A 72,089-nucleotide genomic window follows, 5' to 3' on the forward strand; every position below is an offset into this window, starting at 1 on the left:
ATATATAGATATATATATATAGATACATACACATATACAGATAGATATGAATGTCTATAGATATGTATGTATATGAATATATCTATCTATCTATATATATATATATATATATATATATATATATAGAGTGAGAGAGGGACATGGGGGCAGATGAATTGCAACAGCTGCCTGGTGACCAAGGCATGGACTGAACACCAGTGTGGATACAGGAGTACCATACCTCATTCCAAAACACTTTAACCACTAACTACCACATAGGTGGTTGCCTGCCTACTACTGCAGGTGTCAGAAGCGAACATGAGAAACAAGTGTGCAATAGCCTCCCCTTTGATAGTCACAAATATGCCATACCCTGGACTAAAACACCCAGCATTAACAAACAAGGCTCCTCATTAGTTGATGTCAGACATACCCCTGATGAATGTTATGGAGATAGGTAATATGCCGTGTGAGTCACCTCTGTGTAACTGTTTGACAGGAGCAAGTACAATCACATTACATGTGTCCCAAGGGGCAGGGTAGCATAAGGCTATGCTGCCGTAGGCCCAGGGCCAATAGCATAGTACCTACCTATGACACAATACACACACACATGTACTCAGTGCAATACCAACTATGTGAGGTGGAATGAGTGTGACACTGACTGTGTGCAAGGTCTGTAATGGTGTGATTGCTCAGCGTGACTTTGTGTCTGTCATGGTAGTCCGTGTCCTTGGTGTGAGGCCAGAGAAAGACTTGTCAGTTATTGGGATACTAACATACTAGATTGCCATATGTTGTGCAGTAGTTCCCTGTGTACGACTGTGGTGTAGGTAGGGGTATGGCAGCAAAGACTAGGGTGGATTACCAGTGAAACTGTAGATGTGCATTGCATGCATTGCATGGGATGACAATATTCTCCATCCAGTAGCTTGATACATACCCCCAGTGTGAGGTTGTGCAGTGTACCTCAAACAGTGTGCCGAGTGCTGGTGTATACTAGTTTGTTGTATGGAGTGTAGCAGGCACTGTCACACAGTTGTAGGCTGAGCACTGATATGTAGTAATGTACATGTGTATCCCCTGATAGACAGACAGATGCTATATATGGCAGTTCAGTGATATCAGTACAGTAGAGTATTACGTGTGCCATATGACTTGCTCACATATTTATCTTTTCCTTCCAGGGCGATGGTGCATCACCACAACCTGTGTTATTCAGCTGTAGAGGATGAGGAGATACACCAGAGCCTGGTGCGGGATTTCAATACACTGTTTTCCAGGACCAGCCAGAACCAGCAGGAGAGAGCTGCACTGTGGCAAGACCTTGTCCGTCGGGTAAATGACATAGACATGCATAACCAGACATATGAGCAGGTATGCCATCACTGCGGTGATTTAATTAGAAATGTCCATCAGCGTGCGTCTGATATCCACAGACAACAGTTTGCCACAGGTGGTGAGATACCTATCCACCCCCTCTCACCAGAGTGGAGGAGCTACTCCTAAGTGTTGTGGCTCCAGGCCAACAACAACAACATCCACAGACATGTGTCATGATGGAGGCCGGAGCCACCCAGCATGTGGACATGGAGTGTGCAGGTAACATGCCATATCTGTAGTTGACTGTTCTCTGCACTGGTAGTTTACGCATGTGTGAGATGTGTACTGTGTGTGTAGCTGTTATCCTGCCTATTCTTGTGCAAGATTGATATTCTGAATTTCATCACTACACCTGTGAAAGCCAACTGTTGTACTACTGTACTGTAAGCATACTCACAGTATCAATGGCACAGTTGTAGCCACTGAGAATAACTCTCTTATTTGTGCAGATCCCTCTGGAGTAACAGCAATGCGGCCAATCCATGCTGGTGAGTGTGTAATAACAATACTATTAATAGTAATAATAATATTAATGCTAATAATACCCTCAAACAGTATTGTGTATGTGTTGGATTGCAGGTGTGTGTGTGTATGTATCTGCTGTACTGAGGAGTGTGCATGTGTGTCCGTGTGCCCGTGTGCCTGTGTACATGTGTGCATGTGTGCCCGTGTGCCCGTGTGCATGTGTGCCTTTGTGCATGTGTGCCCGTGTGCCCATGTGCATGTGTGCATGTGTGTATGTGTGCCTTTTTGCATGTGTGCATGTGTGCCTTTGTGCATGTGGGCATGTGTGCCCATGTGCATGTGTGGTAACATTGTGTACACATTGTAAACTGTGTTTCCTGTCTTCCTCTCACAGGTTCTGGTGTTGCTCTGTTGGCGTGCAGCAGGGAACCTGAAGCCATTGCTGGTGATAGTGATACTGATGATACATGTGTAATGGCACAGGGAGGTGTGACAGGGTCTGTTGTTGGTCAGCCAATCGACAGTACACAGCAGTCAACCCCATCAATGCACACAGTCATCCTGCCGATACAGCCATTGTCACCAATGTCCTTAGCTGAGGGACAGCATACAGTGGGCATTGACCAGGGTAATGTGGTATCAGTGGCACATGCATCCCCTCACAGCAGCCATGGCCAGAGTCCTGACATGGTACCACACAGGCAGATGTCCAGGGGTTCTCGTGGGAGCATCCGTGGTTGTACTGCCCCTGTCAGACGTGCCCACAGAGGTCTTTCAACCTCAGCTATGTTCCGGGCTGTAATGCAGGCACAGGCACTTATGGAACGGTACACCAGACAGGGTCTGAGGGAGCTTAGAGCACATCGCACTGCTATGAATGACACTATGCGTGACGTTGCGGCTGCCATCCATACTGTCGGCGAGGTCATTGATAGACGTTGGGGGGACACATTAGATCTGTTCCACAACTTCATGTCCATGAGCCAGGGCAATGCAGGATGGTTGAGGCGTCGACGTGAACGTATGCCAGCAACATCAGCAGCTGGCAGTCGTCGCGAATGACAACATACCCGCAGCCGCTCCCACAGTGCCAATATCAGCCCCAGCAATGCTGGGTCTGTGCTGTCATCAGACTGTCCTAGAAGACCACGTGCACGTGGCTCTGGACAGTCCCTGCAGGGACATGTGTCCAGTTAGCAACCCACTGCTTCTGATGACAGTACCCAGTCTGGCTTAGTACCTGATACTGTCCGTAGCACCCCTGCCAGGCACAGGTACCGTGTCCATGGCCAGAGACAGTGATCTGTATGACCTGGCAGGTACAGTCTGTGGCTGTCCACAAACTCCCATATATGGCAGCCATGTGGTGGAACTGTGTGCATGCATACACACATGCATAATGCTAACACCTAGGGCTAACACATACACACACACACACACACACACACACACACACACACACACCGCATCAATATTGCCCCATGTTGTACTGTTGTCCCTCACTAACACACACACACACACACACATACATGTCGATTGGATGTGTCAATGGCAGACTCTGGCAAACCAAGTACACACCCTGTGCATATGATGAAACTGTGCCACCTCCTGCAATCTGTAACACTGATGCAGGAACAGGATAGCATGGTGCTGATGCACAGGGTGACTACATAGCACTGTAGTAATATTATCATGTTGTTAACAGTACAGTGTAATGATATCATTGTGGGTATATCCCAGCATGCCTGATGCATTAACACTATGATTGTCATTGTAGTTTTTATACACCAGTGTTAATTCCGAAGTGTAGTGTCTGCACATGTGCCACATGGCAGTTGTGTGTACCTGTGCCTGCATGTGTTGTGGACTGGACAGTACATGTGTGATGTTTGCAGCACACAGTTGCAGGTGTACATTTGTGAACAAGGTGGAGTTGCATTCTCTGCATGTAGATGCGTAGTGCACACATGGCAAGGGTGACATGCACCATGTGATACAGTAGTCATACATTGTAGTTCATATTGGTGGCCACTTTGTGTTGTACTACACATATGTCTCACCTGGGGTCACATGTATGTATGACATGGTTTGACAGTATGCTGTGGGTCATACGGTTTACCAATGTCAATGGTTTGTATTCTGGTGGTAAGGCTCAAAACACAAACCCACCTACATAGGTATCACAAGGGATAAAAAACTAGAAGCAATGATACTCACTGCCAGACATCTAAACCGCAAGATGCATGCAGTCCAAACTCTACTCAGCATGGAGAATGTTGATATCTGTGCAGTAACAGAAACCTGGTTCAAGGCTCCCAAGAGCACCCTAGCACTACCAGGTTACACCTCATACCATGCTTTACAGCCCCAAAACATGGAACTAACTACGCAAGGGGGTGAGTATCAATAATTGTCAAGGATACCCACACCCCCAGGTTGGTGCCACAGCATGAAGCATCACAGACTATCCACGTGCAACTAACAGTAGGTAAAACTGCCTTCCTGTTCATAGCCTGCTACAGACCACCCTCCTAAACCCAGGAACCCCACCTGGCCTACTTAAGAAAATGTGAATATATGAAGGTCTCTCCAAACAACATTATATTGGGCAACTTCATCTACCCACACATAGACTGGGAGCATTACTGTAGCTCCAACACCCTAGGCCAAAGGTTCCTAGAATTCATAAACTCAAATGCTATGGAACAACTTGTTACCACTCCCACAAGAGGGGAAAATATACTGCACCTGATCATCACCAACATGGGGACTCTATGCTCCAGACCAGAAGTGTATCCCTCACTGGTAAGATCAGACCATTGAGTAATCTCACTGTATATTCACATACCAACCCCAGCCCCTGCCCAGAAAACCACAGTGAAAAAGCTGTCTAAAGCATATTCCACACACCTCAAAACCGAGACAGAGGTGGAATCCTTCAAAGCCCCCGGGTGGAAAATACAGCCCACACTGCTGAATCCTTTATAAACGCATTCTATGAACACCTTCAGGAATGCACAGATCATGCAATTCCAAATATAACCAAGACCCAATCCTCCAAAGACAGACATCCTTTCTGGTGGACCCCAGCCAGATAACAGAAAACAATAGAAGGAGGTAGCTACTACATGATCGAGCAATATCCCCACAAAGGGAAGGCATCTCTGATCAGTATTTGGAACAAAATATGGGCACTCATAAAATCGTCTAAGGCCAGCTTCAAGAGAATAATTTCACAAGACACTAAGGATAATCATCACAAGGCTTTCTTTAGTTATGTTAGGAATCTGGGTGGGAATTCCCAGATATGCTCAGAAGTAGTCCTAAATGACAAAGAATACATGTAAGCCACATACATTGCCAACATCATTGCTGACAGGTTCAGCACAAACGTCTCACTTCTGTGTCACTGTTACACAGAGGCAGAGTATAGTAACATGGAAAAAGGCCATAGCAAAATTCATTTAAAATGGGTGGCGAAAGCCAAACACAGTCTGGCTAGGCTTATAACTGCCCTAGGGCAGATAGCCTAGTATAAACCTATTAACCTATTACATGATGTATCCTCTACTGATACACAGATGTAGGAAACCCAGTGTCAGTGATATCCCTGCAGTACTACACTATACCATGTAGCCATTCTTACTGAGTCCCACACATCCCTGGGAAGAATACTGTTTGCCATATAGCAGTCTCACATACATGCCAACACACTAGGGATATGTTCATCCACGACTGGAAATGCATACAGTGGCCTACAATGCATTCTGCACATGACACACATGACCACCACAAGGATATCATTCAGACAGATACCTGTTGTCCAAGCCATGCTCTATTACTGCAACACAACTGTAACTTTGTCATCAGCATGTACTTAACATAGTATTCCAATAGTACCATGTAGGTGGCAGCACCCATCATGTAGAACGGGTAATGGCGTGTACATATGGACAAGTGTTTTCTTGTCTATCCTGTGATATTCACATTTCCAAAGGTATTGTGCAGTCCCTTGGTGTATATCCTAAGCAAGCAGATATCTTTATGCATATCAGCAACAGTTGCCATACACCTACACTGGATGTCCATTATTTACAGACTTTGCTGTGTTATAACATGTGTGACATATACTCCAGACATGAACCCTCACCCACATTAATATATCACAGCTTTCATGACTGTGTGTCACCCAGTTGGCCTAGGACACAGATCACTGCAGTAGCCTGCATTGTCATCAATATACATGTATGGCGTACGGTCTGGGAATCTGCAGCACATGCTGGCAAAGGTAACAACTGTATTCATATGAGGCAGGCTTCACACATAGGAACTATTGCAGGTCAAAGGTACATATCTGTATGTGGCACACACATACCTGATGTGTGCATTGCAATTACTGTTATAATTATATGTCATACAATAATAAAAGCAAAATCCACCACACATTGACAAACACACACATGGCTTTTGTAGGATTCAAACCCCTACCTAACTATGTTATGACACTTGAGAGAGACACATTAGCGCAACACACTATTCGCATTACTGGGTGGTTTCTCTTCTCCTGCTATACTTATAGGGTGCTGACATCATCAGTCTTTACAAAGAGGAATGTACATCATGCAGTGTGTTATTCCAGTTGTCAAAAGGGGCATTTCTTTCAAAGAGAATTGCACACCCCCTGCTCCCATTTCTTTCAAAGAGAATTGCACACATGCACACCCTCTGCCTCCCCAACACACACACACTGAACATTTGCAGGATTCAAACCCTTACCTAACTACGTTACGACATTTGAGAGAGACGCATTAGCACAGTGCGCTATTTGCATTACAGGGTGGCTTTTCTTCTCCTGCAGTATTTATAGGGTGCTGACATCAGTTTTTACAAAGCGGAATGTACATCTATTACTATCCCTCAGTATGGGGGATAACAATATATATGCATTAACAGACGCCTAGTTCAGGTTCACATATGCACATCAGCACTGCCTGGTTATGTTTTATACCATGCTTCGTGAACACAGGACTTGTAACACACAACACAACCAGGGAGTGTATCCATATACATCACAGATACACACACCTCTGGGTTGTTACCACTGCACTAAGCATGACAGGCCATACATATACAACTACCATTGCGCAAAACTGCCTTTTGGTTTGGTGTGTAGTTCAGACCCCCCCCCCCATATCCAGGAACCACACTTGGCTTCCCTGGGAACAGTGTAGGATATGAAGGTGTTCACATACGCCATTACAGTGGTTAACTTCAGGTACAGGAATATTGACTAGGGGAACTACTCAGGCCTCAACAACATCACCCTACAGCCACTACAATTTGTGAATCCATGGCAGTACCAGTCACCACAGCCACAAGGGGGAATACATATTGGACCTGATCATCACCAACATGGGGACTCTATGTTCCACACCAGAGGTAGACCGCCATTGTTAAGATATGACCATAACCAACTTTCCCTGGACGTCCTTATCCCATCCCCACCCCCAGGCAAGGAAATCACTGCTAACAAAGTATTTCTCAAAAGCAGACATTGCACTTGTGAAGACTGGGGTGGAATACTTCAAAGGCCCTGCGCTGGAGGATTATACAGCCCAATCTGCAGAATCCTTTACAAATGCATTCTATGAGCACCTGCAGGTTTTCATTGATCATGCTATCCCAAATAAAACTAAGACTCCTCCACAACAGGAGACCTGTCTGGTTGACACCAGCCATATATAAGCTGTACAACAGAAGGAGGGAGCTAATACATAATACAGCAATATCCCACAGAGGGAGGACATCACTGAACAGTATTGGCAGGACACTTCAATCCCTCAAAATCATCACTTGCAAGTTTTGACAGTGAAATTGCCCAGACACTACAGATAAGGCTCCCCTCAGTCTGGAATTGATTCCCAATTAATGTTAGACATAGCCCCTCGCCATCCCTCTTTCAGCAAACTCCAGCCACATGGATGTGACATTGCAAATACAACCCCTGGGATCTCCACTGTGTCCCTGCTTGATGGAGGCACAGCAAACTAGCCTTAAACGGTGCCTTCTGTGACCTACTTTACAGAGGCACAGTAGGCTACTGTACTTGGGAGGCAGATGCCAAATACACTCTGGCTAGGCTTATGTATTCCCTAGGGCAAACAGCCTAGTATCGACCTCTGCACCCATATGTTTATGTTTGGGATGCACAATATTTGTTGCTGATAAGCTGTTTGCAGGTCTTTATTGCCATAGCTTTCCCTGTTTCTATGAACAACTTGTGTATCTGTGGAAGATGTTTGATCATGGCAGGGTTCCAGTATATTACTTATGTCTCTGTTGTCATTTAACTGTGTGCACTGGGCAGATTGCTGTATTGTGGGAGGTTCCTGGCTTAACACATACAAATGCCAGATATGTGTGGCCGACTGCTATACTGAGACATGGCCTAAGTGTGTGAGCATGCCCAGTTCAGGCTTTCCATGGTTTGTTGCCTGACATATGTCTCATTTATCAAAGTGTGTGAGCATGCCCAGTGTGACCTTTCCATATGTTGAGATCTGAGGTCCACTACATTTGTGGTTGTGTGTGAACTTGAACAATATTTGACATTTATAGTGTGTGTTGGAAGTCATGTTGTGTTCTTACTGCCCAACTGCTTTGTGTCTGAACCCAACAGGGATTATGCTGTGCCTGCAGGGTTTCCATGGGACAGTTTGCATACACTTGTCAACATTCTTTCATACTGATCAAGCACTATAATATTGTCATAGTGTAGTGGTTCAGTCCTTTCACTCTGGTGCACAGTATCCTGGGTTTGAGTCCCATCACTGCTTTAAATATTCATACTGATCACACCAGACTAAGGTATGACCATGTTGCATTTTATTCAGCTATGGCCTACTTAAACCAGGCTTGTCCAACATTATTAGTGTATTCCGCACCTTGGGTGGACATTGACAAACACTAGGCTATGTGCCCTAGGGCATTTCTAATCCTAGTCAGAGTGTGTTTGTCCTTCAACACACATTTTAACTGGAGTTTGCCATGACATTTTTCAAGGTTAGTATACTGTGCCTCTGTCTAACTGTGACATAAAAATGATACCCAGGGTAAACCTACAATCTGCCATACACTAATCAAGATTCCTCTTGAAGAGAGTCAATGAGGGACTCTCTGGCTAACCTGGACTGTGAATTTACTCAAGAGTGGAGGGAGCTTCTGGGTTATGGATCAATCACTACAGCATGTCCTAATTATTTCAGTGCTGAGGTTCAGGTCTCTCATGTGCATAGCTCAATGGGATTCAGATTTTACAAGGTGCAGCGTGTGCATTGATTCCAGGTTGGACATGGCTTTATACATCAGGCACAGATCACCTCTGGGCAGCCAGTATGCCACTGTGTGGAGCTGCAGTTTGTTTAATCAGGCAGATTTGGCATCTTTCCAGTTGCTGGAGGTGTCTGCTAAGGTACATCCCACAAGGGGCATTGTACTCAATTGTGAGCCTGATGAAGGATGACTGAAGAGGCATGATGACCTCCCCTGATCTAGATGTGAATACCTTCATGATTAGGTGGGTATATGAAATGTTTTTATAACCACTATGGCTACATGGTTGTCAAATTCGAGATTTCTATCAACTTGTGTCCCCAGGTCTCTTATTACTTCTTCTGTACTTAATGGGTTACCACCTATGTGGTAATTGGTGGGCACTTACTGTTTTTCCAAAGGGGATGACTATACACTTTTTTGTGTTTAGCTTGATGACATGGCTGTGGCACCAGTTATCTGTTTCTACGAGGCCCTTTTGTAGGATGCTTGTGACAGCTGGAGGGTCAGATATGGCGCCCAGTTTGTAGTCATCTGCAAACTTGTTCAGACACAGTCCTTCCATGTTGGCCTGTACCTCCGAGAAATATATACCAAATAAGGGGGGTCCCAGGACCGAGCCTTGTGGGATGTCAGTTGTAGCTGGTTTGGACTCTGACATGGCTCCAGCATTTCTGACCATGTCAGTTCTGTCCTTGAGCCAGTTTGCAACCCATCTAGTGACATAGGGGTTTATATTTAAGCTGGTGAGCTTATCTATAATGACCAAGTGGGGTATTGTATGGAAGGCTTTTGCAAGGTCTAGGAAGGCTGTGTGGACCACCTTCCCCTCATCAATGGCCTTGGTGACTGTTTCAAATGACTCAACCAGGTTTAAGGGGCAGGATCTGCCCTTAAGAAAACCACACTGGGTAGGGTCCAGTGTCTGTAGGTCCCCAATAACTTTATTTCTGAGGTCCATGATGATCCTTTCCATAGCTTTGCAGACCATGCTAGTCAGGATTCTGGGGTGATAGTTTGCATGACACCATCAATTGCTTAACTACCTCAGTGTAAATAACCTTCTTTTTGCAACACAACATGACTTTTGACCACACCACAGTTTTATTACATTTTGGCAATCTAGTTTCCTCACTATTTCTTGACTTGTCAAAAGCATTCAATACAGTCGCCCATCATCAAGTATTACAAAAACTGTCTTCTCTAGGACTGTCTTTTATCTCACTACCCTTCTTTAAAAGCTATCTGTCAGACAAATACTGTAGAAAAGAGTGTATGTATGTAACTTTAAGAAGCATTTCTAGATGTAAGTACTTGCATATAAATAGTGAGCACGTGCAGGCGTCAGTGCCATTTTAAGAGAACAGTCAGAGTGTTAGCATGTATGAGTTTGGTAGTCAGTCTGTTTATAAGTTTATTTAAGTTTAAGTTACAAAGTCTCATTCCTGATGTGTTTGTGTGTAGTAAAGCTGCTTGAACTGAACTGAGCCATGGGCTCAAGCTTAATGCCAAGAAATGTATAGTTATCCCCTTTGGAAAAAAAACATGTACCCATGAACTACCACATAGGTGGCAGGACACTAAACATCTTAAGTGTGATGAGAGACTTAGGGACACAAGTGGATAGTGGTCTCACTTTCGAAAACCATATCGCCACAATAGTCAGGAAATCCTTCTATGTGGCACACCTCATCACTAAGGGCTTTTCATCCAGAAAGAAAGGGCTCATTGTCCCACTGTACTCATCCCTCATTAGACCCATTATAGAGTATAATGCCCCATTTGGTATGTACCTCACAAGACATCTGCAACAGCTGGAAAGGCCACAGAAATACCTCACTAAAAGAATCACAGGCCTAAAGCAGATGCCATATGCTGACCATCTAAAAAACTCCAGCTATACTCTGTGGCATATCGTCTACTCAGAGGCGATCTCTGCTTAACATACAAGGCCATGTCAAACCCTGAGCTGTTGGACATGCTCCACTTAAAGAAATCCCAATCTCTCAGAGCCACATGCTCCAGGGATCTAAACCTTATCATCACAATGAACAAAACATGCTGGAGGGATAGGTTCCTGACCCAGAGACTCCCCATACTCTGGAATAGACGGCCCATACATGTCAATCAGAGCGCCTCATTGGCTGTCTTCAAAAGGAACCTTGATGATTGAATGGGAGATAGGAAATTCCCCCCGGGGATCATGTCAGTTGCCCTGCTAGACAGGGGCCCAGAGAAGTAAATATTGTAGGAAGAAATTTCCAGGGAATTGTTATGGCTAGGCTTGCATAGGCCTTAGGGCCGATAGCCTAGTACCAACCTATGAACCTATGAACTCACAACCGCTTGTCTGTTTTATCCTGACCAGACGAGTGGCATGGTGTCAGAACTGATGATAGAGAGTACAATTTCTTCAAGCCATGAGGTGCAGAGTTGAAGGTGAAGGCAGACTGAGCAGGATGAGTGATACAGAGCTCAAATGATCAAAGAGGGCCAGAAATGAACTAAAAGTAACAAAAACTTGCACAAAAGATTTATTTTGCAAAGAAAATGAAACAGAGCATTCGTAAGACACAAAACACATTATTAATCAAATGAGTAGCACAAAACGTATTATTAATCAAATGAAAGGCGCAATACACATTATTAATTAAATGAAATGTTCGAAACTACAATATTTGATAAAATTAGCAGAGGTATTCATATGAGGTCCAGAATTACCTTTGGTTTGCATAACAAGCATGTTTAAAGTAAAATGGGCACAAGAAAAGTATAAACAGCATGATAAGAGATTAAATGGGCATAATGAGTACAATAAAAGGACAAAATAAACTTAAAGAGCAAGGTGATTGCAGGTTTTTTAGTAAATTACTGTGTTTTGGGCATAAACTACTATTTTGCATTGGCCAAAGCCATTCAAAGCATAATTAGAGTTGTTCAAAGTATCTCAGAGTGTGCAGTGTTTGCAGAGTGTGCTTTATTATGTTGCAATTATTTGAAGGAGTTTGCTGTGTGCAAAGTACAGTTATATTGCAAAGTGCAAAGTAGAGCCATTTTGGAAAAGTTTCTTGTGCTTTGTACATTTATTCGCAGAGTGCCGCCATTTCAATTTTTTTTTTTACACTGTATTGAGTTATTTCACAAAGTACAGCCATATTGAAATGTTCTTGTGCTGTGTACAGTTTATTCACAAAGTACAGTCATTTCAAAGTATTTCTTACACTGATAAGGAGTGATTTCTCCAAGTACAGTGATTTTAAAGTATTCTTGTGCTACGGAGACTTGTTTGGCAAAGTGCAGTTGTTTTGAAGAGAATGTTGTGCTATTGGGCATAGTTACAAGTTTTGGCATAATATTCTGGCACATATTTATGTGTGCATGTTTGTACATAATTCCAACAACCTTCTCTACTGTGTGTTGATATGGCAGAGGCATTTCGCAGACCCTGGCCACTTGTATTGGATCATAATATTGCAGAGAATTGGAGAGTATTTGAGCAGGAATACAATATTTTCATACAAGCAACTTTTTCTGACAAAGATGCACTTACAAGGGCATTCATTTTGCGTAACTTAGCTGGGTCAGAGGCCATCGAGAGAGAGCATTCATTTGTGTATGCAGCAGCAGTATATGCAGGAGAATGGGAAAACTGCCATATTGTTGTGCTGGCTAAATCAAGGGAAGACCATGAGTGCTTGAAATGTAAATTTAGAGAAATATGCAACCCCCAGACAAATGTTACATTAGAGAGGCACCTATTCTATCCAAGAGACCAAAAGCCAGGTGAAACCTTTGCAGCTTATATCACTAACTTGGGAAATAAGGCTAAAATGTGCAGGTTTAGTGACTTGAAAGGTGAGTTAACAAAAGACAGGCTTGTGTGTAGTGTTAATAATGCTGCAGTGAGAAAGAGTTTGCTTTGTGACAGTGATTTAATGTTGAGCAAACCAATAGAGATTTCTTGAATCCATGAGCCCACAGAAAGGCACACAAGTATGCTTACAAGTGATAAGAGCTTAGTTTCAGCAGCCTCTAGAGCAAATGTAGACAGCATGCAGCATGTGGCAAGCAGAAGCAGGCCTACGCACATGGCAGCTGCAACCCCTGTGGGATTCTCAGGAAAAACCCATAACTTTCTAGCAAGTTCCAAGACTAGCTCATCAAATTGAACGTGCTCAGTGCAGTATAGGGCTGAGTCAGCAAAACCCAAATCAAATGTTATTGTAAACTGTCGTAATTGTGGTTTCAATTATGAGTCTAAAAGAGAAAAGTGCTTAGCATTTTCTCAGCAATGCTTCAAGTGTAAAAATGGAACCACTTTCAAAAGTTTTGGAAATCAAGTAAGCCTCATTCAGTTATTAATAAAGGTCACTCTTAAAAGCAACCTGATCATGTAGAAAGCTGCAACCCTACTTTCTATGTAGATGGTGCATCAGTGGTCAGTGAAAAGGTTAATGCAGTAGATTTATTGGCAAAGAATGAAATATTTTGTACTGTCCTGATCAATGATAAGCCACGGAGCTCAAAGTAGACACTGGTTCAAAGTGTAACGTGATGTCAGCAGAAACATTTTCTAGAGTGAGAGCTGGTGAGCAACTTAATTTGGCCAAGTGTGTGAAACTTGTTGCTTATGGAGGTGAAGAGATTCAAACTAAAGGCTCAGTAGTGCTTTCCTGCTATTTGGCTGGGAACAGTTACAGCTTGCAATTTTATGTAGTCCGAAGACCTGTGCAGTCATTATTAGGTCTCAGATACAGTTTAAGAAAGAAACTGATTTCTTTTATCAAAGAAGTACATCATGTAAGTATATGTCCCAGTTCCAGATTTACTGATGTTATTTTCTCAGAGTATGCTGATGTTTTCAATGACAATTTAAACAAACTTCCAGTTGTGCACTCCATGAAAGTAGATCCAGAGGTAATTCCAGTGGTCAGACCAGCAAGGAGAGCTCCAGTAGCTATGGAGGACAAAGTCAAAGTCTAGTTAGACAAAATGATGCAGCAAGGTGTTATTTGTCCAGTCACAGAACCAACTGAGTGGGTGTCTTCCATGGTAGCTACTCATAAGAAAAGTTCAGATTAAATCAGAATATGCATTGACCCAAGAGACTTAAAAAAGGTATTAAAGAGACCTCCTATGCATACAGTCGAGGAGGTTGCAGCCCTCATGCCAAATGCCACTGTTTTTTTCTGTCTTAGATGCAATGCAAATAATTCATTTTGGCAAGCGATGTTTGTTCGCAAATCTTCACTGCTGACTATATTTAGCACTCCAGTGAAAACAAAAACCAGAAGACAAAATTACCCTGTACTTGTGAACGCCAAGGGAATTCTTGTATAGTCCACACTTGTAAATTCTCCACACTCAAATGGCTGCTGTAGACAAAATCCAGGATAAAATCAGTTATGTTAAATGCTAAATAAATATCCACAAAAGAGTCCTATAAGACAAAATATCCATATGAAAGAAGTAGTAGGTTCAATAAAGCTTTGGAGAAATCTTAACTTGATTCATATGGATATTTTGTCGCATAGGACCTCTTTGTGGACATTTATTTAGCATTTAACATAACTGATTTTATCCTGGATTTTGTCTACAGCAGCCATTTGAGTGTGGAGAATTTACAGGTGTGGACTATACAAGAATTCCCTTGGCGTTCACAAGTACAGGGTAATTTTGTCTTCTGGTTTTTGTTTTCACTTGTTTGTTATATTTAGCACTCCATTTGCTAGATACAGATTCCTTAGGATTCCTTTTGGAATAAATTCTGCCAGTGAAGTCTTTCAGCGTGCAATGGATCAAAGTTTTCAGGTTATCTGTGTGCTATAATAGTTGATGATTTACTGGTTGAAGACAACGGTGAAGCAGAGCATGACAGAAGTCTCAGGAAAGTTCTGGACAGAGTGCATGAAGTGAACTTAAAGCTCAGTCCTCTGAAATGTAAATTTAGACTACCAGAAGTTACGTATGTAGGCCACTTATTTACCAGTACAGGCTTATGACCAGACCCTTCAAAAAAAGCAACCATTCTTGAGATGCCAGCCCTAGACAACATCCAGGCTTTACAGGGTTTTCTTGGTATGGTTAACTATTTGGGCAAATTTATCCCTGACTTTAGTGAGTTATCATTACCTTTAAGAGAGCTGACATGCAAAAATGGTGCCTGATCATAGTTGTAACAACACCAGAGAGCATTTGATAACCTCAAACAGCAAATTGTCAACCCGCCTACATTTAAATACTATGGTGTCCACAAACCAGTAGTTCTTTCCTGTGATGCTTCAAAGTTTGGTATTGGTGAAATTATTCTTCAGGAGGGCAGACCTGCTGCCTATGCATCTAGAACTCTTACCCAAACTGAGATGTAGTATGCTCAACTTGAGAAGGAATGTTTATCAATTGTTTTCGCATGTTCAAAGTTCCATGATTATATCTATGGCTGAGCTATCCAAATAGAAACTGATCATCAACCTCTAGTCACTATTTTAAAGAAGCCTATGCATACCACTCCAGCAAGACTACAAAGAATGATGTTTAGATTACAAAAGTACAATTTCAAAATGGTCTATTTAAAAGGAAAACTTCTTTATCTGGCTGATACCTTATCCAGATCACCTAGAAATACTACAGAGCAGCTTGATGCAGAGAGTTTTGACTTTGATGTCATAGAAGTGCATGATTTTTCTACCACGAGACTCGATGAGCAAAGAGATCATTCAAAGACTTATCCAATTTTGCAAAGCTCATCTGCTTCATCCATGTGAGATGGCCATCAAAGCAATCCTGTGTACCGCCAGAAGTACAACCTTATTTTCCATACAGCTACTCAACGCTAGAAGTCTAAACCTCAAGATGCACGCACTCGAAACTCTCCTTAGCATGGAGAACATCGATATCTGTGCAGTAACAGAAACCTGGTTCAGGACTCCCGAGAGCACCCCAGCACTACCAGGTTATACCTCATACCATGCTTTTCGGCCCCAAAACTTGGACCGAACCACAAAAGGAGGGGGAGTATCGATATTCATCAAAGATACCCACACCTCCAGGTTGGTGGCAAACAGTGGGTAAAACTGCCTTCCAGTTTATAGCCTGCTACAGACCACCCTCCCAAACCCAGGAACCCCACTCGGCCTTCCTGAGAACACTGGAAAATATGAAGGTCTCTCCGAACACCATTATACTGGGCGACTTCAACTACCCAAACATAGATTGGGAGCATTACTCTATCTCCAACACCCTTGCCCAAAGGTTCCTAGAATTCATAAACTCAAATGCTATGGAACAACTTGTTACCACTCCCACAAGAGGAAAACATACTGGACCTGATCATCACCAACATGGGGACTCTATGCTCCAGACCAGAAGTGTATCCCTCACTGGTAAGATCAGACCATAAACTGATCTCACTGGATATTCACATCCCGACCCCACCCCCTGCCCAGAAAACCACAGTGAAAAACTTCTCTAAAGCAAATTTCACATTCCTCAAAACCGAGGTGGAATCCTTCAAAGCCCCCGGGCCTGTGGAAAATACGGCCCAGACCGCAGAATCCTTTATAAATGCATTCTATGAACACCTTCAGGAATGCATGGATCATGCAATCCCAAATAAAACCAAGACCCAATCCTCCAAAGGCAGGCGACCTGTCTGGTGGACCCCAGCCATAAACAAACTATACAATAGAAGGAGGAAGCTACTACATGATAGAGCAAAATCCCAAATGGGAAGGCATCTCTGATCAGTATTAGCAAAAACTAAGGGCACTCATAAAATCGTCAAAGGCCAGCTTCGAGAGAAAAATTGCACAGGACACTAAAGATAATCACAAGGCTTTCTTTAGTTATGTTAGGAACCTGGGTGGGAATTCCCAGATATGCTCAGAATTAGTCCAAAATGACAAAAATTACACTGATCCCACAGACATTGCCAACATCCTAGCTGACAGGTTCAGCGCAAACCTCTCCCCTCCCCACCAAAGGGCAAATATCTATCCCAGCAGAGTGCTGCCCCCCCGACATCTCAGATGCTCAGGTGAGAGCCGCCCTCTCCAAAGCAAAAAACACAGCATCAATGGGACCAGACGGTGTCCCAGGCTGCGTCCTACATGAACTCCAAGAAGAGCTAAACCCAAACATAAAACTACTGTTCAATCTCAGCCTTACTACAGGATATGTACCCAAAGAGTGGCGTACAGCAACAGTGGTCCCTCTCCACAAAGGTGGTGCCTCAACGGACCCTGGAAACTATCGCCCCATAAGCCTGACTAGCTTGGTCTGCAAAGCTATGGAAAGGATCATCATGGACCTCATAAATAAAGATATTGGGGACCTACAGACACTGGATCCTACCCAGTTTGGCTTTGTTAAGGGCAGATCCTGCCTCTTAAACCTGGTTGACTTCTTTGAAACAGTCACCAAGGCCATTGGCGAAGGAAGGGTGGTCCACACAGCCTATCTGGACCTCGCAAAGCCTTCGATATAATACCCCACTCAGGCATTATAGATAAGCTCACCAGCTTAAATATAAACCCCTATGTCACTAGATGGGTTGCAAACTGGCTCAAGGACAGAACCCACATGGTTAGAATTGCTGGAGCCATGTCAGACTCCAAACCAGTTACATGTGGCGTCCCACAAGGCTCAGTCCTGGGACCTCTCTTGTTTGGTATATATTTTTCGGAGGTACAGGCCAACACGGAAGGACTGTGGCTGACCAAGTTCGCAGATGACTGCAAACTGGGTGCCATAATCGACTCTCCAGCCGACACAAGCATCCTCCAAAAGGGCCTCATAGAAACAGACAACTGGTGCCAGAGCCATGGCCTCAAGCTAAACGCCAAAAAGTGTATAGTCATCCCCTTTGGCAAAAACAAAGTGCCCACAAATTACCACATAGGTGGTAATCCATTAAGTACAGAAGAAGTCATTAGGGACCTGGGGACCCAAGTTGATAGCAATCTCTCATTTGACAACCACGTGGCCAAAGTGGTTAGAAAAACATTTTATATAGCCCACCTAATCATGAAGGGATTCACATCTAGATTAGGAGAGGTCATCGTGCCTCTTTACTCATCCCTCATCAGGCCCATAATCGAGTACAATGCCCCTTTTGGGATGTACCTTACCAAACACCTGCAGCAACTGGAAAGACCCCAAAGTACCTCACCAAGAGGATCAAAGGGCTCAAACAGATGCCATATGCTGCCGGTTAAAGAAACTCCAGCTCTACTCAGTGGCATACCGCCTGCTCAGAGGTGACCTGTGCCTGACGTATAAGGCCATGTCCAACCCGGAATTAAGGGACATGCTGCACCTCAAAAAAATCCAAATCCCATCGAGCTACACGCCGAGAGACTTGAACCTCAGCACTGAAATAAATAGGACATGCTGGAGGGACAGATTCATAACCCAGAGGCTCCCTTCACTTTGGAATAAAATCCTAGTCCAGGTTAGGCAGACTCCCTCATTGACTCTCTTCAAGAGGAATCTTGATGAGTGGATGGGAGATCATAGGTTTACCCCGGGTATCACTTCTGTGTCACTGTTAGACAGAGGCACAGTATACTAACCTCGAAAAAGGGCATAGCAAAATTAATTTAAAATGGGTGGCGAAAGCCAAACATACTCTGGCTAGGCTTATAAATGCCCTAGGGCAGATAGCCTAGTATGAACCTATGAACCTATGAACCTATAGATGAGATGATGATGAAGATGGTATCATTTTCAAAGGTCACAAAGTTATTGTTCCTACTTCTTTACAATGCGAATACATCCAGATTTTGCATCATGGCTACCAAAAGAAGGGTGAGAGGACCAGTATTTTAGCCTTCTCTATCAAACAACATTGATAAAGTGCTTTCTTCTTGTTCAGTATGCAAGAGTACTAAACCATATTTTTCAAAAAGATCCACTTCAGCTAAGCCAGATTCCTGAACTACCTTGGTCAACAGTAGCCACTGACATATTTGAGTGGAACAATCAGCATTGCTTAGTGTTGGTAAACTCTTATTCGAACTGGTTTGAGATTGATTTGCTACCTAACCTAAAGTCCAGTGATGTTATTACTGAGATGAAATGTCATTTCTCAGTCCAAGGTAGTCCACACAGTTATTTTTGACAATGGTACCCAGTATACCAGTAAACTGTTTCAGAGATTTGCAAAAGAGTGGGACTTTATCCATGTTACTAGCAGTCTGGAATACCCACATTCAAACGGCCTTGCTGAATGTGCAGTAGAGCATGCAAAGCCTAAAGAGATCAAAGCCTGACAATACTGATGTCTTCTTGAATTTACTTAATCTCAGAAATATACCCCGTGGCAACCTACTTAGATTGCTTGCTCAGAGACTTCTGTCTAGGCAAACCAGAACAACCTTGCCTATCAGTTCTAGTTTGTTGGTGCCTAATGCTAAAAACAATAAAGCAATCAAAACTTTTTAAGAAGCATTCCTTTCGGAAGTCCAGCTATGATAAAATGAGCAGATTTCTTCATCCATTGAAAGATGGAGAGACCGTGAGGAAGCAAACAGTGAAAGCCTTTAATCAAATTGGTCTTGTGAGAGGTATATGTGCTGAGCCAAGATCCTACTTAGTGGAATCTGAGGGTATAGAATACAGGAGAAACCATAGGCATCTTCTTCCTGTGTCAGAAATGATATTGCAGCATTGTACCTGTGATACAGACTCTAGATCTCAGAGCAACCCTGGCAATGTTCATACCAAAAAACAAGGGTGGCCTAATGGTTAAGGTGTTTGCCTTACAACAAACACAATGTGCAGGGTTTGAGTCTCACAAGGGATAATTGGCAAGGCTTAAAATGGCTTGCAAGGGCAGTTAGCTTAGTACTAACCTATGAATCTATGTCTCAGTATCCATTCCCGATGATGTCCCAGTTGTCCCCAAAGTTGAACATTCATTGAAGACAGTCCCCATTGCTAGATCTATTTCTGACTTTTATATTAAATGATCAGGTCATAATTCTAGACATAGTGTATTAAACAGCAACCTGGACATGATTGGTTTATATGTGTCTGATTTTGTATGATATCATGTCAAATAATTAATTCTGTATAATTGCATGTCAAATGATCATTTCTGTGTAATTGCATGTCATTGAATACTGTGATTTAGTCTATGATCTATTTCTCAAAGAGAGAGGATATAGACCAGAGCGTGTGTATGTACCTTTAAGAAGCATTTCCATGTGTAAGCACGTGCATATAAATAGTGAGCATGTGCAGGCAACAGTGCCATTTTGAGAGAACAACCAGAATATTAGCATGTATGAGTGTGGTAGTCAGTCTGTTTATAAGTTTATTTAAGTTTAAGTTACAAAGCCGCATTTCTGATGTGTTTTGTGTGTAATAAAGCTGCTTAAACTGAACCCACAACAGCTTGTCTGTTTTAGCTTAACCAGACGAATGAAAGATACCAAGTTGTCAAGTGGCAAAATGATTACTTGTCCTTTCTATCTGTCACAGTTGGTGTACCACAGGGATCGATACTGGGACCACTCCTGCTTATATGCATTCATAAATGATCTACACTCAGCAGCCAAACATGCTATTCTGATTCAATATGCTGATGATTCGACATTAATCTGCTCCAACCCTACTCTGGTTGCATTACAAGAACTGACCAACAATCATTTGCATCCAATGAAACCTAGCTAGACAACTCACAACTACTATTGAACTCCCTTCCCCAAAAATAAAATAAAATAAAAAAAATAAGCTGCTTCTTTTCACTTCTAAGTCACACTCACAAAGTGAAAAACAGTTTATTATACAACGACCCTCCATTAATATTCAAAACGTGCACGCTGATTGATCAGCGAGCACGTTGTAAATCCAAGTTATAGTAATGGAAAAAGGTCGGGTCACCCATTACTATAACTCTTACAGCAACACTGTCTTGCTATGTTAAACAAGTTTAACATAGCGAGACAGCTTTAAAAAAAGCAACAGAGATTCTCCATTGCTTTTTTTAAAGCTGTCTTGCTATGTTAAACCCATTTAACATAGCAAAACAGTTTGTAAAAAGTAACGGAGATCTTGCTTTCTCCGTTGCTTTTGCCCACAGCTCTGATGTACTGCGTAGGCATACGAATGCGCAGTGCATCAGAACTGCCGCAGAATACCAGACAGCTGCAGAAGGGCAGCAAGGAGGCATTATACAATGCCATTATTTAAGAAAAGTAAGCATTTTTTTTCTTAAATAATGTCATTGTATAATAGCAATAACCCACTTCTGGGTGTGGGTAATGCTGGATTTACCCATGGTTGACTTTGTTTGGCCACTCGGGCTTCGTCCTCGTGACCAAACCACACCAACCGTGGGTAAATCCAGCATTACCCACACCCAGGCGTAGGTTATTGCTATAATATTACCTGATCCAACAACAATGAGATAAAAATTGTACAACACACTAAGCTTCTTGAAGTCACAATAGATGATAATATGAACTATGATCTCAATATCCAAATATCAGTCAAAAACATGCACCAAAAGCCTGGTCTGTTGTACAGAGATAAACCTTTCCTGACATATAAAGCCAGAGAAACAATTAAAAAAAAAATTACTTCTCTGCTTTACCTCTCCAAACTTCACAAACATGCCATCAGTCAAGAAAATAAAACTCAAACAGTATTATAAAAAATTCACAAAATTTGTCACAAATTTCGATTATCATGCTCACCAACTGCCAGGCACTCTGACTGCTAAACTAGTAAGAACTATCACGCATCCTTCACCAATCCCATCTTCTAGTAGTCAACAGTTTAATACACAACACAGATGCCCAGTCCTTAAATCTATGTTCCAGCACTATAACCCTAGCAGAAATCTATGCTCCCAAGACAAATCTCTACTTAACATAAATAAATCACTAAATGTAGCAGGAGATGCACTCTACTATCCCCAAGTCTCCAAAATTTGGAACTCTATTCTCCCAGTCTTTCAAGCAAACTGAACAACTACAAACTTTTTAAGCAGATCTTAAACAGCATCTCAGATAATCCTGGATCTACAGTGTTCATTCCCAGTCTAAAATGTGCACATAGTCTCAAAGAAATGTTTTTACATGACATGAAAATTACAATGTAAATGCATATGTTTGCTTTTTTGAACATATATCAAGATGTGAATTTTATATGTAAAGACTTGCATGTTATGTTTTGCTTATGTGTGCAGCCTGTATACTCTTACTGTATATTACTATTGCTATTTGCCATAAAAGGCTTGTATGCTATATTATTATTCTTATTTGTCATGCAGAGTTTTTCTTCCCAGGCCTCCACTGAAGAGAGGTTATCTTACCCAGTCAGATAATTAGGGTTGGGAGGGTGGCTTAATGGCTAAGGTGTTTGCCTTACAAACACAAGGTGCAGGGTTTGAGTCTCACAAGAGATAATTGGTTAAGCTTAAAATGGCTCGCAAGGGCAGTTAGCTTAGTACTAAACTATGAACTATGAACACATGCAACCTAAGTCAATAAATTGTCTTGTCATCACCTCTGGTCATGTAAGCACTGTTAAAGACCACATCCTCCCCCACAGGTAATAAATTAAATACACAACTGCATTATCGTATCCCCACACAGCTGCCTGTTGCAATGTCTTAGGTCTGTTCTTGAATCCAAGTCATTATCGGGACAGATGGACACCGTATCTCTGTGCCTGAATATTTTAACTGGAATCATCCTATGCCATTTAGCATGGGTAAAACACTTGTTTCATGGTCAGGACACATAATGTTTAAATTCAGGAGAGCAGTTATCCATTTCATCAGTAATGTACAATCCTTCTGTCTAGCTTTTCTTTTAATAACACTTGCATTTTTACATGGTATGCTTGCTTTCTTCTAGAAATCACAGATTACCAGTCAACAACATCAGAGTAACACTGACTCGGACGTATTATAGTCCCCCCAGTAATAGGGTTGCCAGCTTTCAAATACCCAAAGTGGGACATTTTTGGTACAAACATCAAATTTGGTAGGATGAAATATACCCACAGGTAGTACAAAGGACAGAGCTGCACTTCTTTGCCTAAGTAAAAGCTTATTCTTGTAGCATTTTAGTTGCTTATTCTGTTTCCTATAACATTTATGTGTTTCAGATACAGAATAACTGTTTTATGCAACTATTACATAAAATATAGGACATCATTTTGTCCTAATATCTCAGGACATTTGCCATTTTCACATTTTTGTTTGCAGGACACAACTACCCGAAGAGGGGAGTGTCCCTCGCAAAGTGGGACAGGTGGTAATCCTACCCACTAACAGTGCTATCAAGAATGTATGTTTGTTTCTTCATGGCTGCACTTTTCACAAATATATCTGCCTTTGAAACTAGCTGGTAATTTTCTGACAGAACTGACAGTACATACAAATAGCTGTTACTGTTACACTGTTAGGACATTCGTTTATTTTTGCGTCCATCCCTTAATCAGTATTTACTCTATTAACTCACTCTGCATGGCATAAAAATCTAGTAACTTATAATTAAGAGCTCATCTACTTAAAGTTATCATATACACTACCCAAGGTCACTATACTGTCAAACTGGGCTCAGCTAATATGACAAGATACAGTGCTCTGTTCTTCATTAAGCTTCAGATAAAAGTGGTAGCCCTGAGTGAATGTTATGTATGTCACATTTTAAAACAGGAATGACACAGCAACAGTAGAGCTCTGATTCTTTCAATAGACACTATGAGTGTTGTTATTCTGTATCACTGCTGAGCTATTATCATCCTAAATGCAGCAAGCACCATCCCTGCTGAGGTAGAATATACTTTCCATTATCATGAACAATAGTGCCAATTTGGATGGTACGTCTCACAGTGCAGCCATTTTTATGGTATCCTTCTTATGTGATGCTGTGAATGAGTGGCATTATGTAATGGAATCTCTGCTATGTTTCCTTTTTAGTCTGTGTATTTTTTTCGGTTTTCATTGAACATCAACAATAACAGACTCATACATTTTTGATGAGAGGATTTGAAGGAGCATATTAATCCAGTATGACAGCAAATGTGGCCTGAAGCTTAAACTGAAAACTTTTAGAATTATGAGGTTCTATTATTACTTTCAGCTATAAGCTATAAACAATTTATGGTTTATGTGCTTGGAAGCTGAGCAGAAAGTAAGAGCTCATGGGGGAGGCAAATACAGATCTTTTTAAAAGCTCTCGCTTTGTATTACATCAATTTCATTCCTTTATATACATGCAAGGAACTGCAGACTTAGAAATGAAAAAGTGCTTTACGCAGAGCTTTTTTTACATTGGTTTACATTTAGTCATATAGTATGTGTTTTTCTTTGTCCTGTGTCAGGAGATTTTCCTCAGATTGCCTGCTGAATATGTTTTGATAGGACAGATAATATATATCCCCTGAGGGTCTCCATCATGGTAAAGATTTAGTCCCCCATTTCCCTACAGTGCATTCTGTCTCATGATGGTGACCTTAGAAAACCTGTCTAGTCAGCAGCAGCTATATGCTTCTGTCTATAGATAAAGATGACATTTTAGAGCAGTAAAGGTTATTCCACAAAAACTGCCTCTGACATTTAAAATATTGTTTTTTTAGGCTTTGCAATATATTTGCTTTTTATAATGATAAATAAAATGACATTACACATACACACACACACACACACACACACACACACACACACACACACACACACACAAAATCATATACTTTATAAATATATCTGTCTGTTATGCCGGTTTTTAAGCCTCTGCTCTAGCTACAAATGACTGACATCCCTGGCAACAATTAACAGCCTTCCAGCTTCTAAAGAGAAAGCCTGCCTCTATCATTTATGTTATTTATACTTTGTTTACTGGGTTGATGGGATGGCCAAGGCCCTTTTCTGTCATGACCAGGTATAATACTACTTAGAAGCCAAATCAAATGCAAAGACAGCAATCAGCATCTCGCTGATGATGGCTGTATACCTTTTTACATTTCAGACTAGCTAAAACTGTATATACAGGATATATACATTGTTCATATAGCAAACTAAAGGCAGCAACATTTCAAAGTGGGATACAAAATATTTTTAGGTGATATCTTTTCCACAGCAGTTTTGCATTTAACTATATTTAGAGAAGCTGAGACTAGTAGCACAGAATAATCCATATGAAACAATATTACATTTAAAATCTGAAGCAGAGAGATAAATATTTCACTTCTAGTGGTCTAAATCAGATACTCAAGTTCACAAAGTGAGAGCAATTTCATGTGAAATATGATACGACATGAAAATGAAATTGTTTACAGTCCCTTGAATGGCCAAGTCTCTAAGAGATAATGTTTCCCTTAAATACACATCTAGTTAAAAGCAGCAATTAACAAATGCCCTAATTAATAAGATAACTATCAATTAAAACTCAATGCCAGTAAAGAATAAACAGTTTGAACATATATTTAAAAACCTTCATAATTTTTCAACTTTAAAATGCAATTAATGCTGATGTTTTCATTTAAAACTGGGACCATGGTAGCATTTAAACATAGTTGCCATTTAAAGTGCAATTATCCCCTGCAGGTCAGAATTAATCTGTTGAATCGCCAAGAACCCAAAACTATGCTCCTTGTGTATATTAACATGCCTAAATAAAGCATTGGTTTGTCTCCCTTTATTTATATCCAATAAATGTTCATATATCCTTTTCTTTAATCACCTGGAGGTTTTACCAATATAAAACACTGGACATTTTAAACACTTAGCCAAATAAACTACATTTTAGAATGACAGTTAAAATGTGTGTTAATAACTATATTGATGTTGGCTAACTTACCCGTTGCTAATATGTACGGACACTGGTTACACATACCATATTTATAATTTCCTACTGCTTTTTCGTCAGTCTATTTAAAATATTATTATTCAAAAAACTACTTTCCAGAATGTTCTTAAAAGACTGATCTTACTTAAAAATAAATTTTGGCCTGACACCTAATTTATTTATTACAACTTTGCCATTAGATAACAAGTTCCAGTTTTTCTTCACTGAATCACATATAATAAAACAATATTTATTATAGACCTCTACTCTCCTTGTTCCCAATGTTTGGGCCCATTGCCTCCTTATGAACTTGTTTTCCTAAAATAGGTTGAAATATACCATGTTGCCTTTTATATATCACCTCATCTTTAACATTAGCCAGTAGGTTATCTGGGTAACCCCTCTTTTTGAACATGTCCAAAATAAAATTAACCTCTCTACAAAATTCATTATCCTTAGTCACCATCCTGGCTGCTCAAACTACTTGCCCTTTCACTACTGACTTTTTTTATGGAAAGGATGCCAAACAGTGTGATCCAAGTAAAAATTTGAAAATGTGGGCTTTCTATAAATCCTGGAGACCAGTCTCCTATTTGCCACACCAATGCCCAACTCTATGTACAAATAATAAATCCTTTTACCACTGTAATTATACACAAAACTCAAGAAATGCACAGTCTTATTAATATACCATAAAAAGTCTTCCAACTTGTCTACTGGACCACGCCATATTAAAATATATCATCAAGATATCTCAAGTAATATTTAATATTTTCCTTATATCCACTTTTGAACACAAATTCAGTTGCCCAATATGACATCACATAGTTTCTGGAAATGGGGGCACAAGCTGCCCCCGTAGCCATGCCTGTAATTTGTTTATAATATCGGCCCTCAAAAAAATAAAATTAATTTTAAGAACCACATCCGCAAGTGTTACCATGGTATTTATACAGTCTTGATCAAACCTTTTAGATTCAAATAATTTTCTTTTTAACCATCTTAAACCCTCTTCCTGGGGTATAACAGAAAACAAATTACAAACATCAATAGTAACAAAAGCAATTTTGTCTATATATTATTCATATGAGATAAAAATTGTCATGAGTCTTTACAAATATATTCAAATGACTTCAACCCGTTTTTAAGTGGCAATCTAAAATTTTGAAAAAATTTTTTTAGATCTTTGGCTATCCACAATAGACCTAAATGGAGGGGGGGCAATTAAGATATTTATGAACTTTTGGGATCCCAAATATCTTCCCAATAACTTGATGTTCACTTTTCATGTAGGTATGTTCATCAACATTAATCTGACCCTGAAATAGCATGTCACCTAACAATACGTCCACCTTTCTAAAGGAAACATTTATCTCATTATGTGATATTTCCTGATATGAACTATCCATGAGCAAAACATTCATGAAATTGCAATAATCAATTTTGTCCATAATGACAATGCCATTACCTTTACCAGGCTTCATAATACATATATTTTTGTCTTTGGCAATGTCAAACAACAAATTGTTTTCATAATATGATAAATTATCAAAATTATCAGGGATAGAATGTTTGAAAATCTCCCTGAAATCCAGCTCACATACTTTTTCAAAAAGGTAGCGCATACTATGGAAAGGTAGATTGAAAGTACTAGGCCTGTTTAACAAATTACAATCCACCATAGCTCCTGAACCATTTTACAGTATGGCACATATGCAAATTCAATTTCCGAATGTACAATTGGAAATCAGTTAACAGTTTTGCTACCTTCCCCCTTCTAGCTGGTACAAAACTAAAACCTTTGGCTAAAACATCCACATGAGCTGTGGAAATTTCCTTGTTTGAATAATTATATACTTTGAAATCCACCAAACTATTAACAATAATGTTAGGGGTACAAGAATTAAAAGGCTCATCAACAAAAAAAACTATCAGTAAAGTCTTCAATTAAATAGTCAGTTCCACTTGTATTACCTCTAAAGGTGCCATAGACATTAGAATTTCATCTGATGATATTGCACTATATTGTGATTCTTCTGCCTGGGTCTTGCATAATATAATTGTGATAAGATACATCCTCTCTGTGACCATTGCTCCAAAAGTTCTGAAATTTCTGAACTCATTGGTACTTGTTCTTTATCTACTCCAAACGCCTCACACCATAAACTAAAGGGGATTCTGGCTGTTATTCTGAACCATGGGGAAATTGTACCTGAGCACTTAGAGATATGTGAACTTAAATGGCAACTATGTTTAAATGCTACCATGGCCTCGGGGTTAAACAAAAAATCAGTATTATTTGCATTTTAAAATTGAAAAATTATAAAGGTTTTTAAATATATGTTCAAAACTGTTTGCTCTTTATTGGCATTGCATTTTAATTTATAATTATCTTATTAATTAGGGCATTCATTATTCTAAAAGATAATGCAGCTCTAAGTTATTTCTGCCCCTGTCTCCCAAATAAGGAAGGAAATCCTTAGGCATAATCCTTAGGTAAGTCTTATCCTGTCAATGTGTAATTCTTACATTCAAAACCAAAAGAAAGCCAATAGAAAATGCAATATCACCCTAGTGACTTGCAAGTTGGTATAGAAAGAATCTGCTAAAGAATGCAGTTGCAGTCAGGACTCTAAAAACTGAGCTGGAAGTCCTTTTTCTCTGGAGTTGCAGCCAGGAAAGTTCCATTAAGTATGCCACAGAAGGTCAATAACATATTTACGAACATCATCTAAACAAATTTTCATGAGTAAGAAATGTTAAATTATGAAAACATTTATATATAAATATAGACACCACAGAGAAAGAGTAGGAAGTAAAGGGTAAGATAAGTAGGAAGACTACCAATTTATTGGTTTGCATGAAAGGAAAAGATTAATAAGGAGAGAGAGGATGATAGTAGCAGAGATGTCGAAATGTAGCAGAGAATAAGATACTAAATATGGAGTAAACTGGAGAGGAACTGGTTGGGGGTGTGACATTTAAAGATAAGTGGTCAGAAGGAGTGTGTTGAGATTGCTAGGTGGATTTGAAGTTCATTAGACCAGGTTCAGTTTAATTTTAATGTTCCATAAATTGCAGCAAAATATCTATGTGAAGAGTTAATAGCTTTTTAGCTTATTAAGGAAAAGTCAGGTTTTAGTTTCTGAGCTGGTATGAATTGGTATAAATTGTCACTGACTAGCTACTCTTTAGGGTGTAGACAGTCCCTTTAATGGTTGTTGGATTTAGTGGTTATCATATTTAAATTATGGAATTATAATCAGTGGCAGCTCATGCCATCGGACTGCAGGGCTGCAGCCCCCCCACCTGTGAAGAAAGAAAAAGAAAGAATGACATTTTATTTTAAAAAATAAAATTAGTAACTGATATTATACTAAACTGGCTGGCTGCTGAGCTGCGAGACTGACAGACTTGCTGTTAAAGTCCCGGAACTCAAACTGCTCATGCATTTTTTAAAAAATAGTTTCTTTAAATCCAGACTGCTGTAAAAGCAGCCCAGATTAAGAAGAGAAGGCATCTGTATAGATGCCCAGAAGTCTATGCAGTTTGTAACTGCAGTAAAATGGAAGGGGATTATTGATTGGTTCTCGCTCTCTTCCCACGCTTTGCATGCTGAGAAAAAGAGAGTGAGAAACAGCCAGCAGCAGTACTTTGGACAGAGAGAGTTCATTCAATCAGACATCACAGTCACTGTGTGAGACTGACAAGCAGAGCAGTGCACCTTGTTTGACCTGGCACAGTGTTGGATAAGTGATTAGAAAACAGAAGAGGCGAGCATTTCAACTGAAAGGAAGGGGAGGAAATTATAGCAGCAGATTAATGAGATGGAGTATACAAAAAATGTTAGTAATGTATATATATTATTATTATTATTTTTGCAATGCACCTGATATGTTTCCCAACTCTTCTGTTTTCATCTGTTAATTTATGCTTAATTTTAAATAAATATACCTATCAAAGTCACAGCAATAACAATGTAATTCTCTTCTACATACTGGACTTTTATTTACATATCATTGTAAACACACCTCTCAGCTGTCCAGATTGTCACAGAATGTCCATATTTTTACCTCACATTTTTTTTTAAAAGATGTGATTTTCTGGCAAATCACTGAGGACTGAAGTCACTAAGTAGTGACATACATTTGATATTCAGACTTCATATCCTTCAGAAAATGCATGCTAACACAAGTTCTGTTAGTCTAGCAACTTTTTAAGTTTATAACAGCAATATTTAAACTCTGTCCCTATCCTGGGGGGGGGGACTTTGTCCCTCCATTATTTTAGTTTTTGTCCAGATTTCTTCAGCTAAGAAGTTGAGAGCTATGACTTTAGATGATTTTCTTTGCTTCAGCCTAAATAATTATTATAATGCTCCATTGTTTCCAGTCCATTTCAGCAAGGTATGTTTGTCCAGGATGCTTATCAATAGAAGATGACTGCTTCATTATAGGATACTATTCTGATTTTGCATTGATCTTATCACAGCCCTAACTCTAAAATGAACTCTAGGGATTTAGAGACGTACCAGTCTTATTATAAGTTACGTATTATCACTCTGTCTATTATGACTTTTTTCCCATTTTCTTCAAAAAAGCATGGTGCTTATATATTAAATTAAGTCTGGCACAGAAGTGCAATGATGCCAGGAAGTACACATACTATATTTTTGGAAAGCTAATGAGTTTGATAATAGGGAATACTGATTTTTAGTTCTATATAACGGAGGAAAGTAGTGGTCATTTCTATTTATATGGTATACTCTGTAAAGGAATATGTGGGTGCATTCCGGTTTTACTGATAGGGGATCTGATAAACATTTGAAAATTGGTCAGCAACTTATAAATATATGAGGATTTGAAAAAGGAGGGGAAATAGTTTGAGGTCATAAGAGGCTGCACAAAATGATATTATCTTTATTTATTTTTCCACTTACAATGAAGGCAAATAAAGTTATAGTTAATGAAGGCTCAGAAAATGATGTTTGAGGAGCTATTTGGCAGCTCACTGGAGATGTGCAAGGTAAAATGGATTAAAAGAACTGACAAAACTATACACATAAATTTATGGAGTGCTAAAAACGTACATGAACATTTAATGAAAGGCTTTCAAAAAATGAGACTGCTGCAGTCAGTTCTGGTGGCCCATGTATCATATCCCCATTACATAGTCCCTGTCTCTGTATTGGAAAGGGCCACTACCAGCATGATATTGGCTTTGTTTGGATTTATCACTGCTAGTAGCCGTTACTGCATCCCACAGTTAGTCACTTTTATATATTATGTTAATTTGTTGTTATGGCAGTCATTAAACCTTTTCTTTTTATATTTAGATGTTGTTTATTCATTTGCATCGTATCATAACTCCACCCCTTTCTAGTTGGCCACATCCATTCCCATAGGCCCCACCCATCCATCTGCGTCCTGCAAACCCCCTTTGATTTGAAGTCACCAGCCACTACTGATTATAATGATCTTTTGGGATAATATCTGCTGGAGAGAATAGCAATTTATGGGCAGTTGCTAGGTTTGTAAATTATATTATGAGCTGTTTTGAAGTAAGCTAAGTGTATGGTACAGTGGATTTCAATTCAGTGATTTTTTTTTAAGAGCAATACTGTAATGAGCTTTGTTGGAGGGACTAACTGCAAATTTAGCAGTTTTATTATTGCATTCCTCTAGTTTGAGTATACATTTTTTGTAGTTTTGTTAGGATAATAATGGAAATTTAGAAGATTGAACAGTCTTATGAATGAAGTATTATTACATTTTGCAGTGAGCACCCAGTTTCTGAGTGTCTTTATTTGTTTATTTATTTTTCTAATTCTAATTACCTGTGATTCAATGAGCCATTTCTCTGTTTTGTGGAAATGCTGGTTATATGTTTTCTGGGGCTGAGATGGAATTTCAGCTGAACCAATAAGAGTGGGATAATTTGTGTATTGAATCAAGGTGGCTTTGTCTACAGCTTTGTACATATTATTGATAAATATAATGAATAAAGAATGGCCAAGTTGGCATCCTGAGAGACTCTAACAGGAAAAAAAGTTGAATAAGAGTATTTCAATGTGATTCATAGATAATTACTAGAGTAATTATTCTTGTTGGCTGTTTTAAGCTTAACTAATTACCCTTTGTGAGAATTAAACCCTGTAACTTGTGTCTGTAAGGTATAAAGACCTTAAACATTATGCCAACCTCTCACCCGGTTGAGTGAGCTCAGTGACAGTATTTTCACCATGTAATGGTGCTATCACTCCTATTAAATTTGGACAGCCTGTGGAATAATAACTCATGAGAGAGTATCAAAGGCCTTACAATAATCTGAGAAGGATTAGTCAGTGAGCTTGTTTTGGTTTAGGTTTGATTGGTATTCAAAAAATCTCAAAGAATAATGTTTGTGCTATGACTTTGGTGAAACCATGATGAGTAGGGGAGAGAAGTTAATTTATTGTCAAGTGTCTCACTATTTATTAATGCATTTTTCAAGAATTTTTGATATGGGTGATAGTACAGCAATGTATATGAGGTTTATTGTGCTACAATGAGAGGCACATTTATATATTGAAAGGGTGCAACAATGTTTCCAGATGGAAAGAACCTGTTGTTCTGCAATTGACCTACATATTGTGATTGGATGTGCTATTGTATCTGCTGTTGTATACAGATATTCAGATAGAATGTTATCATATGTTATTTACAAATAAAATATTGACAGAAATTGATTACAGTATGAAACGTATAAGCTTATTGTGACTGGCATTTGGCACAGAGGACTGAAGTTCTCTACTGTTCATGTGCTTCTCCCTGCCCTCAGAGTACAGGGTTTGATTTCTTCCATCTTCACTTGCATACTGTATGACTCTCAAATTACTTAACCAGGTAGTGTTACTGGGTCACCATTGAAGAGAAGCAATTTGTCCAGTGGTCTTACCCAGCCAACAACAAGTAAAAAATGTGTTCTTTCATGCTCAATATTAAAAAGCTAACTTTGAAAATGAATAGAATACTCAATATTTTTGTGTGACATAATAGCTATAGTCCAGGGTGTGGGAGTTATTCAGGAATGTACAGCATTCAAATCTGTCCATTTGATTTCTGTGGCTATGATCTTGTGAATAAACTGTATTAGTTGTGGAGCAAATTCTGGCACAGCTCCCACTTCTAGCAGGTACTGTAGCTATAATATTCCTTATGTCATGGCATGTCTATTGAGTATTCGGTCCTCTTTCAAACACTCACCAAATTTCTTTCAGTGCAGGGCTTGGTGTCCATACATTTGATCCAGATACTGCTGAAGCTCTGCCACAAGAGCTAAGTTTTTTTCACTGACAATGTTGTCTTTGTACAATGGCCCTGGGTCACTACATTCAATTCAGAAGCAATTTTGTCTTTGTACAATGGCCTGGGGTCACTACATTTGAAACAGATACTACTGAAGCTCTGCCACAAGACCCAACTCCAAACATTTCACTAAGAATTTTGTCTTCATACAATGTAAGCAAATTTAATTTTAAATCCTTGCTATGTATTAATACCCACCCCTCAGATAGAGTTGCCTTGCACTGTAAGGAACACTTACTAAGTTGGCCGTTGTCCTTTCTCTTGACCAATAAATTACACTGTATATGCTAGTTGGTTAGTCTTCCTGGCTAATCTGTTTCTGCATGCAGGAAATGAAAGAAAACCTGTTCTACTTGGTGCCTCTCTATTAAATGCTTTGTTTTGGCTATAAACTGATTATTAACTGTTATAATTTGATCTGAGGGTGGAAGCTTGCTACGCTTGGTTTCTCTTCATTCTCCTAACCTACCCCCAATTTCCACACACCCCCACTTACTCTACTATTATACTTCCTACACACACATTATACTTGGCGATTCCTATTCCATAACCTTCCTAACAATCGTACTATCATACAAATACTCCTGTTTATTTTTATCTAATTCCCAATTTCTATTTAAATTTTTAGCACCATTCTTAACTGTCTTTCTCCCTCCTATATTACTTTGCTCTATATACATTCATAGTCACACCCCTCCCTAACAGCACTTATCTATCCTACATTGTATTTTCAACATTTCCCAAATAAACCTTCACTTCTTTTTATTTTACCTCCATTCTCAAACTCTAGATTTTTAAACCACTTACTCCTTGCATTCCAGAGAAAATACTAGGACAATCTGACTTACTTCATTGAAAATACTTCTTTCCTGCTTACCCCTTATCAGCTTTCAGAATCAACCACCACTAAATATCCTTCTGGCCTGCAACTTCTTTTTCCTTCTTGATTTCTACTTCCCTACTACCTGCCAGCTGTAACATGCAGATCCCTTTACTTAATCAAGTTACTGCTCAGCTTATCCTCTAGTCCTCTTCTGCTCCTAGGCCATCTCTCATCCTAGCACGACTGTATAATAGCTCTCAACATCTCTCCAGCTCTGTCCCAAACACCTGTTCACACTTCTGCCCTACACTCTCCACATATCACATCAAGCCTATTTAATGCTGTCCGTCCAAATATAGACTGATTAATACCATTTCAACTCAAATCAAAACAAAATTAGGTGGAAAAGTACTCTCCAAAAAACAAGTATCAGTAATTCTCCATTGTATTAAAATCCTTCTAAGAAGAGACATTCACCCTAATCCTGGCCCCACCTATTACATTGAACATCAAGACAATTCTCTTCCCACACTACTTTAACCATACAATAGTCACCCCTGAAGCCTGGTAATCTAACATTTGCTGCCATAAATATTAGAAACATAAGAAATAAGATTGCTGAACTGCATGCCTGAATTATGCAACATAAGCCTGATATTACCACTGTAACTGAAGCTTGGCTTAAACCTATAATATCATCTGTAATGACCATATAAAGAGAAAAGGTGGTGGTATTCCTTTAATATTTTCCAATAATAGCAACATCTCCCGTTACAACAAACCAATACCAAAATTAAATTCAGCAGAGCTATACTGGAAGATATCCTACATCAGATATCCATAACAATTCCAGAAGGGATAATACTACTAGGTGATGTGAATGCCAATTGGTTGGACATAAACCTTAACTCCCCTATATCTAGAGTGAACTTATTTGGTTTCACACAATTAATTAATAGCCATGTACATTATAGCAAGACATCGTATTATACTGGATTCTAGTATCTAACCTTAGCAAATACACCACCTCACGTACAATGTCTGACTGTCTCAATGATCATCTCCCATTCTATACAACCAGACATCTCACATATCCACTTGAACAATATGTTTATAAAACAACACACAACCTTTCCAAGTTTAACCCAGAAATGTTTATTACTAGCTTATCATCTATTAACTAGAAGTCCCCCAAAATAGTCCCCTTTAGATGATGCTGTAAATGAACTCAGTACAACTTTCCTGAATATCATAAATAGCCTTGCACCTCCTAGAAGGAAGAGACTTAAAACAAATAATGCAATTTGGCTATCCAAAAAGGAATGGAATGCTAATGCAGGACAAAGAAAAAGCATGATAGGAATGGTAAAACTATAAAACACCACAATATCTTAAAAACGTCAGAATACTTCACAATCATACTAAAAAGCAAATTAATAAAGACAGAAATATATACTATAATAATTTTCTGAATAATAGTAAACATAATCCTAAATAATTCTGGACAGCCATTAACAAAACCTTGCATCCATAAATTCAACATATGTCTGTATAATGCAAAATCATATGCATACAGCAATGTTGCTGATTTATCCACACTGACCTGTTTACTCCATGACAAGTGTTATCAGCAGTGGGCACAGAGCTGAACCCTGATGCAAACCCACACTCACTGGTAAACCCTCTGAATCCAAACACTATTCACATTTGTGCCATTGGCCCAATTACATAGCCTGTACTAATTCTCCCTATTCACATTTCTGTCATTGGCCCACATACATAGCCTACGCTAGTTATACCTTTGCTTCCATGACTTTGAACCATTGCAGGACTGGCCTGGTTAACTTTCTTGGGAACATGTCAAATGCTTTCTCCATGTGAAGGAATGCTGGGCTCCTTCCTCATCTCCAGGTTCTTTTATGCTGTCTGTCTCGCTGCAAACAATGTGACAGTTGTTCTCTCACCTGATATAAATTTGAAATGCTCATCTCCCATCTTACTTTCAACTAAACTCCATGTCCATCTGATAATCACCCTATCCAACACTTTCACATAGTATGACAGGAGTTTCATACCTCTGTATTGCTTGTAGTTGTGAAAATCTCTGTTGTTCTTGTATACCAGCACCAAATATGTTGATCATACCTGCTGTGACTTCACTTGAACCAGGCACTTTTCTTGACTTCATTTTACTTTGTAAACTTCATACTTCTCAGATACCAGCACAGGCACATATACAGACCAAAGCCACATAAATAATAACTTTATATTTACTCATATAACTACTCAAATACATTTAAATATACTTATTCTAGTTTTTTCTTTCCTCCTTTCCATATTCAATAATTCTCCTCTATTCTTGGCTCTAGTCTTCAGTTTTCTACATACTCTTCTTCTACTCTATCATACATTACCTCATACCAGATATCTCCTTCTCCTCAATTTCACAACCACTACCACAACAACTGTCACTCTGAGTGTTTCTGTTTCCATGCCTCCACACAACTCAATCCCCACTCCAGTCATCTTACAAAAAATATTTACCTACCCTTACTTAGTAATGCAAACACTTTACTACCAAAACACTATAAATTCCTTCTTAAAATACATGTAATCAAAACATATACAGCCTTATTTTCTTTTATCATTCAACACTTATACTTCAAATTATTACAAAACAATACACTTCCGATTTCTGGAGACATCCACCCTAATCCTGGACCCAAATATACTAGAGCAAATTCTTCCAACTCAGCCACTATCCAAAACACCTTTACCTGAAATCCACATTCTTCAAATACATCATTATCCTTCTTCAACATCAACATTTGTAGTATACGGGGATACAGACAAATAGGCAAGAGGGGGCTGGAATTTAATGGAGAAAACTGCTAAAAGAACCAAGATATTGGGAGCAAATAATTAGAAAGGGAATGGTAATAGAATGGGAAGAGACCACTAATTTATTTGGACTGCAGGCTAGAGATTGCCTTCCCTATCAAGGACTGATATCAGATTATAGGCAAAGAGAAAAGAATAGGGGATCCTAAGTGAAAGACTAGCACTGGTAGAGTTTTAGTAGAATCTAGAACAGAAGCTGCTGTTAAAAAAGGAATAGTTAGCAGAGCATACAGAATATTGCGTGATAACTATAAAAATCAATCAGAGGAGGTTAGAAAGGATTGGGAAGCAATTCACAAAGAAACAATGGAGGGATATATGTATATCTCCCAAATATGCAACAAAGTCTAGAAGATTTAGGATCCTTGCTTTGAAGTGTTTACATAGGTATTTTTATACCCCAAGTAGACTTCAAAGAAATTTTTCTCAAGTAGACAGCAAATGTTGGAGGTGGGATAGGGAAGAAAGAGGTAATTGGGAACATATTTTCTGGGAGTGTATTGAGTAGGAAAACTTTAATATTCCCTGCAGACTACTTTGTCAGAAATACTGGGTAATCATATTGGTGTAGCTAAGGAAATTGTGTTTTTGAGCTATGATAAGAATCGGAATTGCCTTAACATAGTAAGGCCTTGTTGAGTCTAATTATAGTGGCTGCTAAAAAAACAATTATTAGAAAATGAAAATTAAAGTCTAAACCAACTTTACTAGATGTAGTGAATATAGTAACGGAGATAAAAACTACTCAAATTGGGATCTATAAAAAGTGTAGGATCAAATTACATAGAAAAAAATGGAATGGGAACAATAGATGCAGAGGAGGAGCGAGGTTTTAAAAAAGGCAGGACTTGAATGATCTATGTAATGTTTGACTGACAATGACTGGATAGATTATAAGTGATGCATAATATTTGCAACTAAAATTATGTCAGTATGGTTTGTTTTCGTTTATATAAATGTATGATTGCCTATGTCATACCTGATAATTTAATAAAGATGTTTCTTGTTGAAAAAGAAAACATTTGTTGCATATGTGATAAAACCACAGAATGTTACTGCCTTTGTAGCCTCACACTTTCCTCACATTATAGCTCTCTCAGAAACCTGGCTAAATCAACGTATTGAAGGCAATACCTTCCACCCCTCAGTAACATTCATTTATGTTATTACACAGGTAGAAAAGGTGATGGTGTATAATAACTATACTCAAGCCACCTAATTCTTACACCATCCCACAGAAGGCACCCCCTCTCTTTACTGCAACAATCTTAGTAAATCACATAAAGCTTAACCAAAATAATTCCCTAATCTTAGTTTCTCTTTGTATTCCCCTAAACAACAATCCTTTCATACTTTGAAGGCATGGGATCTTTGCTCACTTATAGTATCCCCAAGAAACTCTTATGCTAGGTAATATTAATAATGACTTTGATCCCACTAATGATAACTCCTCTGCTCTTACACTCAGTCTATTTGGTTTTACTCAACTAATTAGAAATCCTACTAGATTTGATAAAACAACCAAGAAATACACAAATTCTGATTGGATTTTAATTAACACGCCATACAAAATAGACACTTCAGATACTTTCCCAAACACATTAATTAGTAATCACCCAGCATTTGTAATTCATCAGTGAAACAACATACTCAAATCTGTAAATATTAAATGAGTTAGAAATGTGAAAAACTTTGATCCTGACACCCTTTTACTTTCTCTAGCACAGTGTGATAAGTCATCACTCAAATATCTCCCATTGGATTGAGCTGAAGCCAAATTCAACTCTTCTTTCCAAAATATTCTTAATTCAGTCAGTGACTTGGAATAATAAGGACTGGAACTAACATTGCATGTTGGCTAAAATCAGAAACAAAATATTTAATGGTAAGAGAAATATAAAGCTCAGAAAGCATGGGACACAGAAATCCTCAAATCAATCTTATAGACAACAATGCAACCTTTTCTAAAACTTATCTTACCTGACAAAAGGAACTACTACACCTCTTTACAAAAGTCTGATAACTCTTACCCAAAATCCTTTTGGTCCTCCATAAACAGCTTTTTGAAACCAAGGAAATGATCTCAACCCAACCCAACCCCTTTACCAATCTCTCCAATTATGAAATATCAAATAAATTCAGTTCTCATTTCATATTCACAGTAACTGCACTAACGCAACAGTATTCGAGTCAAACTCCTCCTTTCTCATCCAAGACAAATTTTGTGTATTTTACTTTACACCCAGTAAAAACTAAATACATTATAACATTCCAATGAAACCTAACACAAACCACTTTAGCCTGTGATAATCTGTCAGATAAGTATGTAAAGCTAGCTGCGACTCCTTTGTCTTATCCTATTTCCATACTCATCTGTCATTCAGTGTCTAGAGCCACTGTCCTCTCACTATGGAAATAATCCTTTATTCTACCTTTGCATAAAGGTGACACTTCCACAGAAATGTCAATTTTCCATTCCATTGCTATTCTCTCACATCTGTCAAATTAGTTAAAAGGTGTGTCTGTAATCAGGTTTTTCAATACCCAGTCCTACAATCTCCTCTAAGACATCCAGCATGGCTTTTGTCCAAATCATAGCACCACCACGCTAAGAGAGATATGAAAACAAACTCATATTCACTTTTTTACTTGAGCTTTCCAAAGGCATTGATACTGTTTCTCATCCAAAATTATTGCATACTTTTCATTCACTAGGTTCTCCACTACTTGAATTCAACTGGTTCACCAGCTACCTCAGTAGTCACTCACAAACAGTCAAATGGCATTCCACCTTTTCTACATACTCACCACTACCTACTGGCATACCATGAGGTTACATTATTTGACCTTTATTATTTAACTTTTTCATTAAATATTTGCTTCTGCCTGATATCATATGCAGCATCATTTCAATCTGCAAATACAGCTACTCTAATCTGCTTATTATTCTTCCTAGCCAAACTAGAAATTCACCTGTGTACAAACCCATCTCACTCACAGCTACTCCTGAACCTCAATAAAAGTAAAATAATCCGATTTACTGCTACATTCTACAGAGGCAAACTTTACTATGCTCTCTTCGCAAAAGGCACAACTAGAAATAGTCTCAGAAACCATACTGCTAGGGATCATCTTAGATGATCAACTTAAATTCGACAGACATATTAAGTACTTAGACACTCACTGTACATTAGGCCTCCTTTACTGCACTTCTGTGTTTCTTACATTACAATCAGAGAGAAAAACCTCTACATCTTATCTCATTCAAGCTTACAGTATGACTCACCTATGATGTTAGTCCAGAAACTAGAACAACACTACAACAAAACTGACAAATTTGTTAATAAATTGTTCATCTCAATTCATCACTGTCTAGCACTTAAAAATCTAAACTGATATGATCTTACAAAAACTCCTCAGCTATACAATTAAAAATAACACAAACAATACTCTTCTTTCCTGACAAATGCCCCTTTCTTACTCGACTCCTACAAGGTTACACTTTCTCTAGGCCCCTTCACTCATTAGACACAAATCTACTTCAGATCCAAAAACCATACAATACCTTTGCAAACTCTATATTCCACCTATGTGCCTAAATGGTGGAGCTCACTCCATACTACTGTTAGGCTAATATACCCCATCTGCTTCTAAATCAAACTAATGAACTGCCTATTTAATCCCAGGAACTGTTCCATCTCACCTGGCTAAACTCACCATCTTGTCTCTTGCTTTTCTTCTACAACTATATTATATCCAAATGTTGTTTCTTTAACTCCATTCTTTTCCTCTAATTCTTCTGTCTGCCCTTTACCATTCAAGAAAATTCCAATTTTTCTTTCTTGCAATGCTAAATTGTTGCCTTGCTACTTATACTAAATCCCTCTACAAACTGATCCAACAATCTTCTCCTTTAATGACTCTTTGCTCTTCTGCCTCTTCCTAATTACAACCTTTTCCATTTGCATTAATAACCCCTCCATATCTCTTCTTCTCCTTACACATTAAGTATCTTACACTCCAGTACAACTATTCTTTCCTCTTTCACCAGAAAATAAGCATTGTGCTGTGTCTTTAATTTTTTCATGTTGTATTGTATTATAGTTTTCTGCACTGTCTACATTTTTTCTCTTTATTGTAAGAATGTATAATTTTGTGGAACTTTTCCCTGGGCCTCCACTGAAAGGAGTCTTGTATGGCCCAGTTGGACCATCCTGGTAATCAAACACAAATAATTAAATATACATTTCCATACCTAGCTTGTCTGCAAATCTCTTCCATCAACTTCATGTAGACTGTTTTGAGATCCTGCCACTCTTGTTCTGCTCTTTGCTCCTGGGTTCTAGAACCATGAGTAATTTATTCAACTCATGCACTTTTGCACCAGTCAGATTCCAAGTCTTCAGCTTAGTCTATCTTTTTGTATCTTAGAACCTTTTCTGACTACTGCTTGCAGCTGATTGTGGCCTCCAGGGGTTTATGCTGAAGGCTGACCATTTCACTAGCAATGACTTTGCTGTCTCTGATTTGACTTTATTCTCCTTTTCTTACCAGAAGAGATTTTCCCTGTGGATGACTTAGCAATCTCTGCTTTGACTTCATCTCCCTTTCTTTGCTAGAATGAAGTCTGTTTGTATGTATGCCACTCTTGTATGTGATCCTGTGTCTTTCTTAGCAACCCATGTGTTCTCTACAATTAAGCTGTTTGTTAAATAGAAGTCCAGAATGGTCTGACCTTATTTATTCATATTAATTATTCCTACTGCCTCAGTTGTGTGGACAAAAGCCATTCTCATATCTGCCACATGGCTGCCATTCTATATTATCTTATAGTGGAGCTGAATGATCTGTCAGTCAATAAAGTGGCCTGTACATAGAGCAAAAGTAACACAGGTGAATGGAGCTTAGAAAGGTTTTTCCTCTGAACTTATGTTGACTTAAGAATGGGCTCCATTCTTGTCACAGTATTAAAAAATCTAAACAATTGGATAAATTAAACAACAGCAGCAACAAGAAAAATACCTGATAGACAGCAAACACAAAATAATATGATTAAGGTGTGTAGTTAGAAGACTAAATGTTCTAGGAAATGTTGCGTATAATGTAGAAGCTGAACAAAAAGGAGCGTTTCTTGATTTTGAGGGACAAAAAGGTAAATCAGAAATCCATTTGGAAACTAAAATTAAATTACTGGATCAGGATCTAATTGGGAATTATAGTAAACAAACTGAAACGGAGTTATTAAAATGTCAGAAGGACCTTTTTTTATTACAAAACAGTAAATTATCATTTTATGAGCAGAAAATGCTGGTAAAATACGCCAATCACATACAGACCCCTTCAAAAGCACTAGCACATATTATTAATCAATCGAAAATACCTTCTCAAATCTCTGAAATACACTTTAACAATAAAACATATACTAATACTGAAGATATCATGAAGGCATTTCAACTAATATTTTCACAAGTATATGGTGAGCAACAGGAAGTAAATATAAATAAGAGTAATAATGATTTTCTGCAGAAAATTATCTTTCCTAAGATTGGTGATGAGCTTCATATGAACTTAGTTAAACCAATTTCTTCAGAGGAGATAACTGATGCAATTAAGAAGTTGAAGCCATATAAAGCTCTGGGACCGGATGGTTTGACCATAGAATTCTATAAAACTTTTAGTGATATATTGGGGAAAATACTTCCACAGGTATTCAACTATATAACTAATAATAAAATTACTGACCCAAGACATTAATGCTTCGAAAACTATTCTTATACCGAAAGAGAATACTGATTTACATAACTCGGATAATTATAGACCTATTTCACTTTTGAATATAGATATGAAAATTATGACATCGATTTTGGCTAATAGATTGAAGAAGGTAATTAACCTGGATAATATCAGATGAACAAGCCGGTTTTATAAATGGCAGACAAATCTACAGATAATACGCTATCACTTCATACACTGATTTCCTATGCCACTCACAGGAACTTTAATGCATATGCACTCATAATTGACGACAAAAAGCTTTTGATAGAGGAACTTAGAATGTTTGTTTGATATTTTAGCATGTTTTAATATACCACAAGAATTCATTTTAACTTTTAAAAAACTATATAATAATCCTTATACAAATCTAGTTATTAATAGGAATCTCTCAAAAAGAATTCAAATTAAGAATGGTACCCGTCAAGGATGTCCATTATGTCCTATATTATTCAATTTATATTTAGAACCATTATTTCTACATATCAAACAAAATATTTATCACAATGCTCCAATAATTTATGGTACGAAGATTTCCATGGCTGCTTTTGCGGATGATTTGAATATTTACTGCACAACACCGGTTTCAGATATTAAGAAAATATTAAAAGCTGTGGAAGACTTTGCAAAAATATCTAATTACAAAATAAATTAAAAAAACAAGGTATTCCATTAAAGATGCTCTACACCCTTCTCGCTACCATTGGTAGGGCAGGTAAAATCCAAGAAAAAAAATAAAATATTTAGGGGTTGTTTTTCAACAGATAATAGAGACTTTACGTAAATAATGTTAAGTTAATTTGGGAACAGATAGTCTCTGATTTAAAAAGATGGGATAATCTGAAATTACCAATAATGGCAAAGACCTCAATTATTAAAATGAACATACTTCCCAGAATATTATATATCTTTAGAGCTACTCAAGTTCAAATTTCCAAGAAATTCTTCAAACAACTTCATACAGAATTAGCTAGATTTGTATGGGAACCTAGAAAAGAATATCTTATGACAAACTGATGACTCTGAAAAATAGGGGTGGGTTGGAACTACCGAATTTTGAAACATATTATTTAATAATAAATGCTAATAGAATTCTAAGAGTAGTTAACTTTGATAGGATTAATTCAAATGGGCTCCTAAGTGGTTGATTCTAAATCATAAACATGTTGCTGGTCTGGGTATTAATTGCCCAATCCTCCAACCTTTCAAAAAAAAAAAAGCTACATCTGTAAAATAATCCAATTTACTGCTACATTCTACAGAGGCAAACTTTACTATGCTCCCTTCGCAAAAGGCACAACTAGAAATAGTCTCAGAAACCATACTGCTAGGGATCATCTTAGATGATCAACTTAAATTCGACAGACATATTAAGTACTTAGACACTCACTGTAAATTAGGCCTCCTTTACTGCACTTCTGTGTTTCTTACATTACGATCAGAGAGAAAAACCTCTACATCTTATCTCATTCAAGCTTACACTATGACTCACCTATGATGTTAGTCCAGAAACTAGAACAACAACACTACAACAAAACTGACAAATTTGTTAATAAATTGTTCATCTCAATTCATCACTGTCTAGCACTTAAAAATCTAAACTGATATGAACTTACAAAAACTCCTCAGCTATACAATTAAAAATAACACAAACGATACTCTTCTTTCCTGACAAATGCCCCTTTCTTACTCGACTCCTACAAGGTTACACTTTCTCTAGGCCCCTTCACTCATTAGACACAAATCTACTTCAGATCCAAAAATCATACAATACCTTTGCAAACTCTATATTCCACCTATGTGTCTAAATGGTGGAGCTCACTCCATACTACTGTTAGGCTAATATACCCCCATCTGCTTCTAAATCAAACTAATGAACTGCCTATTTAATCCCAGGAGCTGTTCCATCTCACCTGGCTAAACTCGCCATCTTGTCTCTTGCTTTTCTTCTACAACTATATTACATCCAAATGTTGTTCCTTTAACTCCATTCTTTTCCTCTAATTCTTCTGTCTGCCTTTTATCATTCAAGAAAATTCCATTTTTTTCTTTCTTGCAATGCTAAATTGTTGCCTTGCTACTTATACTAAATCCCTCTACAAACTGATCCAACAATCTTCTCCTTTAATGATTCTTTGCTCTTCTGCCTCTTCCTAATTATAACCTTTTCCATTCGCATTAATAACCCCTCCATATCTCTCCTTCTCCTTACACATTAAGTATCTTACACTCCAGTACAACTATTCTTTCCTCTTTCACCAGAAAATAAGCATTGTGCTATGTCTTTAATTTTTTCATGTTGTATTGTATTATGGTTTTCTGCACTGTCTACATTTTTTCTCTTTATTGTAAGAATGTATAATTTTGTGGAACTTTTCCCTGGGCCTCCACTGAAAGGAGTCTTGTATGGCCCAGTTGGACCATCCTGGTAATCAAACACAAATAAATAAATACACATTTCCATACCTAGCTTGTCTGCAAATCTCTTCCATCAACTTCATATAGACTGTTTTGAGACTTGTTCTGCTCTTTGTTCCTGGGTTCTAGAACCATGAGTAATTTATTCAACTCATGCGCTTTTGCACCAGTCAGATTCCAAGTCTTCAGCTTAGTCTATCTTTCTGTATCTTAGAACCTTCTCTGACCACTGCTTGCAGCTGATTGTGGCCTCCAGGGGTTTATGCTGGAGGCTGACCATTTCACTAGCAATGACTTTGCTGTCTCTGATTTGACTTTATTCTCCTTTTCTTACCAGAAGAGATTTTCCCTATGGATGACTTAGCAATCTCTGCTTTGACTTCATCTCCCTTTCTTTGCTAGAATGAAGTCTGTTTGTATGTGTGCCACTCTTGTATGTGATCCTGTGTCTTTCCTAGCAACCCATGTGTTCTCTACAATTAAGCTGTTTGTTAAATAGAAGTCCGGAATGGTCTGACCTTATTTATTCGTATTAATTATTCCTACTGCCCCAGTTGTGTGGACAAAAGCCATTCTCATATCTGCCACATGGCTGCCATTCTATATTATCTTATAGTGGATCTGAATGATCTGTCAGTCAATAAAGTGGCCTGTACATAGAACAAAAGTAACACAGGTGAATGGAGCTTAGAAAGGTTTCTCCTCTGAACTTATGTTGACTATAGAATGGGCTCCATTCTTGTCACAGTATTAAAGAATCTAAACAATTGGATAAATTAAACAACAGCAGCAGCAAGAAAAATACCTGATAGACAGCAAACACAAAATAATATGATTAAGATGTGTAGTTAGAAGACTAAATGCTCTAGGAAATGTTGCGTATAATGTAGAAGCTGAACAAAAAGCAGCGTTTCTTGATTTTGAGGGACAAAAAGGTAAATCAGAAATCCATTTGGATATTGAGCGCTAAATAAGTAATAAAGAGAAGGTACAACAAAAATTTCAAATTGACTTTGCTTTATTAAAACAACTTACTACAAGGGGACATTACTAAGATGCATAATGAATTTCTTGGTAATGTTGTTGGCATTGAGGATTGTAAGTGTTGAAACTATCTCTGAGTTAGTTAATGTGGGGTAAAGAGCCTTGATTTTGTGATAATGGCACAAGTAGGATATCAAAGAGATGTGCCCTCTTTAATTGAGGAGATATTAGATATGCAAATGATAAAAGCATAGGATTTAATAAAGCAACTACCAAAAGGAGGCAGAAGCTAAACAAATTGAAATATTAAAAGTAACAGTGCTTGTAAAGTTCAAACAAATGGAAGCACAATTAAAAAGAGAAATTAAAAATACAGAAAATATGGTTGTTGATGTTCACTGCAGTCAGAATGTGATTATAGCTGACCTTAAGCATCTAGAAAGAAAAACAGACAGGGTTAGAAATCTTGTTCAAAGGATTATTTGAACAAAAGAATATAGATATACATAAGCAAGTAGATGCCATAAAAGAAAGTTTGTCTGAGCTTACAAAAGAAATTGTGGTTCAAATGAAGTCTGAATTAGAATGGGTAAAAGAAACTTTAGTTTAAAATTAATTGCAATGGGTAGAAAACATGTAGACTCTCAATATAAAGGTGCTTGGCATAAAGGTAGCGCATGTCCCTGGTGTAAAGTCCATGAATACAAGGGCTTCTGAGTTTTAAGAGTGTGTCTTAAACCAAGAGGGGTCGAAAGAAAATGATGTCATTCAGGGGTGTGAGAATAAGGCACAAGATGTTATCAGCTTAGAAAAGGCTGTAGCTCAAAAGAGCAATGAACTCTAGTTAACAAAGGAAAAACCCACATTTTATGAAAAGACTAGTACAGAGCCTAAAATGCAAAGTCATTTCTGTTGGAGGTTTCTGGTGCGGATGAGTCCACTGTAGAAGTAGCTGAATTGTGTGAGGAGCACATGATCTGACTGGAAAGGGGAGCTGTATGAAGGGCTTATGACTCAGTACAAAAGCCTAGTGGCAATGTGTGAGAAACAAGGAGACAACCTAAATTCAGAGGGGAACTCTGTTACAAAGTCTGAAATTAGAAAATGCTACAAATAAAATTCAAAACAGAATTATCAATGCAAATGAAGTAACACTAAAGAAATAGTATTCCACAGAATACATTTTTTTCAAAGCACAAGTCAGTTACAAGTGAGGTGAGAAGTGCATTTACTAAGAACTGTACAGGAGAATTGGTTCAGCTAAAATAAGCAACAGGAAACAAGTCAGACAAGGCAAACTGAAACAAAGAATGCAGAAATGTAAAAGCAAAGGCAAACCGAATAAAGCATGAAAGAAAGACAGTAACAATGTGAGCTATCAAAGTAGCACCAGAAAAATGAATGTGTTGCCTTACAACATATAAGAAAAGAGATCGCAGGGAAGATTAAATAATTGTCATGAAAGACCTCCACAATAATCTGTGAAATAGAAAAGAAGCAGTGAGCAAAGGAAAGCAAAGGTAAAGGAAATAAAGGGCAGAAACTACCCAGCTGAAACCTGCAATAGTTATAATAAGATTATAATAGAAGGAAAGTGTTCATTGGTGGTCTGGCCTGTAACTTGTATGAAGAGCGCTTAGAAACAGTATTGATGAAATATGGCCCACTCTCGAAAATCATTCTTATCTGAAACTGAGAATCTCTACAGTCTAGGAAACTTGTTTTGTAACATGTCAAACTGCAGGGATTGCTGCAAGTATTGGGACAGCATTGAATGGATTGTGGATGATTGGGAGGCAGATCCATGTAACTCCAGTGATCATATCCTAAGGGTCTCTGGAGGGCACTTTGGTAAGCCACGCTGGACATCAACAAGCTAGTGGTGTCACTCATACTCAAAGGTCTGAGCTGGAGGCAGGGTGATATTCCATAATGGACCTGAAAGACTCGTCATTCAATAAGATGGACTGCAGATGGAGCAAAAGTAACCTTAGGAGAACGTGTGTTTCTCCTATGAAAAATAAAATGGAAACTCAAACAGCAGAGACCTTGCTTCTCACTGCAGAGGGATTATAGCTGGATTCAGGTGGAGGTCTGTTCCACAGGAACTACACTGTTGGAAGCTTGATGTGCAAGTGAGGGCTTGTTTCAAACAGGAATTCCACATATGTAAAAAGAGAGAAGAGTCAGTCTATAGTGAAGTTGGAACACCAGAGGCATACCAAGGGGCCTGCAGCAAAGCTAGTGACACAGACAAGGAAGATCTGTACACTCAACATGAGAGAAACAGAAGACATCTGTGAGTTATCAAACTTTAGTGAACTATTAAGTTTCTGTCATTCAAGTTTGAACATTTTTTGATAGATTCTGCATCCTTTATTTTCATTAATTTAATTTGTTTAATGTTGATCAGTATGCAATTTGTATATGGATTAAGAAACTGTATGTAGATGAATATTACATTAGTTTTGTAAGCTCTTTTGTTGTTTCATTTATTTTGTCTGTGTATGGTTTAAGCCGGTTTTCTGTCTCCTTCTGTAGGGCATACAAGCATGTGTGTATGTGTGGTGTGTGTGTGTGTGTGTGTGTGTGTGTGTGTGTGTGTGTGTGTGTGTGTGTGTGTGTGTGTGTGTTTTCAAATTTGTTGTAAGTCCTTCTGCTTAATTTATTTGTTATTTTTAATGTATTTACTGTTTTTGTGTGTGTTCCGTTCCAGTAATTCATGTATATTAATATTAGTCTGCCATTGTTCACGGCTGTTTTTAATAGGGGTGGTGGTAGAAGACAGTTGATTGGATGGATTCTTGAAGTGTTTGAATTGTATTGGATATTTCTTATTATCCAAGTAATGCTCTTCCTTTTCTTGTTTCTGAATGTTGCCACTTTTCATATTTTCTAAATGTATGCTCCTAAACACATATAGTTTAAAAAGTTTTGCACTGATTTTTGCATTTTAAGGTGAAGGTTATGTCTTTTTTTCTCTTTCGAGGCAGTTTTGCTTTTGAATTTTAAGTGTTTCTGACTGGATTTATACTTGATATACTACTCATGATTTGTTCAGCATGACAGCTATACTGTTATATTGAAATAACATTAATGCTGGAAGTCAAAATGCACGATTGCAATTGGTCTGGGTATATATCATTCTAAGTCTTTGCATTGCAAATATAGTTTCTTAAATACGTTGTGCTTATTACGTTTTTTACTGTAACACTCTTTTGTATTGTTAAGTAACAACAGTTTGCCCCACAATAAAATCCACTGTAGCTTAATTACCATTAATGTTTTGAATCACTGCTGTTCATTTTATCCTGTGCCTAGCTGCAACTTCTTTTGACAAGGTGCAGGTGCTTATGAATGTGATCTAAAATCATGTCTTGTTAAAAGGCCCTTACTGAGTAATGCTAATGCAAGTACATCTGACTGCTAGGTTCATATGTAAGTACAAGACCAGCTGCCCATGTAGGCCATTTCAACAGAATCCAATTTCTCTTTCAAAGGAAACAATCAAAACCTGCACCTTGTGACTGTCGGGTAAACACCTTATCCGTTATACCAATCCTCAATCCCACTGTGATTCTTCAACAGCAGCAGGGGTGTGTAACTGATCATGTTTAGGAAGGCTGAAAAAAACATGCAATAAATAATGATTAAATTCTTTATATAACATATGCGATGGTAAAGTTTTAATTTCATCTGATGTAGTTCTTAAAGATCAGCCAAATTCATAGATGCTTCTTGCAATGCATGGATTGGTAATGCAGAAGGTAACTCAGGAGCCCCTCTGACAGATGTGGGAGCCCTAAATGGAATAATGCATGCATAATCTGAAACTCACTGAGGACTACACTGAAATGAGTGAAGCATGGGAATGTATAACTCTGTGCCATTTATTGCAATGACACACTGAGCTCTGCTAGTAGTAAAAATTAGGGTTGCTACCTTTCTATATAGTGAAAACCAGACCTAAAACCATACCCCTTGCACTACTCACAACCTTGCCCCTCCCTCCACCCATTTCACTGCCTACCCCACCCACATCCAATCCATTTTGTGACATCACCACATACTTCATTAAGAGGTGGGATGCCTTTTTTTTCTATTTTTAAGAAGCACCAGCATTGATTTAGCAATTCTTTTCAATTAAAAAGATCATTCAAGTCTGTATTTTTACAAACACTGTCATTCTGCTTGTACAGATAAACAAAATACAGACATTTGTATAGTGCTTTCCAGACTACCAAACTAACATTCTGATTTCTGGGTAGTTCAGAAAAATACTGGATGTGTGGTAACTCTAGTACAAATGGCGATTGCAAAAACGAAGTATGACATGCCTTGTGTAGCATACAGCATGTTGTCACAGTTCACTATACATTAACATATGAGCAACAAGGTGCTTTGGAGCACATCCATTGCTGTGGTGTACAACACTGCCATACCAGGCATCCTTCACAGGAATAGCATGTTGGGTAATTGGGGATGAGACAAGAGATGTAGTTGTGTGCATATGATTGGACCCCATTTTACAGTGATGTACAAGGCTGAAATGTAAGGTTTACAAAACAGTTGTTTGACCAGTACTACTGTATGGTACAGAAACCTGGGAAGCAAATGCAGAGAAAGCTAGAGATCATGGAGATGGAGTGCCTGAGATGGGTGGTAGGGTGCACACTGTGGGACATAAGAAGTAATGGGGACATCAGAGCCGACGTCCTAGTAGCTCCAATTACAGACAAGGTCAAAGAAAACAGATTAGAGTGGTTTGGACATATGCAGAAAAGCAGAAGGCAATCTGCTGAAGAAGATTTGGGACAGACAGGAAGAAGGCAAGAGGAAACAAGGGTGTCTAGCAAAGAGGTGGATGGATTGTGTGAGAGAAGACCAGTGACAGTCAGCTATGAATGCTGAAGAAAGTTGGAGAACGGCATTGAATTGAGAGAGATGGGGACAGTTGACACGGCACCCCAACCCCATGTAGAAAATGGGGAGAAAAGGGATATGATGATAATGAAGATGTACAAGGCACTTTGTATGGTTATACATTGCTCACAAAAAAGAGGCAAGACTGTATACTTTGTGACAGAGCACATGATGCCCAGATCACCAAGCCACATTACTCTTTGAATATTAAACACAGAAGTATTATTAACAGCTCTGAACAATAACACATTAGGCTTTTATCAGTAATAGCCTTTTCCTATACTATGTCACATAGCATAGCAGCACAGTTTGCTCTGTGTCTAAATAGTACAAAAAGCACTTGAGTTGTATATAAACTGTACGCAACAGGTCCAATGTGGGTGCACTGCTGTACCATGCAATGTACTGGGAAAAAACAGTACACAGTGTGCACCACTGTAGTGAGGTTACTGCACAGGAGTAGAAAGCACAATTTAGGATGTTTCTTAAATATCTTGTTCTATTATTCTTTTTAGTGATGTCATAAAGAGGTTTGCATTTAGTGATTCAAAGTTGTGACTGAATATTATTGACAATCTGCAATGCTGCAAATCATGTGCCAGAGGGCTAATAGCTTGCAACATACCTGCACACTACAACTTGCTCAAAAAAGCAAATGCTCAAACTTCCAGTAGCACGATCTTCCATTTCTATGTAGTTCTCCTAATACCTGTCCTACAAAACTATACAGCTCTTTCAGAACCTAAACTCTAACCTTAAAGTTCCCATTTCTAAAACTAAAATCTCCCCTCACACTTCCTAAGCATAACATCTGTACAGCTGCTTGCCTGAACTCATATTTCATTTCTTGCATAAGCATCAGCCTGCACATGCTATAAGGTGCTGCTTGAGTCCCTGACTTCAAGAGTGGATTTCAAGACACTGGGATTCAAGTGCCTGCAGTTTTCTAAGAGGACATCATTTATATTAACTTGATAAACTGTCTTAATTTGCATTGCAGTTCTGCAAAGGCACTCCTTCCTTAATGTGCCATTGCATCAGTCAGCATGACATTTCACTAACTTCGTGTAGGGGCATACTGTCTGAATGTCTTGGTACAAAATATGACTCTGTGCATAGTATTAAATGTAAAAAAATGTGTTGTTAAGAATTTTTATTGTAGCTATAGCTGTACACTGGAGCTACACATACAAACTAAATGAATTTATTTGTGAATTCAAATACCTCCTAGATTTATTATAGGTCCCTATACACACAAGGGGGAAAGCTTTAAGCCTAGCCATGCAGATCCGATCTCTCTCTGGCTCTGGTACCTTAAAAAAGGGGGCTGGGGGGCTTAGGAGTGACACGTTTACAAGCAGTGGCCTAGGAGATGAACCATTTTCAGGTTGCCTGCTTTCAGGTAAGTTGTAGGTGCAGAAACCAAAGATGATTTCCTATCTAATTGTTGAAGTTGCACTTACATTGGGTTGTTGCGGGAGGGACTAGGGAGGAAGGAATACTCCACGAAGAGGGGATCTCTGGGATGCATTCAGGTCTCATTCTTGTCTTCCAGCAGGCCAGAGCAGCATTCCTGGCAAGGGGTGTAGTTGTTGCTTTGGGTAATTCTTTGGCTTCTGCTGTGGTGTCTGATGTGGATTGGGAGGCAGTCTGCATAGGACATGCACTTATGCCCTGTATTCCTTTTGCCCTGTGAGCAAGGCTTTGTGATTTCCTTAGGTGCATTCTGTTCCTTGTCATACTTGTCTAGTCATGCTGCCTTGTATCCTGCAGGTTGTGTTAAGTCTAAGCTTGTGTTTACTTCCAGCTTGCTTTTGCTTAACTATCTGAGCCTATTATCTATCTAGATGATATGATTTATTATTGTATGCTTTATTTATTGCAAAAATTATTAAACTTATTAAATAAACAATTGACATGAGCAATGTGGCCTTGACTTTTGCACAATTTGATGTAACATGTTGTGCCTTGTACAGCCACATTTATACATGTTTGAGCAGTAATATATAAGCCACTTTGTGGGCTATTACATTACTATACATAATAAATAGGCAGCATGCATTACTTATACTTGCAAAAAAGGGCAGAGTGTATAAAAAAATGTAACACAAACATCGCTGGCTGTACTTGCATTATCATATCAGTAGCAATTAGGGGCTAACCTGTTATAGTTATACCAAGAAAAAAACAAAATAACCAAACAAGAAGAAAATGCATGCCTAACAAGAAAACAAAATGAAAAAATCAAAAATTAACTAAACTAATAAAAGAAACTACTAAGAAGAAGTAGGTCCATTGGGTCATATTTTGTCCCTGCTTGCTGTTAGGTTAGTAGTTTATATTCCTTGTTAGCATGTTAGGCTTACTAGTGCACCTCTTTAACAGTGAAATGCGTAAGCAGAAATGTCCAACAATGGTTGTATTATAGAGAAATATTGCATCACCCATGGGTGAAGTGGCTCATCCTGGAATTCCTATTGCACCCACCATAGATAACATTACTGCATTTAGAAAATAGCATTTTCATTTTTTTACTAGACTAATGCATTTTATAACATATGTTTTATTTTCTATGGTGTGTTTGTGTATGTTTCTGGCGTGTGTAAGAAAAATAGTCTGTTATATTCATTCAATTCTTGTTAAGTAAAAATTAGTTAAAAACACTGATAACATCACTACTTAAAATATGCACTCCATATTTTCAGCATACTATTTATAAATCATTGTCTCCTGAATAATACAGTTGTCATTGCACGGTACTGTGAACATGTTTTGCACACTAGCTATGAAATTATATTTTCAGACAGAAATGTGAGAAAAGACAGTCATATTGATTATGAGGTAGGGTTCATAGACAGTACACTAAAAAATACCATATAAAATAATACAAAATGTTGAAGGTATGAATGTGTGCTTGATTCACTGATTAATACTAATCAGATCACAGCATTTTAAAACACTTTTAAGTTTTATAAATACCTACAATTTCAACAGATATATGCTTGTAAGGCTGATTGTCAAGATTACAACTTGCTGGCCTCTCAAAAATCTTGATTTCTTTAGCACCATGTTGATATTTCAGAGTTATTTTTGAGTGATGTTAATGACTGGCTTCTTCTGACTGTAGGAGAATTGTATTCCATAATTTTTAGGGCATTGTGTAAAGCAACTGTTATTATTATTATTATTATTATTATTATTATTATTATTATTATTATTTATTTTAGTAGTACCTCTTTTTTCTGATGTTAGCTATCCCAATGGTGTGCTCCAGGCTTAAACTTTCAAACAGATCTGAATCAGAAATTTTATTATAGACCAGGTAGAGCTCAGTTCTAAATAACTTATAATAAATGTGACATTATTAGAAACAGAATATTATGACAGTTACTGAAGCCTATTTGAATAGTTCAAACTTTCCAGCCTTTTGATTCTAAAATAATGAGTAAAAGGGTCACGCAGAAAAAACAATCAGTAAAAACTGAAAGAAAAATCTAGCAAGGCTAGACTTTCCACTGTGTGATTCCTTAAACGTCTTGTATTAGCGGCAACATGGGATATATGCAAATGACCCTTTAAGGACATCGGGTGTTTCAGTCTTTTTAATTTCTCCAAGTCTTTTGGGTTTCTAATACCATGACGGGAATGGACCCCATTCCTATGTCAAAGTACGATTAAAGTTCATGAAATTAGTATTGTTTCACTCTTTGATGTTAGCCAAAAGTGCTCTTCGCAGTACCCGCAATGTGCTCAGTAATGACTCCTTCTGCAATTTGTATGGTGTTACATGAATTGGTAACATATCTAAATGCGATTGTAAATTATTTTTTATAAGACCAGTTGCTGCTACTACTATTGGAACTGTCTGGGTATCTTTCTTTCACATGGCTCTCGTTTCTGCCTGCAGATCGAGGTATTTTATGACTTTGTGTCTCTCTGTACACAAGACACTGTAGTCACTAGGTGTGGTGATTTCAATGATCAATGCTACTTTTGTCTTCTTTTCTTGATCCACTATATCCAGTTTTCTAGCATCTATCTTTTGGACTGTTGGTATTGGGCGATCCCATGTGATGTAAACTTCATCATTTTCTATGATTTTCTGTGAATAAAACCAGCAGGTGTGGAAGCAGAGAAGAACAACCACAAAAGCATCCACTTCCAGAGCCAATAACTAGTCCCCAATGCCACAGTTAAAAAGCGACACTTTATTCACTAATGTGAACGGTGTTTTGAACAGGACCAACATTAATGATAATGAATATGATGTTGAGTTCCCACCACTTAGAAGGTCCGAAAGGAGTTTCAATAGAAATCAATCCAGATAGGAGAAGGATTTTTTAGGCTCAAGGGGGGAAGGAGGGGTAAAAGAATTCAGGAGAACTACAGGAGGAAGAACAGTTACGAGTAGGTTCGATAGACAGGTGTGGTGAGGAAGATGATGATATTATAAACTACGATGATATTTTTTTTTTGTACAAGGGTTTTAAAATTTGCAATTACGCAGATTTTTCAGTGTGTAAAGACTTATTTCGGTTATTAATGGGAAATGAAAAAATTCCCTCACTAAGGGAAGAAAGTAGCAAAATTTTAACGGATTTTAAGATTTTTCTAAGAAAACTAAATTTAAAGTTTTTGAATAAAGACAAAGCTAGCTTGGACACTAATAGGAATTCAGTAACAAATAAGAAAAGTTGCTATAATGCCTATTTTGTATTCCTTTGAAAATGTCAGTTGTCAGGAGATTTTTAAAACCCTGCAAACACATAGATACAGGAAACACAATCTCCCTTTGGCTGAGAAAAAGTTACTCTTTTGAGTTAAGGATAACCAAATGTCAGATTTATGAAACTTATGAAAGGGTGGGGGGGGTTACTAATTACTACGTGAAGATTATAATAACAAAATTACTAGTATGTTGAATGACAACACTAAATATGAGGTGGCCTCTAGGAATGAAATTCACTTAAGTTATAGAAAGATAAAACTCCTTTTGGAAGACTCCTTATTTCAAGGAGTCATTAAAGAAAGTTATAATTTCCTTCATGTGGAACATCCAGTTATATCCATGGCTTTTGGAATCCCTAAAACCCACAAGAACTTGAAAGATCCCCCCTATAGGCTTATAATATCCGCCATAACAGTATAACTTAGGATGGTTAGACAGGCCTTGTTTCCCATAGAACATGTACTTGTAGATTCATGGGATTTTTTGAGAAAAGTGAAGAAAGAAATTTTCACTAATGAGATCTATTTTTCCACTATAGATGTAGTTGATCTTTTCACTTCCATTCCTCATGAGGGTAGACTGAATTTTTAATGATGTATTAGTGAATAATACTAATTTAAGTGGAATATGATCAACTTCATTAGAGAGTTAATGGAGATAGTGTTGAAAATAATTTCTTTACATTTGAGGGGGGAATTCACACAAAAAAAGGTAGGGTAGTAACAGGCTGCAGCCCCTATATTTGTTATGTAATCTTGTGTATGGTATCAATGGGAGATGTGTTTAACTCTTGTTATAAAAATGAAAGGTGTTTGTATCTAAGGTTTTTAGACGATTTGTTCATTTTGTGGAAAGATGAAACACTTTTTGAACCTTTTCTTGAATATATTAACAATATCTGTGATTACTTTAAATTTACAGGTAATGGCAATCCTAACGAGATTAATTTTCTTGATGTAAAATTATTCAGAGATTTTCATAATAATAGTTTTCAATCTAGGGTATATAGAAAACCCACTTTCTCCAGCGACTATTTGGAATACTCTAGTAACCATCCTCCATATACTAAGAGGAATATAGTTAAGGGGCAGATGGTTAAAGTGGTAAGAATGTGTTCCAACTTGACCCTTGTTGAAGATGAAACTAAGGTAGTTATGGATATGTTCCTTTATAGGGGTTATCCACTGGATTTGTTAAAGAAAATTAGAGATCAAGTTATGGGTGAGTGGAACGTTAGGTACAAAACATTACTAGGGGCAGGTGAAGAGGTAGTATTTAAAACTTATAGTGGGTTTAAGGATTTTTCCCAGGCTATGGTCTTTACTTATGGTGAAACCTCTTATGAGGTGAAAAAGATTGTTAGGAACAATTGGGCCATGTTCAAGGGAAATAGGGATGTGTTGTCTGTTCTGGGTCCTGAACCACTATTTACTTATAGAGTTAACAGCAACTTGAAAAATATTTTGGAAAATAAACCAGTTAAGAAAAATAGAAGGAATGGTACCCATAAATGTTGGACCTGTGAGTATTGTAACTATATTCTAGAGAACCCCAAGATAAAAGTGGGTCCTTATGAAATAGAAGTGATTTTTGCAGCAGACTGGTGTTGTTTATTTAGCTCTATGTACGTCCTGCCAGTGTTATTATATTGGTAAGACGGAGAGGAAATTAAATCGTAGAATATATGAACATTGTTATAGCATTTTGAAAAAGGATGAAAAAAAAATGCTTTATTTAAACATGTTAATGCCAATCCGTCTCATAGTTTCAAGTTTGGTATTTTGGAAGTGGTCAATCTTGATTTTAGAGGGGGTGATTGGACCAACAAATTATTAAGGGCTGAAACCAAATGGCAACTTAAACTAAATGCTGCAGAATTCCCAGGTATAAATGATGCTATCAGCATCAAACCTGAGTTAAAGTTCAGAGCTAGCAAATTGTAATATAATATCAAATAACTTTTCAATAGTTGTTACAAATTGTATGTTTTCTGCTAAGGATTTTTTCAGGAAATTTTATGTAAAAACCCTGTACCAGGTGTTTATTCTACACAGAAGATTTTCTATGACTGTCTTTTTAAATGTTTGTTAATTGGTAAATTGATTTCAATTGATTTATCAAGGAACATGTATAAAAGGTGATGGAATGTTTGGCACTCTTGTTCTGATGAAGTCATTTTGTTTTGTTTTTACATCCCAGTGGTTTTGTAATAAAGTGTCGCTTTTTAACTGTGGCTCTGGAAGTGGATGCTTTTATGATTCTCTGTGGCTATATGGCAATTCTGAATTTCCATGACTTTTTTCTTTTTAAGTCTGTTAATGGACAAATTCAGGCCAATCAAGCCAAACCCCAGTAGCTATGGGCTTGCTTGTTTGTTTGTCATTCTGTTTTGTTTTAACCTTCGTCTTGGAATAAACCGGATTTCCGGATTTTGCAACCTGGTGGTCTTTGTGGTACCTTTTCTTGGTTAATAGTTTATTTTGGTACTACATTCTCTCTATGTAACTGTTTATATGTATGGACCTGTGGCATGTATGCTATAGAATAGAGGGTGCTACTGGGAAACCTGCAGACAACTGACAGCTATGTGGGACAACAGGAGCTTTCAGCACAATACTGGCTGCTCCATAATATGCAGTAGGCCCCAAGGCAGCAAAACCCACTGCACTAAGTGAGGGAAATAACAAACAGTGGGATCAAAAGACAGATGCATGACTGTCAATACTAGAGTCTCCTACCCCTAACACACCCATGTTCCCATATAACTGCAGTAACAGTATGTTTGCAAGGTAATAGCAGTAGACCACACAATCCCAGGGCTGTCCCAATCACAACCTGGTTACATGTTCCATTTCCACAAAATGCAGGGGGTCAATGTGATATGTATGTCTGTGCATGATAGTGTCAGGAATTAAACTCTACTGTCTAGTGGCTGTTGTGGCTTAGTGGCCTAAGTACATTGTCAGGGTTGATGGTGTTTATGGTTCGAGAATGGCTGTGCCACTTTTTTGCATGTGAGCTACACCTATGGTAGGAGTTCTACAGACTGTCTGTATGTCACTATGTGTTTCTGCAAGAAAGCTGAATAAAGCCATAGATAATGGAGGGATTGGGGCCACAGATAGCTCAGAGTAACTTACACAGTGGCTAATAGAACAGCAGGTTGTCACAAGTCAGGGTAACAGCAGGATGTCAAGGCTGTCAGATAACTGTGTCAGTACTTAACAACAAGTCAGTGGGCACCAGCATAACTCTCAAAAATACAGAGTTTCACAGAATCTTCATAGTTTTGCCTCATATGTCTAGTCCGTTTTTCATAAGATTGCAATTTTCTGGCAAACTACTGACAAATCAATAAAGGTTGATAATACAAAATAATGACAGACATTTGAGATGCAGACTTCGTACCCTTCAGAAAATTCATGCTAATAAATACCTGTTATTCTACCAACTGTCTAAGTTTGTAGCAGCAGCATTAAAAAAAATGTCTGTAATATTGGGCCTGTGACAAACTTTTATATATGGTTTTGTCCAGATTTCTTGCTCTAACAGGTTGAGAGGTATGGGCACCATGTAGCATTATAATACCAATGCAACGCAAACTGTCTGAGGACCAGACCAGACATATGGGGTGCAATGCTGGGCATCCTGCAAAACAGGTACAGTCAGAGGTATGAAGTCTGTAACCCTGTGTGTGGTGTTACATCTTGTACCCCAGTCACAGCATACCTACAACTACATACAGCTGTAACTGTGGACAAAGCCAGGAACAGGAGCATGACAAAGGCCAACAGATAAAGAGAAGGATGAACTACTGGCCAGACAAATGTAGAAAGTACAGAGTAGAACAGGTTGTATAGTAGCATGGGTTCCCTGCTGTGTATGGAGTCAGTAATTCAAATGTCTGTCAGCAGTTCCTTACAACAATCTGTAATGATCTGCCACTGATGTACCAGGAAATCACATTGCTATGTAAAAAGTACCAGATATATGATGAAAAACCCTGTTCAGTCTAACACAATCTGTACACACCCTAGGTATGGGTCAGATATATTATGGCTAGCACAGAGCTGGGGAATCCCTTGGGCATGCTATCAGGGAGGTGCTGGGCTGTGTAATCAGGTGCAGCAGCCAATTGGCTGTAGCACACAAAATTCCGGACTGGAGTACAGTTAGGTCTGGACTGAAGTTCCCTTGTAAGTACTGATGGTCACACTGGGCATGCTCCTACACTTAGTTCAGCCCATGTGTGAAGTATCAACTGTCTATAGAACTGAGATGTCAATATATCTCTGTGCATACTGTATATAACTGCCTCTCCCCATCAGACATGATTACCCTTATCTATCAGTATATGGCACATATAAGATATCTATGGATATATATATATATATATATATATATATATATATATATATATATAGAGAGAGAGAGAGAGAGAGACATAGAGTGATGTAGTGCTGCAGCCACTCATATACCAATTGTTACCAGCGGCACATGCAACTAGTATGGTGAGCTGTGGTATGTATTAGTAGAGAGGTAGGGATTCTAATCTCATGACCACCACCTTCTGTGTGTGTTTGTGTAGATATTCCACATACAGCATCATACGCACACCCGACAGGCCTATGTCTGTGCAATAGTCAATCATTTTATGGGCCTGCGACTTGTGTCCTCCACAACAGTGGCCTACCTGTTAGCAGCTGCTGATGTCATCCATCCCAACAACAGTGACAGACACTCTCCAAACACATAAGCTCTGTGGTGCTTGCAATATGTACATATCACTATACTCTATGCAACTAGATAGATAGGTAGGGGTTATAATCCCATCAATGGCAACTCTGTGAGTGTGTGTATGTGTTACTATATCCCCTTGCAGCAATGTGTCTATTTTGCCTATGTGTGCGCAATGCTAATACATTTTCAGGCCTGTGCCTAACTCCTATCCCCCACATTACAGGGCCTGCTGATGTCATCCACCTTGGAAGCACATTGAGACACTCTCCAAAATTGTAAGCTCAGTGGTGCATGCGATAAGTACATAGCACTATAATATATACAGCTAGATAGATAGAGTTCTATTCCCAGCAATGGCAGATCTGTGAGTGTGTGTGTGTGTGTGTGTGTGTGTGTGTGTGTGTGTGTGTGTGTGTGTGTGTGTGTGTGTGTGTGTATGTGTGTGTATGTGTGTGCATGTGTATGTGTGTGGGTGCGTGTGTTAGTGCGTGTGTGTGTGTGTGTGTGTGTGTGTGTGTGTGTGTGTGTGTGTGTGTGTGTGTGTGCGTGTGTGTGTGCTTGAATATATCCCCTTGCAGCAGTGTGTCTGTCTATGTGTGTGCAATGCTAATGCATTTTAAGGCTCATACCTACCTGTTAACCCCCACATTGGTGTACTTTACAGGGCCCGCTGATGTCATCCACCTTAGAAGCACAGTTAGACACTCTCCAAACTCAATAGCTCCATGGTGAATGTGATAACTATATAGCACTATAGTATATATAACTAGATAGGTAGGGGTTCTACTCTCAAACCATCCAATTCTGTGAGGGTATGTGTGTCAACATATCCCCTCATAGTAGTGTGGATGTCTTGCCTGTGTGTGTAATGGTTATAACATTTTAAGGGCCTGTGTAAACCTGTTAACCCCCATCGGCAACCTTTACAGCACCTGAAAATGTCATCCACCTGAACAGTAGTGGCAGACACTCCAAAAGCACATTAGTTCCATGGCATATGCAAAATGTATGTAGCGCTATAGTATATACACCTAGACAGGTAGGGATTCTACTCTTAACAAGGGCAGTTCATGAACACGTGTGTGTATGTGTGTGTGTGTGTGTGTGTGTGTGTGTGTGTGTGTGTGTGTGTGTGTGTGTGTGTGGATGTATATCTCCTTGCAACAGTGTGACCATGTTACAGTTACCACCTATCCCACTGTGCAAGTTACAGTCCATGTTTGGGCAGGTGTGTCCTATAAAAATTACAACAATACAAATGTTCCAAGAGTGTAGGACAACAAATATTTCCTACATTATTCTAATAGTTTCATAAAACAGTCATTTTACAGCACAAACACCTAAATGTAATGAGAAATAGCATAATCTAGGCAAATCCTACAAAACTAAGCTGTTATATTGTCAAAAAAGTGAGGCTGTGTCCGTTGCACTCACAGTGGGTATGGTTTCTCCTGCCAACTCTCACATTACTACAAAACATGTCACATATTGGCCATTTGATAGGGTGGCAACCCTAGTCTGTCTTGCCTATGTGTGTGCAATATGTATACATTTTGAGGCCCTGTCTGTAGCTGCTGCTCCCAAATAACCCACATGTATGTAGGCATGAATGCTACCCACTACCACCTACATTTGTAGGTACTGACCAAGTTTGTGGACAACTGTAAGCTGGGTGCTGTCTGTCAGTGACTCCCCAAATGATGTTAACATACTGCAAGAGGGTCTTACATTAACTATGGTCTGGTGCCAAGGTCCTGGCCTCAAGCTAAATGCAAAAACCTGTATTATCATACCATTAGGCAAAGACATGGCCCCACTGTTTACCACATCAATGGCAACCCCGTAAACACACATACCAGTATCTGTCTGCCTGGGATGACATGACTGACAGACCTCAATGCTTTGCCAGAGATGGCCTGCATCTGTCACCCCTGGGCTTCTGGATACTGGCCACGGCTCTTGACACCCCTATAGTGCCTTTTTTAGGTGGTGTTCCAAAGACTAAATTACCACTGTAACAGCTACAAGCAAATGCAATCTGACGATCATGATGCTCAATGTTAGAAGTCTAAATCTCAAAATGCACTTGCTCAAAGCACTTCTTAAACTGGAGAACATCAACATTTGTGCTGTAATAGAGACCTGGTACAAGGCAGCAGAAAGCACCCCTGCACTACCAGGCTATAACTCATTCCACACCTTTCTGTCCCAGAGCATGGACCGAAGCTCCAAAGGTGGTGGTGTTTCCATATTCATAAAGGATGCACACACCTCTAGACTGGTAGCCCAGCATAACACATCAGAGATACTTCAGGTGCAGCTAACATTGGGTAAGACAGCGATTCAGGTCATAGCCTGTTATAGGTCCCCAACCATGTCCCAAGACTCACACTTCATGTTCTTAAGCACCCTGGAGAATATTAGGGTCCAACCTAATGCACTCATACTAAACAAGTTCAACTACCCTTCCATTAACTACTCATGTACCAATGCACTTGCACAATGTTTCCTGGAATTCATTAATTCCAGTGCCCTGGACCAGCTCATTCTTACCCCCACTAAAGGTAGCAGCATCCTTGACCTGGTCATTATTAACATGGGCGACCATTGCTCTACACAAATAGTCAACTTCTCCCTGGTTAGATCCGACCACAAACTAATCACCTTGGAAATCCACATCCCTCCCACCCTCCTGCAAAGATAACCAGCATGAAAAACTTCTCCAAAGCTAACTTTGTGCTCCTAACACTACAAGTGGCTTACTTCATGGCACCCATGCAAATGGAGAATAGTTGCATGACCGCTGAATCATACACCAATGCACTGTACAGACACATACACAAATGCATGGATCTCGCCATACCCAACAGAAACAAGATGCTCTCCTACAAAAAAAGGAAGCCAATCTGGTGGTCCCCTGTCATAAACAAACTCTACAACAGAGGGAGGAAACTGATGTGGAATAAGGTGAAGTCTCAAGACTGGAATATCTCCCTTATCAACTGCAACAAAAAGATGAGATGCCTCATGAAATCCTCTAAGGCTAGCTATGAAAACAGAACTGCAGCAGATAGTAAATACAGCTGCAAGACCTTCTATAGGTATGTAAAGAATCGCCACGGCAATATCCAGATTTGTTTTGAGCTGCTGCACAATGGTATCTCCTATACCGAGCCAACAGATATTGCCAATATACTGGCCGACAGATTCAGTGCCAAATTTATCCCTTTCTCCCCCTCCAAAGAACCTATCACAATACAAGTAGATCACCAGTAATCCAGTATTACTGCTGCACAGGTTAAAACAGCACTGTCCAAGTCCAAGAATACAGCTTCTGTGAGACCTGACAATATTCCTGGCTGTGTTCTACATGATACTACAGAGTGAACTGGCACCTCACCTGTGTGCCCTGGTCAATCACAGCCTCACTTCAGGCTTTGTCCCTACTGAGTGTCACACTGCTACAGTCATCCCTGTCCACAAAGGAGGAGTGACTACAGACCCTGGGAACTATCGCCCCATTAGCCTGACAAGTCTGATATGCAAAGCTATGGAATGCATCATAATGGACCTAATAAACAAGGATATAGGGAAACTCCAAACTCTGGATCCCACACAGTTTGGTTTTATGAAGGGTAGATTATGCCTGCTCAATTTGGTCGACTTCTTTGAGTCAGTCACCAGAGCTGTGGATGAAGGCAAGGTGGTTCATACAGCCTACTTTGATCTGGCCAAGGCCTTTGATACCATTCCCCATTCAGGAATCACAGAAAAACTCACTAAGCTAGGCATCAGGCCCTATATCACTAGGTGGGTTGCAAACTGGCTCACAGATAGAACCCACAGTGTGAAAGCAGCTGACTCCAAGCCAGATTGCCGACCAGATGAGTTGAGACCCACATGGATCAGTTCTGGGTCCTCTCCTGTTTGGTATCTGCTTCTCAGAAGTCCAGGCCAACACAAAGGGACTCTGTCTGACAAAGTTCACAGACAATTGCAAGTTGGGAGCCATTATTATCTCCCCAAGTGATGCTGACATCCTAGAGAAAGGCCTCAGTGAGACCAACGACTGGGGTCAGAACCATGGCCTTAAGCTCATTGCCAAAAATGTGTCATCATTCCCTTTGGGAAAAAAACAGTTCCCATGAATTACCACATCGATGGTAGTCCACTGAACACAGAAGGCATTATAAGAGATCTGGGAACACAGGTTGACAGTAATCTGCCTTTTGACCACCACATTGCCAATGTGGTCAGAAAGTCCTTCTATGTGGCACATCTCATTAGTAAGAGTTTTGCATCCAGGAAGAAAGAGGTCATTGTCTCCCTGTACTCTTCCCCCATTAGGCCAATCATTGAGTACAATGCCCCATTTGGCATGTACCTCACTAGAGCAACAACTGGACAGGCCACAAAAGTACCTCACAAAGAGGATCCTAGACCTTAAACACTTGTCCTATATGGGCAGACTCAAAAAACTCCAACTATTCTCAGTCTCAAATTGCCTACTTAGAGGTGATCTCTGCTTGACTTACAAAGCCATGTCTGACCCAGCTCTGTTAGAAATGCTACATCTAAAGAAATCCCAATCCCTCCTCGCCACACACTCTAGAGACCTAAACCTCATTATCACAATCAACAGAACATGCTGGAGGGACAGGTTCAGAACCCAGAGACTGCCCATGCTATGGAATAGACTTCCCATACATGTTAAACAGTGCATCTCATTGGCCCTCTTCAAAAGAAATCTTGATGAGTTGATGGGAAATAGAAAATTCACTCCAGGAATCACTCCAGTGGCTTTACTCAACAGAGGCACTGGGAACGAAGATCAGGTGGCACAATGTCAGGGTAATCCTATGGGCTGGGCTTGTAAAGGCTCCAGGGCCATTAGCCTAGTACACACCTTTGAACCTATGAACTTATTAGTCATAGGAGACTCCACTGTGAAACACACAGATGTGTATCTCACCAGGCTGTATATGGAGAAGGTCACAGTTACTTATCTGTCAGGTACCAGAATCTACCATATCACATACACACTGCTGTCTCTCAACAATAGGCACTGTTATGAGTCTGTCATAGTCCATGTTGGCATGCCTGAGCTGAAATGTACCTCCCTGGACTATATGATGTGAGACATGATTGAGCCTGTTGATTATGTGTCCCAGGTAGGTATGTCCCTAGCTTTAAGCAGCATTCTGTCGTCACCCAAAATGATGCCACAATACAATCATGAAATGAGTGACCTTACCAATTGGCTTTGTTCCTGGTGCCATTCCAGGAGGATCCAGTACCTGACAGCCTGGGATGATATGATCAACAGACCATGATGCTTTGCCAGAGATGGCCTCCATCTGTCTCATCTGATCTTCAGGCTTCAGGCCATGCTTCTTGCCACCCCCGTAGTGCCTTTATTAGGAAAAGTGGTGACATTAACACTACCAACATGAAACTTTCCACATATCACAAATTGAAGGCCATGCTGCTAAATGTGAGGGGTCTAAACATGAATCTGCATGCATTGCAAGCAGTCATTACCCTGGACAATGCTGGCATTTGTGCAGTTGCAGACACATTGTTCAAGGCTGCAGAAAGCACCCCAGCCTTACATGGTTACCCATCCTATCATACAGTCAGAGCCCAAGGTGTGGGCAGTAAAGGCAAGGGATGTGGAGTTTCACTATACAGGGAACACATACAGGCTGGTCAAACAGTAAGATGCACAGGAGACACTCCAGGTGCAGTTAACCATTCCCAAAACCCCTATTCAAATCATACCTAGTATTAGCTCCCTATCAGTATCCTAATCAACCACTCTATCCAAGAAGGTCTTTTCCTCAAATCTGGCCTCAAATGGTTTACCAGCTATCTCTCAATATAGTCAACAAGCAAAATGGCCTCTTACTAGCATTATCCAATATGCAGATGATTTTTTTTTTTTTTTTTTATTTTTTTTTTTTTTTTTGTTAACCGTAGTCTGCTGGCTGGATATATGTCCATTTAGAGGGAGAAAGTATATGTATAGTTAATAATAAGTACATATAGTTATAGTAGAGTAGGGGGTAGGGAAATGAAGGAGGGTAGTCAGTCAGTAGTCCATGAACAAAGCCAGTGATTTTGGAGTTACAGTTTGATTTTTTTTTGAAGAGTGGGAGGGAGGAGGATTAGAGGTGATGGTGGTGGATTCCCATTTCTACCTCTACCCTACCGTATTGTGAATAGAGAGTCCAGCGGGATTTTGGGATTTTACAGATTTGGTAGAAGTTTAGAGAAAGAAGTGGGGAGGTAAGATATTTATAAGAAAAGTTAAGTTGAGAAAGGTTAGGGTGTTATCTGGTTGGTAATGTATCTTGTGGGCAATGGGCAAGTGTGAGATCATGAGGCAGTTTTGTAGCCAGCCAGCTTTGGGTTTTTTTAGTATGACAGTTATTTAGGTTAGCCTTCTTAATGATTCCACAATCATCCGTGCTGCCCCATCCATCCCAACTCTTTTGAAACTAAACTTATAATTTTTACCTCTCTAAAAACCAGAACTTTCGAAAAATTTATTCTGTTCAAATTGACAACAGGCTTAAATTCAACTCCCATCTACTATTAAACATAAAAAAACCAAATAATTGTATGGTATACTCCGACAAAATTGGAACTGTCTTCTTGCTACAATAAAAATTGCCAGATTAAGCACTAGCAACAATAAACTCATCTTCCAGCCTTCCCTCTGTCCTCCCCTCCCACTACTTTTAAAATGCACCACACACAAAGACTTCTCAGATCTCCTGTCACACTCTTTTAGCTCGCTTTGAACTCCTCTCCCTTCCTCCATTTTTACCACTACTACTAGCCTCCAATTAAAAAAATCCCTCCACTCTCATCTAACTTCCACAAATGCTGCTCTCCCTCCCCTCCCCCTCTTAACCAACTCTCTACTTTTCCTTTCCTTCTCTCAAATTCCAGATAACAAATTCTTGCCTGCCTCTAGTACTAGTAAACTCCTGACCTACTCCATCTAACTATGTAATATGTATTTAGGAGCTTTTCTCCCCAGGACTCCATTGAAAATGGGTTAATTAGGCCCAATGGACTATCCTGGTTAAACAACTGCAAATAAATAAATAAATAAAATGGCCCCCACGTGTGACCAGGGGGTCCATTCTACCTATACAGACCTGTTAACACTATCAGGATTTGACTCTGTACTCTGATCATGGGTGACTTTACGTACCCAAACATAGATTGGAAGAAGTTTTCCTGCCAGCACACAGATGCCCAGAGATTCTTGGAATTTGGCAATGCAAACACCTTGGAACAGCTAATTGCTACCTGCAAATGAGAGGAACATCTGTTGGAGTTGATATTAAACAAAATGGGTAACCACTGCAGTATCTCTACAGTATCATCCTTCGTGGTAAAACCAACCATAAAGCAGTCACCATCTCCCACAATTCTTATCTAGCTAGGGTCATTCATACAAACATCTCAAAGTTTATTACAACCTCCTGAGGGATGGTATAAACACCTTCACAGCCCCCTTCCCCTCTGTAGGAACTGGCACCAATATCCATAAATACACCAAAGTACTATACGTGCATTTGTATAGATGCATGGAGTCAGGTATACCCGACAGGACTACATTATCCTCTGCAAGCATAAGTAAACCTGTCTGGTGGACACCTGAAATAAATAGACTCTATAACAGGAGTGAAATATTGCTGTCCAAGACCAAGAAGAAGCAGGTGCCCAATTTGAAGCAATAACACCTTAGCCTGAACAATCAAATAAGAGCACTACCAAAATCCAGCAAAGCAAACTCCGAGCCCACATTGGCGACATCTACTACAGACAGTCATACCTCCTTCTTCACATATGTCTGAAACATCAAAGGAAGCACCCAGATCTGCTCATAGGCAGTGGTCAAGGACACCAGATATAGAACACTTGCTGCCTGACAGAGTCAGTGAAAGCATCACACCCTGTCCCCCCATGAGAATATTAGGACATCCCCAGTACCTGCTTCCTACATGACTTCAAGCATGAGCTTGCAGCACCATTTGGCACTGTATTCAACCAAAGGCTGACTACCGCCTTAGTCCCAGCTGAGTTGAGGGCACCCATTGTCATCCCTTTACACTATCGTGCAGCGTCCACTGATCCAGCACATTATAGACTCATCAGCCAAACTAGCCTGATCTGCAAGGCCATGGAACAGATTACCATGAACCTCATTAACAAGGACATTGGCAATCTCCCTACACTCTACCACACACAGTTTGGCTTTGTCAAGAGGGGATCATGTCTGTTACATTTAGTTGACTTCTTTGACACAGTCACCAAAGCCATGGAAGAGTGGGAGACAGTGCCCACTGCCTACCTTGACCTAGCCAAAGACTTACACAGTATTCCCCACATGGCCATAATAGATATACCCTCACAACTAAGCATCAATCCATATGTTGCCAGATGGGTAGCACACTGACAGCACCGACCTACTCAATATAAGGGAAGCCACCTCAAGCAGTAGACCCGTAACTAGCAGCTTAACCCAGTGTTCTGTCTTGGGGCCTCTGTTACGTGTGATTCACTCTTCTGAGGTGCAGGGCACAACCTGTGGCCTATGGCCGACCATGTGTGCAGAAGAGTGGATGCTGGGTGCTATCACCAAATCCCATGGTGATGTGGACACAGACATATGAGTGCTGCCAGACACATGGCCTCAGGCTGCAAATCACAAAATGCAGTGTCATCCCCTTTGGGGCAAGTGACATCCCCACAAATTATCACATTACTAACAATGTCCTAAGCACACAATCAGTCATGAGGGATTTGGCCACACAGGTTGATGGCACCATGACATTTGATCACCCTGTTGCTTCCTTTGGAAGGAAAGCCTTCTACATGGCCCACCTCATACATAAGGGTATCTCATCCAGGGACATGGGAGTCATAACGTCCCTTTATTCCTCCCTAATAAGGCCCATTTTTGAGTAAAATGCCCCTTTCATCATGTACCTCACAAAGCACATGCAGCAGCTGGGGAGACCACAGAGGTTCCTCACCAGGGAATACCAGGGTCTCAAACATCTACCATACATAGATAGGCTAGAAGCCCAATCCCTCTACCCGGTTTCATAAGACTCTTTAGAGGTGACCTCTGTGTGGCATAAAAGGCAATCACAAACTCCACCTTGGACTGATGCACATCCGCAAGTCAAGCTCCACTCAGCTAACCCACACATGCAACCTCAGCCTAGTTTGTAACATCAGCAGGAGTTCTTGGTGAGTCAGATGTGTGTCTCACACACTCACCCAGCTGTGAAATGGACACCCTGTCCACATCAGGCAGAGTACCTCTCTACCCCTTTTTAAGCAACACCTGGATAACTGGATGGTACACAGGACATACATCCTTGGGATATCACCTGTGTCCCTTTTGGACTGGGGCAGCGGGTGCTGACTTGCATAAACATGGACTAAACTCTGGGCTAGGCTTATGCAAGTCAGTACCTGATGCAAGTCAGTCCATGTTTATGCAAGTCAGCATCTATGTCCCTGTTGGACTGGGGCATCAGATGGTGACTTGCGTAAACATGGACTAAAATGTTTATGCATGGACTAAACTCTGGCCTAGGCTTATGAACGCCTCAGGGCCAATAGCCTAATAACCTCCTATGATCCTAGGTATACCAATTATGGCCCTGTGTGCTGTGATGGACTGTGTTGTTATGTCACCACTCCTATCACTGCCATATGCTGTGTTGTGTCCCCTATGGACAACGTCCCTGTTCCATGTCATACAGCCACCATCCGACAAATAGGTAAGTGGCACTACACGTATATGGGGACAGTCCAGCAACATGTGTGTGACCCAATGACAGATAGCACTGCAAACGTGCTGTAGGGTACCTTCTCTGTAGGTGTCCAACATCTGCAGTACACAAATGTTTGCAGAATGCGTACATCTGCCTGATATATGTGGACCCTCAGTCAGACAAATGTGGATGTCTGGCAAACAGTTGGACAATATGTAATGGTTGTTCGCAGACTGTGTGGAATCTAGCTATCACATGCCAGACCCCTCAGAAAACAGTTATAGTACATTAATATCTGGTACTATATTCATTCCTTTACATTGTATGCTTATAATGTACACTCTGTCGCTGAAGCTAGGCCTGTGTCCTCTCCCTACTACTGGTTATAACCTGCTGTCCTGTTGAAAGGGGTCAACAGGTATGCTAAGCATAGCTGTCAAGTGATGAGATACGGGTGTGGAGTACACAGTGACTAAGCCAGAGTATGTCAGAAACAGTCAGGGACACCTGCACGATGTTTGAAGTATGCCTGTGTGACATTCACCGACTGAGAGGAGCAGACTGACAGTACATCAGGTGATATGGCAGCGGTATCCTCCAGTAATTTGTGTCACTATTGTGTACAACACAATCCAGTAGCATTCATATATGATCTGACCATTGTTGGAGGCACTCAGAGGGCCATAGTTGTGATCTATGTCACAGCAGACAGAGCAGACAGAGAAGCCTGTAGGTACTGGAGAGCTGACTAACAGTAACATGTCATTCCAAGATATGTACTACAGACCTAGTGTTGTAATCCCTATTTCCTCTAACTGCATCCTCCCATCTGCGTCCCATTACATGGGGACTTCTATTACATATCTGGTATAGTGCTGTTCTCCTTTAGGTGCAGAAATTCGGTAGTATAATGTTTATGTTCTCATAGTTTGTCTTTGTAAAGAAAGTCACAGACCTGTTTACCATAGGCAGCAGCTTGCTTTCTGTAGGTAATGCTCATGAACAGGTGATTGCCTGTGCATCAATCAGTGGCTCACACTTGCTAATTGTATCCAGGACAGCTGGGTTACATTTTCATTAGCCAATGGCTTGGCACTACAATGCTGTATTTAAGGCCTGCATGTAGGCCTTGGTCCTTTTCCTGGCCTGTGAGATGTACATTATTGAGTTGTGGGGAATACAGCATCACAGAGGGCAGGTACACATACTGTCTAGTATCCGGATTTATGTGGTACATCCACAGTTTGGCATGCTATGTTTGGCCATTGTGAACAGACTTTCTGATTATGTGGCAGGTTACTGTTCAACAATGTGGGTTGAGGTCAGTAAGGGGACAGACAAATGTTGAGTGTCATATGTCCTTTGAATCAGAATATGCATGCTACTGCAGTAGCTGCTGGTCTATCAGCTGTGTATGTCTGTAGGGGAAGACTGTGGCACATGCCCCTGTCACTTGATCATTCCTCCCTCCACCCTTTTATGTATGGGTGTTGTGTGGATCCCCTGATCTAGGTGGTTGGAAGGTACGGTAGGTATGTAGCAGGTAGCTGAACATACTGCCACATATGTTCCAGGCTGCAGCTGATGCATTCTGGCTGGAAGTCATACTGGAGATTGTGAACACATTGGTGGACAGCAAGCTGTATATGTCAGTAAGGGAGCAGTGTCAGCTCTGTTGTC

This window comes from Protopterus annectens, chromosome 1.part0 (genome assembly GCF_019279795.1).
Source record: "Protopterus annectens isolate FY-2018-M chromosome 1.part0, PAN1.0, whole genome shotgun sequence".
NCBI classification, from domain to species: Eukaryota; Metazoa; Chordata; order Ceratodontiformes; family Protopteridae; genus Protopterus; species Protopterus annectens.